Raw genomic sequence first — 72,089 nt, 5'->3', positions numbered from 1 at the left:
GAAATAGAATTTTCATTAAAGGAAGAAAAACAATCCATATTTTAGCTGTTAATTTTAATCTTTTGTAAATGGTGTAACTCACAGCTTAAGCACTGGAAATCATAACTTGCTCTACAAGTTGAAACACCAAAAAAGCTGAGTTCTGCCAAGTTACTGGCCTATTAATCTGTTATAATCCACAATCTTAAAACAGCATCTTCAGAAGGATTGTGGCTATATCCACCTGTACAAGTGCTGAATATTTTATTATGTCTTACAGAAATACCAATGCATTGTAGAAATGCCACCCTGTGATGCTTTAATGCTTTTTATATCTGACTGGCTAAAGACATCTCTTTGCCAATGCAGAAGTTAGCAGGTAGCTAATGTCCTACCTCCACTCAAGAAGTCACTGGGAGTTAGTCTTTCAGGCAGGATAAAAAAAAACAAAACACAAACCACTGGCAAGTGCCAGAAGCAAAACCAAACCCTGCAAACCATCCTTCTTAGATTGTACTTCAGCAGTGATGCACCTGCAAATCACATATGACACCTGGCATACAGGGAGGTTTCCTTACACCACACTGCTAACACAGCATCAGAGTGAGGTGGTGATTGATAACACCATTGCTGCACGAAAAGGAGATACCCACTGCACCATCCATCCAGTAAATTGTGGCGTCCTTATGCACATTTGCAAATCAAAGATGTTGTACAAGGCTTGTCTACCAAATACAATAAGTGATTAATTCCTTCTCTACAGACCTGTACCTTCCCTTGTTACACTAGAATAAGGTGGTGGGCACATGTTTAAAACCAAGATTAATATAAAAAATCAAAGCCAATACAAACTATCAGAAGAGAATTTTATATCTTCAATTCACTTAAGTAAATAGCCAAAGCCATTACTTCAGTGGTGTGTGTGCCTCTTCCAAAGTCATACTTTGTCATCATGTCATACTGCTTCACAGGACTCCAGAAACACTTCCAAACTTCAGAGATATCTTGGGCTTTGAGTGGAGCCCAATTCTCACTAATGAAACCTCACTCCCTGAGGAGCTATCACAGGCACAGGCATTGAATTCCACCCAAAAGGACCAAGAAATCACATGTACTTGCAGATCAGGCAATCTCTTTTTACATGCCTCCATTTTCTGTTCAGGATTAATGGCAGACAGGAGCAAGTAGGGTCTGATACTCATTTACACACCAGGAGTGAAAAATGGCCTTATCATGGGCATTAGCATCATTGCAGTGTAACCAAAAAAAAACCCAAGGATATGAGAGGTCATATCTCAAAGATTTACATCCATGATATGAACCCTCTCTGCTCCCAGAAACCAGGAAAGCTTGAGAATAACAGTGAGGGAAAACTTTTTTTTTTTTCCCACATAAACACTGCTAGAAACACACAGTAGAAAATCATAACAACTTTAAACTAAGCTGTAGAGTTTTATGGTAAGGATATAATTTTCTGCTAAGTTTTATAGATGTGCCCAGAAATAAAACACTAGGCCTCTACTGAGTTTTATAGGGCTTTTCTGTAACAATTACAAACAGTGTTATTCAAACAGTACTTGTGAATCAGTCTGCCAGCAGCCCTGCAGCTACAACTGCATCGTATAAACCAGGCCCTGAATAATTTGGGATAATGAACAAATTCATAACAAGTCGGTGGCTGTTTGTCAGCAATCTGTGAAAAGGCAGAGTGGTAAATTAATTGAAAAGAAAACTCCTGGCTGTGAATAGTTCACTCAACTTTAGTGCTTTGCCTTTAAGGGACTGCCTGAAGGGCTAGTAGCTACACAGCATTCTTGCCAGGTAATTTGTGCAGCATTTTTTTTAGCAACAGAGAAATTAAAAATCTCTTGTGGGAAAACTCAATGAATTTAATAGAGATTAAATCAATATGGCTCTGTAGGTATTACTCTATACCCTCCCATACAATCCTCTCTCCCAGCCTCAGCCTCAACTACAGCTAACAGTACGACCAGAGCAGCCAAAGAGAATCTTGAAGTGGTGATCACAACTGCAGGGAAAATCTCCAGGGAAAGCATTTCTAAGGCCCTACCAGATTTTAATTTGTACCTGGAAGAAGAGGACTGCATGAAACTGAGGAGTGAGTCAGATCTTCAAACAACTCAAGCATGTTGATGCAGCCTAACTAGGAACCAAATTATGGCAAGAGCCTCTACAGCAGCTTAGTACAAGGAAAGCTTAAATGCTTTTCAACTTAAACGCCTTTCCCCTGAACAGGCAAGTAGCTCACAGAATTAATATAGGAATTCTATCTCAATGAGGGGACCACAGGTGCTTTAATATTCCCATAGAAAATCTGGCCTTCCTAGCTAACAGCTAATACGCTGCCTTTGCCTCTCCCGTACACTTACACCTCCTTCACTTCATGGGAAGCTAAATGCAGAGCAGTCAAAAATATGGAAAGCAGGACAAAGCCTGCTCTTACCCAGATGAATAAAAGCCTGTGAGGCCCGCACAATGAAACTAACCATAGGGGATGTTGCCAACATCAATGGAGCCTCATGGATACAGGGAGATCCTAACAAAACACCCTTTAGGAATAAATGCCTCCCAGTAAAGGTGTCTGCAATGGTGAGAATAGGATCAGCATTGTACCCTACTTTGCACTGGCATTAGCCAAGATTTCATGAGCCTATACACCCACCACCACCCCTGTATTCCATTTCCACAGGGCTGGAAGGTAGTCCAACAAATGGAAAGATGGTGCTGCCCCTGAGGATCTCCAATTTTAGCTCTAACTATGCTTTTCTCTCTTCCTGAGACACCATGTGGAGAAACAGATTCAAGTCTGCAAAAGCCACTGGTTCGCATGGGAAGTTCAGCAGCACCTGGGGCGCAAGGGTGGCAGGCAAGACCAGAAGACTCCATCAGCAAACAGGTACCCAGCTGCAAGGGAAAGTCCTTAATTTGTGTCCCTTAAATTTTACACTTTCTCCTGATTAGCTTTTAAAGCTGAGCTTCAGCATCCAAGTGGATGACTAAGGGAATAAAGCATAGCTGACATCAACCTGCTCCTAAGAGCCATTTGGATTTGGTAGCTTTGTTTAGTATGGAACGCATTCATTAAAGTGCGGTTGCCACACTAATAAGTGTAGATATTGCTAATTATAATACGAGATTTTAAATGCAACTTGAGTGTCTCCAGTGGCTTTTAAAGTGGTGTAATACCACAACCAATTAAAATTTAATTATAACTATCAGTTTAATTTAGTTTACATCTACAGCTAAAAAAAACCACTTAAAAACTCCAAACTGTACTGCTACTCTGTAACTCTATTCCAAATAACCACACTGGGTACAGGGACAATCAGAACATTTGCTTTGATAAATAACTGTATCTTTCTGCCCATCCAGGCTTACAAGTCATCTTACTGTTAGCTTAGAGTGGAAACATGCACGCACTTCCCTTTTCTTAAGGGATGCATTTTTCCACTCAGTGCTTAAAGAACCAGTTAAATAAATCCCACTGGTAATTACAGCATGTAGTATCATCTGAGGTACAATCTGTTGCACTAAAAATCTCCCTGGTGACATCTAAAAGACAGACAGAATGGAAGATTTCTGGAGTCTGTTCTGCTGTCCTGAAGCCAACATCACTGAAACGAACAGCAACAGGACTGGTCTCAGAAAATCACCTTAAGCCTCTAAGAATAAAGCTTTGTCTTTTAAGGGGGTCCATGAAACCTGACTCTTTCTCTTGCCCTTTGGAAATCTATAGCCCACACCCTGATCTGCGAGGATCATTTTTATTGCATACAGTGCAGGTACTCAGAGGCCCCCAGCTGTATAAGTGCACAGCAAAACACCCAAGCTCTGGAAACCTGGCAGAAGAGAATAGGAGGGGAAGCAGAGGCACAAGGAAGTGAACTAAGTCATTTGCTCAAGATCACATAACACATTGTTAATGGACCAAGACCTTCTGGTTCCCCATCAGGTTAAGGAATTAAAGATCCCCAACATGAGGTGAACTCATAGCACAGAAAATGATACTTTTCTTTTAACACTTACATAGCCCCTCATCTGCCTGTAGAAACACAACACAGAGAATGCTGTCAGACACAAGGTACTGGTCTGGGACACTCACAGCTCTGATCCACTCTGGAAGTGCTGATGCTCCACCTGGCCTTCAAACTGACAGCAGATTTCAAGATCAGGTACTGACCAAAGAACTTCTGCTTGCATCAGCAAACAGTGCCTCTCTTTAGTTTCTCTTTACCACACTACATCCAGGACATGTCAGGCATTATAAGCATCAGGCATTATAAATATCAATATCATTTAGCTATTTTTCTAGAAGAGAAACTCTCAAAAATCAGATCTGTTCCTGTTAAAATTCCAGTGCTACCATTGGCGGGAATGGGAAGACAACTGAGTGCAAAGAAAGGAGACTGGGATTTCAGCCTGGCAGGTACTGTGTGACTCACCCGCCCCACACAGCAAACCTCCCCTGCTCAGCACAGCACCAGACTCCAAAGAAAAGACAGAATTGGCTTTGGGGCAGAAGTATGGCCTGGGTAGACCCAAAGAAATGCTGTTCTCTAGAACCTGAGCAGGAAAAAGCCCTACTAGTGGCAGCAGTTGTACTTAATAATCTGCCAAGCCGATAATTACAGCTTTTCTAAAAGACATTGAAGTTCCAACTGATGGAGCAGTGGAGGATCTGTACTAGATTGGCTCCAATCTGGAGCCTCTTTTGCCTTTTGGTTAAAGACCATTCAGCCCAGTTGGGATTCCAAAGGCTGCACAGAAAAACTCAGGTTCACTTCAAAGCACTTGTGTCTACCAAAGAGCAGTCAATTAACTAGACATTTATGGATAGTTTAAAATTTGAGTCTCATGCATACTTTCTAGAAAAAACTAGCATGTGGTTAAAGTGGTCAAGATATTTATGCCTTAATGCAGAGTTCATTCTAGCACAGAACTAGGCGAGAAATGCAGCTGCATCGTTATGGCACAACTGGCTGGCCAAACCAAAATAAAAAGTGACTTGACCTAAGATGACCATTAATTGAGAGTGTCATTCATGAAGCAGCAAGCATCCTAAAAGGCTTCCTTTTGAATGCCACATTAAAGCACTTTACCTGACGGCAAGAACCAATCCATGACGTGGTTCTTTCCCAGAGACTAAAATTTCCAGTTCCCCACAGCAGCAGCCAAGGAGTCAAGTGCACTGCAGGCACAAGAGCTGTGGTGGCAGTTGTGTCACAGAAGATACACCAGGACTAAGTGCAATCCAGGATGAGAGGAGTAAAGTACAGAACTCGCTTCAGAACTTACACGCAAGGAAAAAAATCCTTCAATAAGGAGGGCAGAGTGTATGTACCTGCAGAGGAATGGATCATAACACGGAACTGACCAATGCTGGCAGACATCCAGCACCTGGGGGCCAAACCACAACCTCATCCACTTGCCTTCCTCTTTCAGGCATTAAATCGGGGCTCACCTCCTCGCGGCTCCACAGGATGTCAACCTTGCTTGGCCAATAGGCACTATTTAAAAACCACTCCTAGTGTATCAATGCCATCACTAGACAGTTACAGGACATGCCACGGTCACATTCCACAGTAATACACTGCCATGGACAAAGATTGTTGCAGCATCAAGAAGAGAAAACACCTCACACTATGACTCACGCTCAGTGTGTAGTATCAAATGTTCTAAATAAACTGAGCAACACAGAATCCAGCTGGCAGTGCAGGCAGCGGCTAAGCACATCTGAAGATCAGCTTAGCCACCATCTGAGGTGGTATCCAAGCATACTCCTGGCTGCCCTTGGAGCCAATTCCCATCCCTTTTTCACTCACAATCACAGCCAGTGCAGTCAGCACAGCTGACTGGCAGCAAGACTGGCAACTGAAAAGAAAGTAAAGTTCCCTGAATTAAGACATAGGAGCAGATCAGAACAAACACCAGGATGGCAGCATGCCAGAATAAAGAGTTACAAGCCGACTTTTCAAAGAGAATTATATCCATCTGATACAAGTTAAAAGCAAAACTATACTTGATTTTTTTTTAAAGTCTGATTTTTTTAAATCTGTGCTGGTGTTGACTAACAGCTATGCTCTACTTGCCTGAGTTCCACCCAACCTGCACGGTGAGTGAGCTGAAACCAGAGCTTCACTTATATACAGGAAGCTTGGTCTGGCATCAAAAATAAAGATTTATTAGAATTTGGGTGTAAGAAACATCCCTCTCAGGTGTCCTTTTAACATTTGTTTGGCAACTATCACTGGCATTTCTTTTAAAAAGGATTTAAAGTCAACAACCAAAGCTGTTTATTGCATTGACATGAGTCTCCAAGCAGTGTTCATTCAGCATAAACGCCTGGGCTGTGCAAGCAGAAAAGGCTCACATTCACTTGTTGGAGAAGAGGAAGACTACACTACGAGAAATGCTGTCACACAACAGGCTCCTACCACAGCAGAGATCATTCCTTTGACCAAGGGAATTGCAGACTGGCAACCTGCAAACACAAGCACTCCGCTCTGTCACTTACACATGGTACAATTGTTAAATTGAACACTGCATTGCTATTGAAATTATTCCCTCACAGCAGCTGCTGCATGCCTGGAAACTGCCAACAGTGCTGGATTTTCACTCTTGTGCAATTTCAGTGGATGAGATGAGATGAGAAAACTTTTCTAAAAATATAATTTACATATTTAACAGGTCAAAGTAAAACAGCAACAAAAGGAGACACTAGGGGAAAGCCACAGAAAACATAGGGTGTGATACAGGTTTAGAACAACGGCTTAGGAGATGGGAAACCTGTCTTAAATATAGAGCAGAGTTGACCCTGGACATCGCATAAAATCCAGGAAAGATACAAACCTTGTTAGGATAGAAGGAAGGACATCTTCATGTCCTGGTGCTTCAGTTTCCCTTCTCCCTCCTTCCCTTGAGCTCAAGAGAATTTGGGATATCCCTGAATATGATCTACTCAGGCATTCCCATGATTGGCACCTTCCAAAAGGCCAGTTTCTAACGAAGATGAGACCTTCCCAAAAGAAAACAAATACCCCTACTCAATAAGCTGCTGTGAAAACTTGCATTCCAGACTTGGAGTATTCTGTTTTGAGAAAACATTGATAAGATACGCAAAGCAGGGGGAAAGGAGCTAGATTAGACTGAAAAATGCCTGCAACATTTGGCGCTTTGCAGTAGCTCCTGCCCTCACACCACGGATCACTGCTACTGACGACGCACTGAAGTGTCCACTTGAACAAGAACACAGATCCCCACCAATCATGATCGATGGGGTAACACAAGTTGTTTTTATAGAGCGCAGACATGTGTTTATACATCAGTAACTTGGAAACCATGTGCCAATGGCTACCTTTTCGTTTACATGTACAACCTCAGGGAAACACTTCCACCACAAGAAAGAACACATGCATTATTTCACTGTGGCTTCTGGTTCCACTCTAATGATGTCAGTCATATCTTTACATTTCCTTGAGAGCCAGTCAGTTCCAGAAGCACCACAGAAACCTGTCAGAGGATGTTGCTTTGACACCACTTTAGCATAACTTCAGAGCTGTCACTCTTCTGGCTTGTTTTTAAGCCTTCTAACCGTAGAAAGACTGGGCTGAATAACACGTTTTGCTGGTTAGCTGACATGGAGCTTAAGGAGGTGACTAAAGCATTTAAAGCTGCCTAAGTTACAGTGACACGCAGGAAGAACACAACCAGTGAGGCTGCAATGCTGGGTTATAAAACAACTCCATCTAGCGCAAATATACTCTTTCCAAAAAGTTTTACCATGACCCCATACAACCTCTGATAGCTTTCTGCTTTACTACTGAATTCATTTCTGGACACAGATACATAATCTTGAGGTGCCTACAAAGAGGCACCAATACAAGATTAACAGCAATACTAAAAGAACAAATCTCTAGTTGCACCAACTCTACTTATTGTAACAACTACAAAAAAACCCACTATAGTTTTCACACTGGACAAAGTTGAGAGTAACTTGAACTCTGTCAGACCATTAATGGTTGTGAGCCTCAGAACAAAAGTCTCTACCAAGAGCTCCCACTCTCTTAGTTTTCAGGGAATCCAGTCTGGAAGTTATTGCTTACAGCATTCTCCTGCCACACACAGGGGCGATGGTTATGGAAAGACTCAGTGTCATCTATAAGCATGAACGCTTTCCAAACAGATTAGTGATGTAAAATAAATGCTACAGTTGCATTAGATTTCCTTTAAAACCAGGAATTCTGATTTCCCAGAATAACAGCAAGTGCAAATTTAAATTTAATCTCCCTCATACTCAGTTCTGTTCTAACCACTTTTCTCATCATTGTTCTATGAGCAACGATCCTGGAAACTCTCACAATTAAATTTGCAAGCTTTCTTTATATTTTAAAAAAAAACCTTCAGGAGAAGCCCCTAACAGCAAAATTGACCCAAGCAGCCTTACCCTGGTTAACAAGATGGTATCATTAGTGATGGAGAAATCCCATGTAATATAACTATGCCTATACATTTGTTGTGATGGTTTGGGATTTCATCTGCTTACAAACAGTGACTCTATTTTGCTACTCTTATTTCTGGACCAAACTGAGATGAAGAAATAGTAAATGAGAATATTGTATCACCAGGCTACAGGCTGCATTTTTTAATCGGGACTTTCATCAAAAATCCTCCAGAATACTCAAGTAATGGGAAATGTAGTTCTTTTCTTGTCCAAAAAAATATCAATAATAAATTTCACCCCAATTCTCCACTCATTTCCTATCCATTGGTAAGTATAGTCTGTATAGTAAATATGATTGTGTATTGAGACACAAATTGCTAGGAACCCAGCTGTACCCATCCTTTCTCCCAAGCCAGCAGGACAGTCTAACGCTGCATCTCACCTTAGAACACCACGGAGTTGTAAGGCTGTTCTTGTTCCAGAGCCATAGCCCCACCTTTTCAAAGGGCCTACAGCCTGCTGTGCCCCGAGGTCAGCCGCTACACTGCAGACATGCAAGGGTCTGCATGTCAGTGTCCCTGGTGGCTGGCAGGGAACCATCTGACTTCTGGTTATCTTTGTTGAGCTTTTGAACATGCACATGCACACTTTGTACCCAGAAGAAGTCACAGAAGCTGTGGGTTTGCCTTCAGTTCTTGCAAACTGAAATGCCTCAGCAATATGAAAAACGCACACACAAACTTTACCAATGCTGTGGCCACCTGCTTATCTGTTGGAGCGAAGGGCAGCCGTATTTTAAAGAGGGCAAACAATACCAAACAGTCCTCTAAGACAGGAAGTAAAAAAACCTGAGCTTCAGCTACTGTCACTTGTCACCATTGCAACTGCCACGACCCAGAATGGAAGCTGGCCAGAAAGAAACTCTCTGCTCTATCTGGAATGTTATAGATGTTTTAAGAGTGTAAGAGAAGAAGACACCAGTATTTCACCTCATAAAACAGAAGTGCAAAACTCACCTTGAATTATTTATTTGGATGATACTGGCCACCTTTCTGAAGAATCTAAAATGCAAGGTGTTGGGTTCCATTAAAAAGGATGCAATTATCCAAGTGAAATGGAGTTCTAAAATGCAGTTCCATTGCTCAGACTACTCTTTTATTATTGTCTGAAAGTACCTTTTTAAGTGACAGATGTCTTACAAAGATGGTCCAGTTCTTTCTTATTCATACAAAGGACACAGTCTGGGCTGAGTTATAAGTCGGGATAGCTGGGCCCCTTCCCAGATTATGCCCCTCTGTTATGCACTTCTGGAGCCCCATATTTCCACATAAGTTAATCATAAACATCGCTCTCCTTGTCAGCAACAGCATGAACCTCAGAATGATTCAGCCATCAGCAGAGTCCTTCTCTAAATTCTTACTGCTTCAGTGGGTGTTTGCCACAAGGCTGGGCTGTGGAACATGGGCATACACGGCACAGCATCCTGTTCTCTGTACTGCACATTCATAGCAAAACACACAACACATCACACAAGGCCACCACAAGCTCAGCAGTGCCACTGACAAGCTGGCATGCCTGTTCAGATTAAATTTCACCCACAGAGGTGACAAGGGGAGCAGCTGCCTTAACAGCAGAGGTGATAAGGCACAGGCAGAAGAGCAGATCCACACACCAACCTGGAAGCACCCAGCAGGTGGTTTAAGAGCCCAGGTAGCCAAGTGCTCACAATTCAGTTTTTGCTTAACTCCTTCAGTACAAGAAAAGTTAGCAGAAGATAAGAAAATAATTTTGATGAAGTTCTGCATAAGCTTTATTCAATTACCAAATAAAACACCTCTGCAGCTTCTGCCTTACAGCTAAGCCAGGGTTAGCATCAATTTGCTCTTGATATAAGAAAACACTTTTCATGTACTTACTTCGTGCTCTCAGAAGGAAGAGGAAACGGTTGGGGGAGATCCCATTAGCATACAAAATCAGCAGCATCTGCTGGGAGTTGGAAGAGGCTCAGCGCTGTCACTTGCTCAGCACCACAGGCTACACCTGGCCCCACCTGCACTCAGCAGCACCCCAGGCACAGCTTCCAGAGCTAAGATAATCTGACCTCAACAGCTCCTGCAAGACTTCTTTATCGACAAAACCCGACCTACTCGAGCTTAGCTGGGGATGGGAAATCCACCTAGGCTGACTTGCCCTTGCATAAACCTGAAAACAGTATGGAAGTTGTGCCATTAATTATTTTGTACAAATAGTGACTCAAGTAAAGTGGCATTGCAACAAGGAGGACGGAACCGAACAGTGAGCTCAGTCCTCTGTGCTGCAGCTGTAGCACCATCTAGAGGGTTTGAGCTAAAAATGCTTTCTGCAATGTGGAAAAAACCCAAAAACATCTTGAGTGAATTTTCATCTTAACATTTATCTACAGAGTAACTCCACAATTGTTCCATACCTGCCTACATGACACACGGGTTTTCTTAGATAATTTCTCAGTTTATGATATTTGGATTCTTGAGAGGTAATAGAAGAGAAGAACTAATAAGACTTTATTGACAGCCAGACTGAGAAAGATCTTGATCTCTTCCACTCTAGGGCACATGCTTGCTCCAAGACCTTTTCCAGGTGGAGAAAGGCAGGGTCTTCCCTACAGTTTTGTTCATAACCTTGCAAGGATGACTAACTCTGCTCCGTTTTCCTTCATTTTCACCTTTTTTAAAGGAGGTCTCTTAATAAAACTGAAACCAAATTTCAATCAGGGAAAGGGAAGATTTTTTTAATTGCATAATAAAGAGTATTTATATTGTTATATTTCACACATAGAAGGAGGTACTGACAAAACCTGACTGTTCACTGCAGGACTACTAAGAGAGAAGGAGATGGACAAGTCCAGCCCTGGAGCCCTACTGATTAGTTTACCCTCATACACTCTAAGATTTCAGCTACTATGCCACATTATCTGCTTCTGTTGAATTTCCTTGGAGACTATTTCACTAGAAATAAAAGCATAGAGGAAAAAAATGAAAGAACTAATCCTATGGTCATCAACAGCATGAGTTCATTCCATTTTACAGGCCAACAAAACTGAAAACTTCTGGAGATATTCTAGAGCATGGGTAGCTGGCAGACCTTTACAGATACTTATACTCAAGACAAATGGTTCTAAAAGGTGATTATCTTCCTGAATTGAATTATGCTATTTCATAATGGCTGGCAGCAGATCAAGATGGCTTACAGCACTTCAGTGCAGATCATGCCCCTCAGCGTGTTCCTCCATGTGCTTCTCTCCCTCCTTACCTCTTCCTGGGTCTCCAGGTTAAATTCATTCACACAGATAAGCATTTGCGAGATTCTAGTTCTATGTAACAAGGAGTTTCTGGTCCTCAAGCAATAACACTCTTTCCTAATACTCCTAATACTCTCTATATCAAAAGAACAATTATGTTGCTTGGAATCTGAACTCTTAGCTAAATTTCATGTAACCAAGAAAATACTTACATTTGTTACATGTCTGAAACAAAGCCTACCTGTGTGTCTGTATGTTTCAGTCTTTCATGCTGAGCACAAATAACGCTTCCAAGGACAGCCCTGTATTGTGCTAGCTGTCAGTCCAGCTCCAGTTCAGTATTTTTTGCAAAGCTGAACTGATATTTCTATTTGTTTTGAAAAGACACATAGGCATCTTGTCCAAATCAAGTGGGCATCAAAGAAGTCTTGAAAATTTAAAACAATGGAGAAGTGCAGTAAGTGAAAAAAATGACTCCTTTTTATTTTTCCAAATCCCTGGAATTGCTAGTTCAGTTAGTGAGGGCAGGATCACAGCTGTCCCTTACAGTACGCTATCCTACGGTACGCTGACTTTAATCAGACTTTAACGGCCAGGATCACTCCTGTGATCAACATCAGCAGTAAGACCAGCTTTATATTGTATAATCTATAAGTTTTCATTTAAGATCCTCTACTGACTCTATTAAAACAAATTGCCCAGATGTTCCAGTCAGATTCAATAATCATGCATCAGTGACTCCAATACCTCATTTCCAAAAATTCAGCCCTGTTCAATGTCTTCATCAATGATCTGGATGAAGGCATCGAGTGCACCCTGAGCAAGTTTGCAGACGACACTAAGCTGGGTGGAAGTGTCGATCTGCTGGAGGGTCGGGAGGCTCTGCAAAGGGATCTGAACAGGCTGGACCGCTGGGCTGAGTCCAACGGCATGAGGTTTAACAAGGCCAAATGCCGGGTCCTGCACTTGGGGCACAACAACCCTGTGCAGTGCTACAGACTAGGAGAAGCCTGTCTAGAAAGCTGCCTGGAGGAGAGGGACCTGGGGGTGTTGGTTGACAACCGACTGAATATGAGCCAGCAGTGTGCCCAGGTGGCCAAGAAGGCCAATGGCATCTTGGCTTGGATCAGAAACGGCGTGACCAGCAGGTCCAGGGAGGTTCTTCTCCCTCTGGACTCGGCACTGGTGAGACCGCTCCTCGAATCCTGTGTTCAGTTCTGGGCCCCTCCCCACAAGAAGGATGTTGAGGCTCTGGAGAGAGTCCAGAGAAGAGCAACAAAGCTGGTGAGGGGGCTGGAGAACAGGCCTTATGAGGAGCGGCTGAGAGAGCTGGGGTTGTTTAGCCTGGCGAAGAGGAGGCTGAGGGGAGACCTCATTGCTCTCTACAACTACCTGAAAGGACGTTGTAGAGAGGAGGGTGCTGGCCTCTTCTCCCAAGGGACAGGGGACAGGACAAGAGGGAATGGCCTCAAGCTCCACCAGGGGAGGTTTAGGCTAGACGTTAGGAAAAAATTCTTTACAGAAAGGGTCATTGGGCACTGGCAGAGGCTGCCCAGGGAGGTGGTTGAGTCACCTTCCGTGGAGTTGTTTAAGGCACAGGTGGATGAGGTTCTGAGGGATATGGTTTAGTGTTTGATGGGAACGGTTGGACTCGATGATCCGGTGGGTCTCTTCCAACCTGGTTATTCTGTGATTCTGTGATAATGCTTTTCCCAGGAACAGAACCATACCACTGTACCCCACAGACTCTACTATCAGCCAAACCGTTTGCAGGTGAAACGCTGCTTGCACAGCTGAGGCAGAGGCTCCAGTGGGCCAGGATCAGCCGGAGGCACTGTGCTTCTCACTGCCTGTTGCAGTAGCTCATGCGACATTGGGCCACCTCCTACACAGCAGCTTTTGAAATAAAGGTTTTGGCATTCCCGATCATTTCTCTCTTCCCTCAGAAGCCAGATTTTCACTTCAGTTACATATTTGCTTGAAAACACAGCAACTGTAACCTGTCTGACTGATGCTGTCCCCGCCAGTCTGAAACTTCCTAAATGCTTAGGACATCCTTGCAATGGGTAGGGCAACCCCACACAGTGAAGCTATTTCCTCTCCAACAGAGAAACTGCCTGAAATTATGCGCTGTTATAGTGTTGCAAGTTTCAGAGTAAACTAGGTCCTTAAAGATCATTGAATGGTTTGGATTGGAAGGGACTATGAAGGTCACCCAGTCCAAACCCCGTGCAGCGAGCAGGGATATCTTCAACTGGATCAGGTTGCTCAGAGCCCCATTCAACCTGGCCTTGAATGTTTCCAGGGACATGGCATCTACCACTTCTCTGGGCAACCTGTGCCAGTGTTTCACCACCCTCAGTGAAAAAAAAAAAACAAAATCCACACAATTGTCCTTATACCTAGTCTAAACTTCTCTTTTTGTTTAAACCCATTACCTCTTGTCCTATTGTTACAGACCCTGCTAAAAAGCTTTTCCCCATCTTTTTATCAGCCCCCTTTAAGTACTGAAAGGCCACAATAAGTTTCCTCTTCTCCAAGTTCAACAACCCCAACTCTCTGACTCTCGTCACAGGAGAAGTGTCTCCTTGGGACTCACTCCATGTCTTTCCCATCCTGAGGGCTCCAGAGCTGGACACAGGACTCCAGGTGGGCTCCCACTAGCGAAGAGTAGAGGAGCAGAATCCCCTCCCTCGCCTCACTGACCACACTAGTTTTGATGCAGTCCAGGGCAGAGACGGCCTTTGGGGCTGCAAGTGCACATTGCCAATTCATGTCTGGCTTCTCATCCACCAGGACCCCCAGGTCCTTCTCCACTGGGCTGCTCTCAGTCTTCAGCCCCAGCCTGTAACAATATTGAGGGTTGCCCCAAGCCGGTTGCAGGTTAGTAATTAGCTTGTTAATTTGTTCTTAAGGCCTTTCTGGTTGAAAAAAAGGGAGGCTGCCAGCTTCCTAAAACACCAAATCGTGTGACCGTGCCAGGTCTTCAGAGCAGAGCAGCCACAAGTCCATCTGACAACGAGACCCCCAGGGAGTTCCACCACCAGGACCGGAGGCTGGGTGAGACCAGCCCACTGCCCTCACGGGATCGGAGGAGCCTTGGGCACAGATCCATGCTGTTTCACAGGTGCTCAGAGGCAGGTGGCTCTTCAGAGGCCACACATAGGCTGCTCCCCTGCTGCTGGGCAAGGAAGCGTGGAACTGTGTGGGAGGCATGGTCCGCTTGTTATTCCAGGTGATGGAAGCAGAAAAGCCAAGAGCCTTCTCTGGGGAAGTAACTGGAAGTGGTAGAATCCTTGTTTAGCTGCAGGTGCTGGAGGTTCTTCCTGATCCCCCTCATTTAAGTAAATAGACTTCATTTTTTCAGAACGAGATCCTTAATATCTCTTGGCAGGAAGAATGTGTGACACTGAGCTGTGGTTTTTGCAGGCATTTCTTAGTCCTAAATTCTTCATGGATGCAAGGAAAACTCAGTAGCTCTTCTCCTCCTCTTCCTCTGGAAAGTTACAATAGAACAAAAACATCAAGACAAGAGCATCTACTAAACAAAGTTAGTTACTTTGGGAGCCGTTCCTTGGCCCTGCTAAATATCCACAAGTTCTTTCCACTGTGTGATGATGTGTTGCCATAGAAGGAAGAGCAGTATCCATGCCAAGCCATCTTTGGCTGTGATCATGAAGGTGGTAAGCCAAAAGAGAAACTGGTCACAAATCAGTTTTCAGAAGCTGGGCTTCTCAGTTTTTTTCATCGTGCCTTCACCCAAAAGAGAGCTTACTTAATTTACCTTGCACATCATTCATTTGACCTCCTCCACTTTTACAATACCCCAAAAATCTGTTGCAGTGGGAGTGAGGAGAACTATTAGACATTCTGGGGGCCTGAAAGGGTCAAAGACAGAATAATGAAAGCCAAGAGCCTGGAGAGCAATATTCTGTCTGGCCTGAAAGGGTCAGGAACAGAATATCATGCCAACAACAAAGCTGCTCCTCCTGAAAGGGAGGATGTGGACTATCAGGGCTCTTGGCAACATGCTTAGTTTCTCATCATTCCAGGGCCCGAGTTAAATATATTTCAAGAACACCTGCAGGTCTAAGATAAGACCACCACAAACAGAAGAATGTGTGAATCCTCAAACAGACACGTAGTCCCTCACTTGTAGAACTTGCAGAACTTGTATTCTCACGGTAAGAACAGCCGTAATGTAAACAGTGCACTCAAGCTTGGTAGGAACTGACAAGCTCTCCCAGGAGAGTATAAAAACTCTGGTTGAGGAATAAAGAATTGCTACTTGCCACCAGAGCAGTAGTCCGTCTAGTCTCTCTAAGACGTCCCTGTGAGCTGGTCTCCGTCAATCAGGCTCTGTGCCATCTAAAAACATCCAAGCATTTCCTCCCCTTTTGAATGACCACTGGAATTGTATCAATAGCAGTGGTGACAGTTTTTCCAAAGTTATAGGATAAAAATATCCATTCTAAAATTACTAATGGATCTGCATCCTGTGGTATCCATTGTGCTAACAGGCAATAAAGTTGAAAGCTTGAATAAAAACCAAAAAGATTAATAGGATGATTCAATTTTCATCTTTGAACAGCCTGAGTGGTTAATTTTTCAACAACTGTTTAAGGGCAGCTTGTGTGGGAAGAGTAAGTGTCCTTGGGGATGTTAAGCCTGTAATCCCCCTCTAAAAGTTTAAAAAGGGGATGTAAATCTTCTGTAGATATCCCTGAGAAAAGGTGAACCTAGTTGATGATCCCTACAAGTTTTTGAAGATGAAAGTTTTTATGTCCATTCGCAGAGTCAGTGGTGGTCATTGATTCAGGTGGTCAGAGATTTTCCATCCTAAATATCTCCAAGGTGAAGTTTCTTGTATTTTGTCTTCTGCAATTTTTAATCCTGCAGCTGATGCTGCTTGCACAATTTGATGTTTGGCTTCTTGTGCCGTTTCCCTTTGTTCTGCAGCAGTCAATCCTGGTAAAACAAACAACCCTTGCTTTGTGTCTGATGATCATCCAATTAACTGTGCACTGAGTCTCAGTTACTAAGGCGCCCTCAGCTGCCCTAGGGATGAGCTGAATTGCAGTGTGATGGGTTTCTATTCTTTAAAGACAGTCAAACTTCCTGACGGTCTGCGTTTGCATTCTGTATGGCTAATTGTTTAAGCAAAATTTCTCTAGCGGTGGTATCGTCTGCCTGCTTAATGTTTGTGTAAATATAAATATTGTGTAAATAAATCACAGGAAAAACTTTTAGTATTCCTATGTCTCCTGCTTGTCTAGCACCTTTCTTCATGAATGCCAGTTTATCATGCAGGTCTGGGAGATATAAATCAGGTTCTTTTCCTGGATCAATAGGACCTGGATCGAAAGGATCATCCAGATCCTCATCGAAATTATTGGGCTGTAATACTGCAGAGGTATTAGGAGCAAGATGTGCTTTTGGCTTCACTACAGAGTTCAGTAAGGGCAACTGAGTCAATAGAGGAGCTGACGGGACTGTAGGAGCCATTGCCCCATCCTCTGTATTTTCCTGCAGTCCCTTGTGCTATTTTAAAGTCTCAAATACGACTTGCCAACATGGCAATAAATTGGCAGCTGCATTGTCACTGCAAGTAGCACTTCCCCATAGTCAGACCCTTATTTGATCTCACTTCTCTGGGTCATAAGCATTTTTAATATTTATAGACAGATCATTCCTAGGTGCCCAGGCAAGAGTTTTTTGTAAGTCTTCCTGACCTACTTTCTTCCTATGTTGTTTCAGGATTTTATAAAAAAACTACTAAGGCACCTTTTTGTTCCTTTGTCAGATGTGACCCCATAGTTCCCAGCTGCTTATCTCTCTACTTTCAAAAGGTATTGATGTTCGTGCACAAAATCCGCTTCCTCTGAGCAGTGAATCCCTAGAGTTCAACTGGACAATGCAACCGGATCAGCAGCCAGCCTACGGGCCTCACATAGAGGGCACCATTTGTTGCATATTGCAATTGCATGGACTAATTCTGGGCAGCAAGACTTTATTCTCAACTCGACTCCTTTTATATTTTTCTCAATACAAATCATATAGTAACTCTAAAACTTATGTCCAATCGCAATTGTTAGCGTATACCTATAAACCAATCAACAGATCATGCACCTATTTACTGCTAACATAGTGTTTCGGTACTTTCCCGCTGCTATCAACAGGCAAGGCAAAAGGTAGTGGTTAAATATTTTGAAACACTTATTGAAACAATGTCACAATTCTCTATGCACTTGGTTGTGTGTACGGAATTCTTGCCTCCTCATCCCACAGTTTTGTTCCATCAAGCTTAACAAGGGCCTTCTTCCAAAGACACTCTTGCTCCATCAACATGTTTGAGCTTGCTCTGGAAATCCCTGCAGGTACCCTATGCCTTTTGCATCATGCAGCATCTGGCATTCTAAAATTAACAGACGGAAAAGCAGGGCTGAAATGCCAGCAATGGGGCGAAAACCCAATACTTAACCCAAGCTGCTCTCTTTGCGTTCCTTGGGTGCAAGATCATTTTTAGAACATTTTATTTCAATAAGCTCTGCACTAAACTTAAAATTACATTGTAAATCTACAGGAATTCTCATTTTTCACATTACATTTCTATTTAAAAGAAACCAAACAACTGTTAATGCCTTATGCCCTTCCTCTCAATTCACTCTGTGTTCACGCACTCTTTCTTCACACCTGAGGGAAAAGAAATAAGTGACATTTTTCTGAGGCATATTTCTGCTCAAACACAATGACTGAACTTAGACTACTAGAGTTGAATTCTCATGTTATCAGTAATGCGTCCCTTTTTAAAAAAACCTCACTTTTCAACACCTCTACAAGATGTTACTAGAGCAAATAAATCTGTTTCATAACCCAGAACCTACCCTACCTGCTACCACAGCCAGAGCTTCTCAATGACCTCAAGACTATCTTCAACACGAGTTGTTTTTTTTTCTTTTTTTCTAAAACTTGGCAGTAACTTCCTTTCAGCAATTCCAAGTTAAAGCACTTCATTTCAATCCAACTTTTGTCATCCTCTCAGAGAAGCAAATACCCAGTAAGCCATCACGACTGTTCACTCGACTACCGCTCAGATTTTTGACTAACCCAGCACAAGCTACGGTCCAATATGCGCTCAGAACAGTGCTATTGGGTCAAACTGAGATGATCAGATAAGCAGGACAGATGGTTAGAAAGAGCTGAAGGTTCATCATGCAGCCAATACCACCCGCAGCTTGCTGCCTCCTGCAGCCATTACCTGCAGCTTACCCAAAAAGCTTTTGAAGCAGGTCCAACAGTAGCTGGGCTGCTGAGACCTTCCTGGTGTGATAGAGGGGAAACCCACACCGTGACAAAGAAGCCGCCCTCCCCTCTCACTGCCAGCCTCTGCAGCTCCCTCTTGTTCTTGAGTTTGACCAGCAGGTCTTGACTCAGCCACGCTGCTCTCTTCCCCTTCCTGCCTCATTTCCTACATGTGGGGACTGAGTGCTCTTGTGCTTCATGGAAAGCATTCCTAAATATTTGCCAGCTCTGTTCCACTCCCTTGTCCCCGAGGATCATGTCCCAGGGGGTCCTACTGAGCAACTCTTCGAAGAGCTGGAAGTCTGCTTTCCTGAAATTTAGGGTCCTGATTGTGCTCCTCGCCTGTCCCCAGTGCTTGATCACTGCAGCCCAGGCTGCCTCCAATCCTAATGTCACTGATAAGTTCACTCATATTAGTCACCGTGAGGTCCAGCGTTGCGTCCCCTGTGGTTGGGGGTCTCTTAGCTGGATTAAGAAATTATTTTCAATGCACCCCAGGAGTCTCCTGGACTGCCTACAGCTTGCTGTGCTACTTTTCCAGCATATGTCAGGGTAGTTGAAGTCCCCAAGCAGGACTTCAACCTGCAAGTGTAAAGCCTCCTGTAGCTGGAGGAAGAAGGCTTCATGAGTTGGCTCTCTCCATCAGGTGGCCTGTAGTATACACCAACCACAAGGCTCCTGTGTAAGAAAAGGTATTCATATAAGAAAAGACTTATATGACTGTGGCTGGCAGGCAGGCAGCAGGGCACGTCCTCTTCTCCAGACAAACGAGCCCAGACCAGCCAGTGACCCTGGGGAACACAAATTCCCTGGCTGGACTGTCTTTTTTATAACTGAGCTGCAGAGGCATTATATGGGCTTGTTAACCAAACATTACACCCCACCTCTGCTCCCATTCTGTGCCAGCTCTGTCCTTGAGGTACCTGGGGCAGGCCAGGGAATCCTTGACAAGGAAACACATTCCTTTATGGGCAGGGCCCTGCATCTATCATATAAAGGCAATACAAGCCTCACAGCTCCACTGTACCCACCGTCTCCAGAAATACTCTTACAATGACCCAGTTAGTCTTCCAAAGGCAAAACCAACCATCATGGAATTATAAAATCACTAGGTTGGAAAGGACCCGCTGGATCATCGAGTCCAACCATTCCCATCAATCACTAAACCATATCCCTGAGCACCTCCCTGGGCAGCCTCTGCCAGTGCCCAATAACCGTTTCCATGAAATATTTTTTTCCTGATGTCAAGCCTGAACCTCCCCTGGTGGAGCTTGAGGCCATTCCCTCTTGTCCTGTCCCCTGTCAGCATCCTTCTCTCCACAACCTCCTTTCAGGTAGTTGTAGAGAGCAATGAGGTCTCCCCTAAGCTTCCCCTTCTCCAGGCTAAACAATCCCAGTTCTCTCAGCCACTCCTTGTAAGTCCAGTTCTCCAGGCCCTTCACCAGCTTCGTTGCTCTTCTCTGGACTCGCTCCAGAGCCTCAACATCCTTCTTGTGGCGAGGGGCCCAGAACTGAACAGAGGATTCAAGGAGCAGTCTCACCAGTGCTGAATAGAGAGGGAGAATAACCTTCCTGGACCAGGTGGCCACGCCATTTCTGATCCAAGCCAAGATGCCAGTGGCCTTCTTGGCCACCTGGGCACACTGCTGGCTCATGTTCCGTCGCTGTCAACCAACACCCCCAGGTCCCTCTCCTCCAGGCAGCTTTCTAGACAGACATCTCCTAGTCTGTAGCTGCACAGGGTTGTTGGTCCCCAAGTGTAGGACCCAGCATTTGGCCTTGTTAAACCTCATCCCATTGGTCTCAGCCCAGCGGTCCAGCCCGTTCAGATCCCTTTGGAGCCTCCCGACCCTCCAGCAGATCAACACTTCCACCCAGCTTGGTGCCGTCTGCAAACTTGCTAAGGGTGCACTCGATGCCTTCATCCAGGTCACTGATAAAGACATTGAACAAGGCTGGACCCAGCACTGAGCCCTGGGGACACCACTTGTCACTGGCCTCCAGCTGGAGTTAACTCCATTTCCCACCACTCTCTGGGCCCTCCAGCCAACCAGTTTTCCACCCAGGAGAGTGTGCACCTGTCCAGGCCAGAGGTGACAGTTTCCGAAGCAGAATGCTGTGAGAAACTGTGTCAAAGGCTTTCCTGAAGTCCAGGAAGATACATCCACAGCCTCATCCAGCAGCCGAGTCACTTTGTCATAGAAGGCGATCAGGTTAGTTTGGCAAGACCTGCCTTTCGTGTACTCGTGTTGACTGGGCTTGATCACCCAGTTCTCTTGCATGTGCTTCATGATAGCAGTCAAGATCACCTGTTCCATGACCTTCCCTGGCACTGAGTTGTGGAAGCCTCTACACAGAATGCCATAATGAACACAGAGGGTACTGTGAACTGTGCCACTATTTTTAGCAGACATGAAAGCCATTAAGTACAGGCTCAAAAGCAGAGAAAGCTCTCGTTTTAATCTAAGAATCACAGAATAGTTTGGTTTGGAAAGGACCTTAAAGATCATCTAGTTTCAACCCTACCTGCCATGGGCAAGGACGTGTCCCACTGGATCAGGCTGCCCAAGGCCCCATCCAACCTGGCCTTGAACATCTCCAGAATAGGGCATCCACATCCTCCCTGGGCAACCTGTGCCAGTGCCTCACCACTCTCTTTGTGAAGAAGTTCTTCCTTATGTCTAGTCTACACCTGCTCCTCTCCAGTTTATAGCCGTTGTCCCATGTTCTTTCACCACAAGCCTTTGTAAACAGTCCGTCCTCAGCTTTCTTGTAGCCCCTTCAGGTATTGGAAGGTTGCTATAAGATCTCCTTGGAGCCTTCTCTTCTCCAGGCTGAACAACTCTCTCAGCCTGTCCTCATATGGGAGTTGCTCCAGCCCTCTGATCCCCCTTGTAGCCCACACACAAAAGTAGTGCTGACAGTGAGCAGACTGAATTCAGACCAGCCTTATAGTACACTAAGTCAGTGACTAAGACGAAGCCTAATAGAACTTAACAACGGTACAGCAGAGAAAAGACAAATTGAAAGAAGAGGTAGAGAAAGAAAGCACGGAGACTACATTGAAAGATGATGGAAGTTGCACTGGCAATTTTTATTTTTCTTGAAAGAAAAAAAGAACCTGTAACAATGCTCAAGTTAACGAACCATTAGAGTACCATTTGGCAACAGGCCTCTGCTGCACAGCATCACTAACATCTTCAGGAGTTTGTTGCACCACCTTCTTCTTTGTATTTATATCGTAGGCACTCTGCTGGTTGAAGTGGTTATAGCTGATGTTTCAATGACCACAGCTAAAAAAAAATAACCAAAGGAAGAGAATATTTATTACTAAGCATACCTATTCTTACACAAATTACAAAGGAAAGCCAGTACTGTAATGATACGACATATATAGGTAGCTTTTCCTCCATCATAAAAAGATGAAGTAATGCATGAAATAAATACCTCTATCGCATTACTCAACATGCTCAATCAATTCATTTTTTCGCTGCCAAAGGAATACGGTCCCATAGCTGCAACAACTGCTCTCCAACTTGTGGTTCCAGCTCCTAGAAATGAGCAGGAAAAAATATTTACACGGCTACTACTAATCATATAGAACCATTTATAACAAAATTGTGAGAGCAAGTTCCTGGTGATTGCCTTCAGTCTTTCTGAAAGAGTTCATTTCTCTTGCTATCAGGTATACCAAAATAACTTCACATACTGGAAGTTTGTTTACTGGGGCTTGGAAGGAGACAAGAACTTTCATAAGCAACACTGGCCTACAGGTTGTTTTGGGCTTTTTTCATTCATGGTAAGATGTCCGTCTGCCCAGGGAGGTGGTTAACTCGCCTTCCCTGGAGGTGTTTAAGGTGCGGGTGGATGAGGTACTGATGGACATGGTTTAGAGATTGGTGGGAATGGTTGGACTCGATGATCCGGTGGGTCTCTTCCAACCTGGTGATTCTATGATAAGAAAAGAATTCTGAGCAGACACGCTGCCACCATATACAAGAACATAGGCATCGTATACTTTGTACCTTCCACAGGTCATACCACTTATTAACTAAAGATTGTTCTCCACATCCTTTTAAGTTTAATTCAGTCAAGCATAGTGGTGAATGTTGAAATGCAAGTCACAGTAATACAGTGTCTCTTGGTAGAATCATGGACATTAATAGAAAAGAGTCATTTGTAAGATTGCCAAGACTGTTTGGGTATTACTAGCCTCTTACAAGAGAAGCACTGTTAAGTCCATTATGTGCTATGTTCCTTTCCTCATTCTTACAAGTGGAGACATTTTAGTGAAGTAGTGAAAAAGATGACATAAAAATTTTAGCTCTAGACTCTTTTATTGGGAAGATACTTGGGGAGCAGACTGGGGAAAACAGAAACTGCCACAGAGAACTCTTGTATCAATTCTCTTCCAGCTTTTTTGAAGTTGCATTTGGTTTTAAAAGACTGGAGCTTTATTCTACCCCAAATCTCAAGATTCTCTTCAGACTTTACAGGAAACTCAAAGCTATAATTATGAATAGTTATTTGGGTCTGACAGACTACTTCAGGGAACAAATCTGAACAGAGATAAATCTTCAGAATCAAAATTACAAACTCCAAAACCATTTATTTTTGGAAGCATCCAGCTTTAAATAATTTTAAAACACATATTAAGCAAGAAATCACTTTTATCAAAAAGCCTCCATTACTTCACAGTAATGCATTAGCAGAACGTACACCAATGAATCAAGATTCAGATTAACAGATACATGAGGACAGCTGAGATAAACATCAAGGCCAAACAAGGTATCGCATAACAAGGACTTTAGAAAAGAAAAACTTTACCTGGCCATCTCTGCTCATCTGTACTTTCTTATTGTCATTCCAAGGGTTGAGCAAATGGTGTGCAAACTGAAAAGGAATGCTCTCTTTTCGGATCCATTCCACCTTAAATACACCTCCAAAACCAGCAGAACCCCAGTCTTGACTTTTCTCACACCCTATCTCTGAAGCCATTCTAGCAAATCCCTGGAGCAAAAAATTGAAATAGGAAAGGGAATTACAGCACATCTGCTTACATTGGAAATAAGCGACTGGACTTCATACAGTACTTTCAAATTAGTTTCAAAGCAATGCACAGGCTCTCTTCCATGAAGTTGGATCTTTTATAACTTACATCTAGATAGTTCAAAGAAGCATCATTTTTTTTCCACTTCAAACACACCTTCTAGAGTTTGACCACAGAGAATGTTTCTCAATTTATCTCTCAAAATTACCATCCAAAACACTTTTAAACTGTGTAACAGAGGTTGAAAAGGTGTTGTAAAAACATCTGGAGTATAAAGAATCAACGTTCTACTACATAACAGTCCATTAGCTATTCCTTGCTAGGTGTAGTTATCTGCAGAAATCAATCCATCCTTCCCATGTTCCCTCCATGTTAACAAACTTTCACACAGAATTAAGAGTATAGCTGTTCTTCAAAGAAAGAAGTCGCTTCTGTTTCCTTTTTCAGCAGAGTGGGAAGAAATTCCAAGCAGGCACGTATTCAGAAAGAAAATGAAAGAAGCTCCAAATCTGAGATCGCTTCTAAGTTTTTTTACAGATGCTCCAACTCACACACAGGACAAACAAAACAAAGCAGAAAAAGACCCCCACTTATCACCACACCCCCAACTTACCAACTATTCAGGCAAGCTTAAGCCAGCTAAGACTTCAGGAGCCCAAGAGATGCAGTGCACTACGTAAGTCAGCAGCACACACTACTGTTGTAAGATGTGAGGCCCTAGACAGCTCAAGCCAGACTTAAATGGAAATTAATAAAAGGAACAGAGGAAAAATAAAGGTGGAAAGTAAAGAGGCACTTGGTAGAAGAGAATATTAACATGAACATAATGCTCACATTCCCATGAATGTCCAGTGCACTATCAAAACTAGAAGGGCAAGGCAACATCTATCACCTACACTCCTGACTTCAGCACATCTTTCCCTCATAGTTTCCTTGTGTAAGAGCCTCAATACAACAGCCTATTCTCAGTAACAAACAGCATGCTAAAAATTACTTTCCGATATTATATCTGCATTTGCCAACTCATCATACGTATATCTCGCTGTAAACCCTCAGTGGTACCAGCAAGACAGCAGTACTTCATCTAGCTCATCACATTTTGAGTTCAGCTGACTTCCACGAATAGCTTATATATACAGAGATACACTGTACTTTGTTTACCTGGAACAACTGAGTTTAGCCCTCTCCATAACACACCTAACCTGCAACTGAGCACTGCCAGGTCAAGTCAGTGATTGGCTATAAACTTGTCAACAAATATTGACAAATACCTTGCTAAACTTAAAGTCAAGACATAGCTATGGAAGAAACGTGGTCATGACTTTCCAGCTTCCTAACTTTCAGAAAATAGATTTCAGGCAGAACAGATTTTATTAAAATTTCTAAGAAAGACATTTCTGAGTTCCCTCTCTTTAGAGAGCTGTGACTTGATTATAACTGCTTGTTCACTTACAATATTTATTTTGCCATGCCAAGAATAGTCCAAATCCTCCATTTTGTTTGGGAGCTTTGTTTTTTTATTGTTGTTTTAAAAGGATGAAGGTGGGCATACAGAAGAGATGGGGCCTTAGGTAACCTCTTCTAGTGGGATATCCCTGCCCACAGCAGGGAGGGTTGGAACTAATGATCTTTAAGGTCCCTTCCAACCAAACTATACTACGATTCTATGATTACTCTGACTAAAGATGTTTAAAGGCAATTCAGTCTTAGCCTCTGAGTGACAAACTGAGTTAGCTAAAAGGGCACATTTCAGAGAACAATGTATTCTTTCATCAGCAACTGGATACATAGGCTTGCTACTCTACTTATTAGAAGGTTAGAAGTCACAAGCAGGAACATCCATGCTACATGTGGTCATTTGCTATGGTGACCTAAACCATCAACCAAAACTACTATTAAGTATTAACTAAAGACTCACCTGGAAGTGTCCAGACCCTTGAGCAGAAAATATTAAATAAATCATACTGCTCTCCCAAAAGGCTCTGTTTAGTTTTTGTTCACTACTTGAAGTAGCAGACCATATACCTTTCTGTTGAGAAATATCAATGTTTTGCAAGTTGCTACTTTTCATTATAAAGTACCGAACTGGCAGGTTTGATCTTGGTGAAGAAGGTTTGGAACCCTGGAAAAATTAAATTAAATTAAGCTACAATAAAATATGCCAGGCTTTAGTTCTAAACTTTTACATACAAGGAAACAGAAATCTTTTGACTGCACTCCTACCCTCCTCTAAATCCTACATGGAACACAGAACCTATCAGCTGGTACCATCAGAGTTGGTTTTGAAATGTATTTCACATCTATTTTACAGTTTGTAAGCACTTTCCAAAAAAATTCTTCATTCATAAAGGGTAGCAAACAAGTATAGCAGAACAGGCCTAAACAGTCTAGTGATTAACAATTTGAAGTCTGACACACCTTCAGATGACAAAAAATTAATATCTCTAGACTGTAGCCTGAAGCACACTACTCACATTTCCACCTCCAGGAAAAGTAAGTTTTTTCCCTTTTACATTAGCTGAATGTAAAAACGGAAATACTTAGGAGGAATTATTAAATCCCTCAATGAGTCTGCCTAGAGGAACAATGGGTTTTCCTCTCAGTGATCTGCTTAATATTACTGCAGTTTTCTATTCAAGTACGTAGGGACAATTATGCCAACAGCTGCATTAAAATATGTGCTTTGTTAAAATAACTAACATAAAAAAGCAAGCAGTCACAATTTGGCAGACAACACAAAACTTAGAGAATCGCTATCAATTAATGCTGTTACAGAAACAGAGGAGGGCAGAATCCAAAGGACTCAGAAGTGCATGTACTAATTTAGAAAAAAAAAGGACTATCATAACAAGGACTCCCAGCCTAGATTTTAAGTTCAAGAAAGAAATAACAGCTGTTAAAAATTAAAACCTAAATTAAATTATTAATCGATCAATACAATAGCTGATAGTTGCTGAAAGAGATCAGCAAATTTATTTCTGAAATTCTATTAATTTTGAAGAGTGGGGTGATTTACAAGAACTCTACCTTTCCAGATACTGGAGAACAAGGACTGGCACAGGGGCTAGGATAGCTACTGCTGTCTGTAGACTTCACTGATGACTGATCTGATCTGTCAATTGAAGTTCGTTTGGAGAGGTTTTTTTCTTCATACTTCTTTGGCTGGTGAAGTGCAGGAGGCGCAGATTTCATGAAAACTCTAAAAAGTAAGGGAGATACACGACATACCAGGATTCTCCTAAGTGGTCACAGAACAATTTATATCTATGTATCAGCCTACTACAAGACTAAATATATTACAGTAATTCCAAAACCAGACTAAACACTAACTCAGAACGTACTGACCATCTGCTGGTTTTGAATGGTAAAGTTGAACTTCTACTGCTACTTCTTCCCAGCTATCACCATTCACATACAATATTTCCGTCTCCAACAGTAGGCAAACATATGAAATACCTCTCAAAGAAATCACAACTACAGTGCAGCATAGGGCAGTATCAATTCTTTCAACTGTATTTCTATGGTTGCTTTCTTTTTACTACTAGCAGCAATTCAAGTAATGCTTTTACAGCTTTGTAAATGACAACCTACAGTTTCTAGAAGATCTCAAAAACTTACTTTTGGGCATTAGAGGAGTCAGAGAATTCAGTATCTGTGGAGCTGTTGGCTGGCCTCCCTGGCCTCCATGTAGATGGCAGAAGTTTTTCAGGAGACGTAAGTCTTGGTCTCTGATCGATTCCTGAAGGCTGCTGCAAACCTGCAGCCTGTTCTTCCGCACTTAAAACAGCTACAATTGCTCTTATAGTTGTTTCATCAACTTGAGACCATGGTTTAGCAGGAGCTCGCAAACGACGCAGAAATAAGCTATGCCACTTCTGCCTCAGTTGCAACAGTAAAGCAGAAGCCTGTAATGAATTTCAATTCTGTTAAAGGCAAGACAGGTAATATGCCTTTCCTATCAGGCAGCATCTGGCATTCTAAAATTGACAGGGTCCAGATGGAAAAGCAGGGCTGAAATGCCAGCAATGGGGCGAAAACCCAATACTTAACCCAAGCTGCTCTCTTTGCGTTCCTTGGGTGCAAGATCATTTTTAGAACATTTTATTTCAATAAGCTCTGCACTAAACTTAAAATTACATTGTAAATCTACAGGAATTCTCATTTTTCACATTACATTTCTATTTAAAAGAAACCAAACAACTGTTAATGCCTTATGCCCTTCCTCTCAATTCACTCTGTGTTCACGCACTCTTTCTTCACACCTGAGGGAAAAGAATTAAGTGACATTTTTCTGAGGCATATTTCTGCTCAAACACAATGACTGAATTTAGACTACTAGAGTTGAATTCTCATGTTATCAGTAATGCTTCCCTTTTTAAAAAAATCTCACTTTTCAACACCTCTACAAGATGTTACTAGAGCAAATAAATCTGTTTCATAACCCAGAACCTACCCTACCTGCTACCACAGCCAGAGCTTCTCAATGACCTCAAGACTATCTTCAACACGGGTTGTTTTTTTTTCTTTTTTCTAAAACTTGGCAGTAACTTCCTTTCAGCAATTCCAAGTTAAAGCACTTCATTTCAATCCAACTTTTGTCATCCTCTCAGAGAAGCAAATACCCAGTAAGCCATCACGACTGTTCACTCGACTACCGCTCAGATTTTTGACTAACCCAGCACAAGCTACGGTCCAATATGTGCTCAGAACAGTGCTATTGGGTCAAACTGAGATGATCAGATAAGCAGGACAGATGGTTACAAAGAGCTGAAGGTTCATCATGCAGCCAATACCACCCGCAGCTTGCTGCCTCCTGCAGCCATTACCTGCAGCTTACCCAAAAAGCTTTTGAAGCAGGTCCAACAGTAGCTGGGCTGCTGAGACCTTCCTGGTGTGATAGAGGGGAAACCCACACCGTGACAAAGAAGCCGCCCTCCCCTCTCACTGCCAGCCTCTGCAGCTCCCTCTTGTTCTTGAGTTTGACCAGCAGGTCTTGACTCAGCCACGCTGCTCTCTTCCCCTTCCTGCCTCATTTCCTACATGTGGGGACTGAGTGCTCTTGTGCTTCATGGAAAGCATTCCTAAATATTTGCCAGCTCTGTTCCACTCCCTTGTCCCCGAGGATCACGTCCCAGGGGGTCCTACTGAGCAACTCTTCGAAGAGCTGGAAGTCTGCTTTCCTGAAATTTAGGGTCCTGATTGTGCTCCTCGCCTGTCCCCAGTGCTTGATCACTGCAGCCCAGGCTGCCTCCAATCCTAATGTCACTGATAAGTTCACTCGTATTAGTCACCATGAGGTCCAGCATTGTGTCCCCTCTGGTTGGGGGTCTCTTAGCTGGATTAAGAAATTATTTTCAATGCACCCCAGGAGTCTCCTGGACTGCCTACAGCTTGCTGTGCTACTTTTCCAGCATATGTCAGGGTAGTTGAAGTCCCCAAGCAGGACTTCAACCTGCAAGTGTAAAGCCTCCTGTAGCTGGAGGAAGAAGGCTTCATGAGTTGGCTCTCTCCATCAGGTGGCCTGTAGTATACACCAACCACAAGGCTCCTATGTAAGAAAAGGTATTCATATAAGAAAAGACTTATATGACTGTGGCTGGCAGGCAGGCAGCAGGGCACGTCCTCTTCTCCAGACAAACGAGCCCAGACCAGCCAGTGACCCTGGGGAACACAAATTCCCTGGCTGGACTGTCTTTTTTATAACTGAGCTGCAGAGGCATTATATGGGCTTGTTAACCAAACATTACACCCCACCTCTGCTCCCATTCTGTGCCAGCTCTGTCCTTGAGGTACCTGGGGCAGGCCAGGGAATCCTTGACAAGGAAACACATTCCTTTATGGGCAGGGCTCTGCATCTATCATATAAAGGCAATACAAGCCTCACAGCTCCACTGTACCCACCATCTCCAGAAATACTCTTACAATGACCCAGTTAGTCTTCCAAAGGCAAAACCAACCATCATGGAATTATAAAATCACTAGGTTGGAAAGGACCCGCTGGATCATCGAGTCCAACCATTTCCATCAATCACTAAACCATATCCCTGAGCACCTCCCTGGGCAGCCTCTGCCAGTGCCACTCCTTGTAAATCCAGTTCTCCAGGCCCTTCACCAGCTTCGTTACTCTTCTCTGGACTCGCTCCAGAGCCTCAACATCCTTCTTATACCCAGTAAGCCATCATGACTGTTCACTTGACTACCGCTCAGATTTTTGACTAACCCAGCACAAGCTATGGTCCAATATGTGCTCGGAACAGTGCTATTGGGTCAAACTGTGTCACTTACACAGTGACGGAGAAAGAAGAAGGAGCCCTCCCCCTCTCACTGCCGGCTAGGTAAACTGGTTCTATTTTTCTGTTGGTCATAGGTGCATGAATTGAATTATAGGTTAAAAGTTACGAAACCTTATGACCTGAACGGTGAATAAATGAAATCATGCAATAGACTAGTATGGGCAAAAGGGGATTGAGCCCCCATTTATATTTCTTAATGAGCTCAGGAAATAAAGGTTAAATGATAAGGTACATTGTCCTGTAGCTCTGAGAGACCCAAATGGACTGTGACAGCCATTCTTACAGAAAATTCTTGCTTACCCAAATGTTTCAGAAATCTTTCTAGAAGCTGCAACATAAACATCCTTCTACAAGAAACAAGCACAAGGTACTTACTTCATGGTCCAGTCTGAGATGGAGCCATTCATCTAGCTCCAGTACTGCCAATTCAGCAGTTGTTTTGTCCTCATTCTCGCTATCACTGTTATCATTACAGAACACACCCCCTGAATAAAATATAAAAGGTACACAAATATTTCTATATTATTTCCACTTATATATAAAAACCTGAATACTACTGTACTACCAGCGATAAAAGCCATTTTCCTTCTACATTTGATTTTACAAGGTGAACGCTTGTAAAAACCACTTTAATTTTCTGCAAGCATACCTCAGTGCAAATTCTTCGCTTCAGTTAGCGGAACTCAAGTATTCAAACCTTTGAGGGTCTTGCTATATAAGCACCTGTATTGATGTGATCCAACTCACTCATGTACCTTTATCAATATCAACAAGCCATTACCAAACTTATATCTAAAGCTGTTTGCAAAACCACACACTGCGCATATATATATGTGTGTGTGTATGTATGTATATCTATATGCATATGGCAATGGAAACATTCCAAATCCAAACCCCACTGTACCTTGAACGAATGACGGCTCCTGCAAAGCATCACTTGCTAATCTAGCTGGTCCACAGAAGAGTGCTACAGTGATAGATGTTACCACAGAACAGCATCGGATATTTGCTACCCTGTGAGCTCTCATCATTTCATCATATACAAGCCAGTCTGTAGGGAGTGCCTGAATGGCTGCAGTTTGTCCGTTTGCTGGGGGAATCTGTGCAAGAGCAAATAAGACTAGGCTATTTAACCCTCTAGTTGCAATTCAAATAAACCTTAACATATTTTATATATGTAGAGATAAATATATATTTATGTAGTCAAATTAATACACACAAATTAAAAAAGCAAGACGTATTCACCCAGACTCAAATTATCCTACTATCCTGAAGCAAAATATTCTGCTTTAAAGGAAGGATCTTAAAAAAAAAAAAAAAGAAAAGAGTAGTTTTAGAGCAGAACTATTATGAGTAGGGATTGTTATACAGAATCATGTAATCATGGAATCATCAAGTTTGGTAAAATACCTCTAAGATCATCCAGTCCAACTGTCAGACCGACACCACCATGCCTACTAAACCATGTTACCAAGTTGCACATCTATACGTTGTCTGAACACCTCCGAGGAAGGAGACTCCACCACTGCCCTGGGTAGACTGCTCCAATGCTCCACCTTCTTCTCAGAAAAGAAGTATTTCCTAATACCTACTATAAGACTCCCCTGGCACAACATGAACACATTCCCTCTCTTCCCCTCACTTGTTACTTCACAGAAGAGACCAACACCCACCTCACAACAACCTTCTTTCAGGCAGTTGCAGAAAGCCATAAGGTCTCCCCTCAGCCTTCCCTTCTCCAGGCCAAATACATCCAGTTCCCTCAGCTTATCCTCAACACTTTCCATCAGCTCCAGTGTCCTCCTTTGGACACACTCCAGCATCTGAACGTCCTTCTTGAACTGAGGTAATGCCTCACCACTGCTGAGCACAGGGGAATGATACCTTCCCTACTCCTGCTGGCCACACTATTTCTAATACAAGCCAGGATGCTGTTGGCCTTATTGGCCACCTGGGCACATTGCTGGCTTGTGTTTGTGTCCTTCTCTGCCAGGCAGCTTTCAAGCCAAGTATCTTTAAAACAGTTTCATAACTGGGAGGAAAGGTTACCATTTTGTCTCATTCTGCCTAGAAGATGGACTAACTCAATTACCTTTTGATGAAATAATATTGGAAAAATGAACTGAATCAAATTATTTTATCAAGTGCCAGGAAAAATATTTTCTAAACACACAGTGATTAATGCAAATGCTAGTATTAAAGTACTGACAACTATGAAGACACATTTCTGTAACATTTCATAGAGCGTAATCCTCTTTTTTGTCAACTATAAATTCAAAGTGATTTTACCTTTTTATACTGAGGTTGACTAAGAACAGAGGTAGGATGGAATCGCACTTTCTTCTCCTTTGGTCCCGTTAAAATCATGCTTTCTCTGTCTACATGAACTAGATTGGGATACATCCCAGCCACTAAGGCAGCTTTAACTACAGCCCAGTTTTCAGAGTTAGTATTAACATATTTCATATCGGCTCCTCCTCTGGCTCCAACAAAACCTGATGAAAGAGGGCAAACGTGCTATATTTGCTTGTATTTAAGATCTACCTTTTTGCTTCTCAAAAGGAATTTGAAAAAAAAAAAAAAGTACATTTTTCACCACTGCCAACCATAACAGGATCAAGAAAAAATTATTATGCTTACAATCCTCCCTGATAAGGGGTTTTACACAAACATAGAACAGAATTACTTTTTAAAACACAAAGGCATTTCCTATGGAAATAATTTATTAGAACATGCTTTCAGTTATGTTAGCTGCTTCCTGGCCACACCTCACTACAATATCTGCACCATGCCCAGCATGAACATGTACCGGTCAATTGCAAATCAAAGAAGGAAAACGACATCAGTGAACACTATTGTTTTTACAGTTTGTATGCACTCATACTAGGTATACACTTGACTCCAAAACTACATTAATTTTTTTTCAAAGCTATTTACCTGAGGCTCTAAGCTGGCCAAACAATTGTGTTCTCATTCCTATGATGATTTCCATTGTGGCTTGACACAGGAAGTTCTTTTCACAAAAGGCTCTCTCCCAGCCATCACTGCGTGCTTTCTGCCATGCCTGGAAAGAATATTGTTTTTACATTTGCGTATTGATTTGACTAGCTAAAATTTAAAAATGCATGTTTTTTATTATATCAACAAAATGAAGGCAAAAACCATTCTGAAAGAAAGAAAATGTCCCAAACGAGACTTGTTTTTTTTTTTTGTTAAATACTAGATTCTCATTACCTATTCCCTAAGTTAATACAATGATTGGTATGTTAAGTTATTTTAAGATCATCATATTCAGTTATCAGTGTAACAGGATACGAAGTGGCATCTTGTTGCAACATTCAGAATTCAACCAGGTTTGAAAAAAACGAAGTATCTGACAAAAAGTGTTCACTCACAAATTTACAAGTCCAACATACAGGAAAGCCACTAGGTAAAAACAGTTTCTTATCCAGGGACAGAATTAGTCCAACTTGACTGGCACACCCAACTTGACTGGTACATCATTCACTTTGATAGGTGATCTATTGTGATTACTACTCTTTTCAAAGATGAAACAATACCTGGAAAGCCCTGAGAAGTGCCATATGGTCACTAAATGTTCCAGCAGCAAAACGTTTCCTACACAGCATGGATGCACGCTTTTGAGAGGCCAGCGTAGGTAGGATAAAAGGATCTCGATATGCAAGAGTGCAAGCAATGGTAAGAATGGGATCCAGGCACTTCAAAACAACGGCGCACAACACCATTTTACCAAGGTGTGGCTCTACTGGTAATTCTGTGAGATGATAACCAAGTTCAGTGAGATCTTCCCAAGGGTCCATGGCATCTATTGTCTATATTAAAAAAAAAAATAAAATCAAAAAACAATGGGAAGGAGGAAAGGGGTGGGAAAGCTGACAAAATTCATTTACAAAAAAAACCCAGAAAGGATGTGAATACTGCGCTTGACTTGTTTCCAAACACTAAAAAAGCGAGTTACACTCTTAACAGTTTGAGATGAAACTTCTAAGCAGACTCTTCCCTTAAAAAAATACCACATTCACACACAAAATGAAAACAGACAACTCAAAGCATCCTCCAGTAACTACACAACAGTCTCAGCACAAAGAAAGCTCAGTAAGCTATGTCACTACACCACAAATACAGAATCAAATACAATTCCCATCTAAACCTGTTCCTCTGCTGACCTTAAGCATTTGCACCGCATTTCTCACAGTTAAAGCTGGTGGAGGATCAGGAGCTTTCATAAGAAAGTCAACAATTGGACAATTAATCGGAGCCAGAAGTTTTGTGTGCAAACAAAGCTCCTGCAAGTTAAAAAAAAAAAAAAAAAAGACTGTTGAGACTAGGGGGAGAAAAAAAATCAAACTAAACACTTTTTTGGTGTAAATAGTTCAGATGATATTTTTTAAAAAGTAAACGCTCACCTGCAGTGGCATTCTTAGTAGTTCTGGAGTCTGAAATTCTAACATATTCTGAAATCGGAGCCTGCTGAAGAGACGAAAACAGATTCCAGGCTGACAGCGCCCAGCCCTTGAAAATAAAATATGGAAGTTGCTTAAAATTAGAGTTTCTTCTTAAAAAAAAAAAATAACCCAACAACACATACACACAAACTTAGAAAAGAAGCACATAAGCAGGTCTAAGGAAAAGGTAATTTTGTTGTAAAGTTTAAGTCTCACAGACAATGTGAGACTTTTACAGTACATAGATTACTTTTGATAGCATGAAAATCTTATTGTCATTTTACCCCAACAGTTAAAAGGTCTGGAGAAACAAAAATAAGGCCTATCTAAAAATAAAGTGATGTGGGGTTTTCTGCTAACCTAAGACGAATCCAAACCTGAACTGTCCTTTGCTGTAAGGAATATAAGTCAAACTTCCTCGCTTCCACTTCACATCCCCCAGACACTCGGAAGTAAGAGGTAGAATGAAGACCAAACAGCTTGAGTGAGAGGACAGAGACAGCAAACGCTCACATTCACACTCAAATTCTTGCAGGTTAAGGCCAATATCATATTAGCAAACACAGACATTTGTTGCTATACATCCTCTTAGCCCTCACCCAATGTTAGGAAGAATATGATTCCTCTTATTAAGTCATGAATGGTTTGGAGAAGGTGTAAAAGGAATCACTGCTCAACGTCTCCTCTAAGATCAGGATGAAGATGAACTGATTAAAAACTAGCAATTGGCAGCCCTTTGGTCACAGAGAAGTTGTGAAATCCCTTATTGGACACTGTGGTTGCTGGTGCCCACATGGGAGAAAGAGAAGGGGAACAAATTGATGGGGGGAAAACAATCTAGACCTAAGGTAAGCTTTGAGAAATTCCCCAGTGCCACTTTTTATACAGCTTGGGAAATTTCTCCAAGAAAATACATGTTGACCCTTACTCTTCTGCAGAGAATTCGCGTTGGCCATGATCCACCATAATATTGGACTGGGCTAGTAGCATTACCCAGTACGGCTGCTACTACCCTGGTTACATTATCCTTAACATACAAGACAGCAGATATCTGCAAAATGAAATCCAGTATGAAGCGTTTCTTACCTGCCTTTCCTCTGGATAGCACTGGCTTTAGAAATCCACACCGTTTTTAGCATTGTAACACAACTCAGTGCATCAAAAGACTTCTATAAAAGCAAAGCAAGGAACATAAAAACATCTCTGAATAGTGTACAGGAAATAGGAGCTACTAGTGTTTTAGACAATCAACAGAATGTCTCTAAAAAAAATAAGCATGAGCCGCTTCTGGCACAAAGGTGTGTTGTAAGGTACTTCATTTCAAGTGAATTCATACTGCCCCCATCACAGTTTACTTGTGCTACATATTTTCCTAAATTAAAAGTTTTCTAGGCAATAGGTAATTGGAAGTCAATAAAAGACATGGATTGCGTTATGTGGTATCACAAACCAAGCAAAAATACGTTATTACATTGAATAACGTTTTCCTCTTTGTCTCGCTTAGAAATTACATCCTTATTTTCCCACGTTTGATGCAAAATTACAACAAAAGCTGTATTACCATGAGAACTTCAGAAATTTGATATGCATATCTCCTGTGATCTAGTCATAGTCTAGATCTTAAACTGCCTTAAGTTATCTCACTTTACTGGAACAAGTAATTAGGGAATGGATATTCAACACATCAAAAACAACGCTTAAGCACTTAATTGATGAGGCTTCAGCTAGACACGATAGTTGGACAAAGGAAACTCCCAGTGTTCTCCAATTCTCAGGAAGATGGCAGTCTAAACTCATGGAATTGTGTCAAAAATCAAACAGAAATACTACATTAAAAGAAAAAAAAAATCACCAAAGTTGTGGATACATAACTATATCAACCTGCCATAGCTTTTACAGGGTTTTTCAACAGCTAGATATTACCACTAATTGTCATAAAACTAATGGATGTCAAACCTCTCGGTGAGCTTTGTTGCTTGACACGCACTAGCTCAGCCTACTTAAAAAACAGGTCTCCAAAATTTACGTATTATGTATTTTAAAATAACACCAAGAAGTTTACATCCCAAAGAAAGTTTAAGACAATAGTACCTCTTTCATCTTGCCCGAGTCAATAACAAATACAACATCATTGACTGTTATGCTGGTTTCTGCAATATTAGTAGAAAGAATCTGCAATTAAAGAAAAGAAACCAAACACTGTGGTAAGTATAAAAGCAAAGACAAAATAGGTCAAGACAAAATCTGATGAAGTCCCCTGGTACTTACTATTTTGCGGATGCCAGAAGGTGGACTTTGAAGGACCCTCTTCTGATCCAAGGTCTGCATATTTGAATGAAGCATGAAAACTTGGTATCTAATGCAAAACAAAGCACATTTTTAAGGATCTTTAAAAGAAACAATAGAGACTCAAGAAAACCACAGAAACTAGAGGCTTTACCTGTAAGCATCATCAGCAAATCTCTTGTCATCAAAAAGAATACGGTCTCTCAGGCTAACTATCTCATCATATCCAGGAAGAAATATTAAAATCGCTCCTAAAAGAGAAGTTAGTTTGCACAGTTAAATAGAAAATTCACTTCAAATATATTACAGTACTGCATATATTAGCACTCCAAAGGTTTAACCTAATAGGTATTACTGAAAAAAAAGCACAATTCCTCAGAAGCCAAATCCACAGTAACTTATTGGGAGTATGTGTATACACCTACCGGCACCACAACCGTGACAGATGTTATAAAGTATGTGCATAATCAGGTCCAGATCCACTTTTTCACCATCAAAACTGTGATGATAAGCTTTCAATAGTTCTCTGTCCTCTGCACTAAGGTCACTACCACTTTTTTGTACCAGGGAACTTTCATCCATATTTCCAGATTCCACTGAAGCACTAGAACACACAAATACACAAGCCAGAGTCAAGATTGTTTGCTTCAGCTTTGCATTCGGCCATCAACTCAGATTCAGATGAAGACCAGCCAGACTAGTTCTCTTGAATCTAGAAGTGCAGTGGAACAGCCTCGCCACAACAGGATTACTGTTTACCGATTTAAGTATTAACCCAGCAAAACATGTAACTTCCAATTTGCAGCATTAACTCTACTTATAACACAACCACAAGCACATGTGTCAGAACTCAAAGTATAGATACCATTTCTTTATCTGTTAAAGGAAAAATTTTAAAATAAATGTATTTTCCAAAAACTTCCATACCGCAACAGTTAAGCAGGTACTACATTAACAAAAACTACACTAAGAGGAACTATAATAATGTAGGTCTCTACAAAACTGTAAGTAAACTATGATAACCAAGTTATAAAAAATAAATTCTTGGATGACCTACTGACACGTTACTCACATAGTTTCTTTAATATGAGTATCATGTATCAACAATATACAGACAAAAACACACAGCAGACTTCCTTCCAAAATAAGTATCTGAAATTAAAATGGTACAGGGTATAGAATTTGCATATTTAAGTTACTATAATCACAAACTGCCTAGATATATAATTGTGATAGTAATGTCCATACTAAGATGATAAACGCTCAGAATATAAAAGAAATGGGGCACAACAACCCTATGCAGTGCTATAGACTAGAAAAACTGCCTGGAGAAGAACCTGAGGGTGTTGATCGACAGCCATCTTAACATGAGCCAGCAGTGGCCCAGGTGGCCAAGAAGGCCAATGGCATCTTGGCTTGCACCAGAAACGGCGTGGCCAGCAGGTCCAGGGAGGTTATTCTCCCTCTGGTCTCGGCACTGGTGAGACTGCTCCTTGAATCCTGTGTTCAGTTCTGGGCCCCTCACCACAAGGATGTTGAGGCTCTGGAGCGAGTCCAGAGAAGAGCGACGAAGCTGGTGAGGAGTCTGGAGAACAGGCCTTACAAGGAGCGTCTGAGGGAATTGGGGTTGTTTAGCCTGGAGAAGAGGCTGAGGGGAGACCTCATTGCTCTCTACAACTACCTAAAAGGAGGTTGTAGAGAGATGGGAGCTGGCCTCTTCTCCCAAATGAGAGGTGACAAGACAAGACGGAATGGCCTCAAGCTCCACCAGGGGAGGTTCAGGTAAGACATCAGAAAAATACTTTTCACGGAAAGGCTCACTGGGCACTGGAACAGGCTGCCCAGGGGGGTGTTTAAATGTGGTATGGATGAGGTGCTCAGAGGCATGGTTTAGTGGTTTATAGGAATGGTTGGACTCAATGATCCTGGAGGTCTTTTCCAACCTAGTGATTCTGTGAAACCCTACACAACTAGAACCATAATTAACCTACAAGCAAATAATTACTGTGATACTGAATACAACATTTTTTTTTATATAACTATGTTTTCAAAATATTCCTATTCTCAAATCATTCTTGCTATTTAGGCCAGATGTTAGAGTATAAAAAGCTAAAACCTGTTCTGATTAAAAGAAGACAAAACATACACTTCCCTTCACCGTGCTACACTATCGCTTCTGCAAAGTAGTTATAGCTTACCCGTAGGACTCCAACAGGTCAACAACCTCCATCTGTCCAAAGTGCTTCGCCCAGTCCAAAGCCATCCTGAAAGAGTTGCATAGAAATCTTTAATTTCTCACTTCAAAAGATAGATATGAATGGCACATTACACGAGGAGACAACTGACACCACACTTTACTATTAATTTCTGCATGATTTTTAATCAACACTGTTACTGCTGGATCAGCAGCTTCCTCCTTTGACGTGCATAAACAGGTGTGATAGCAATATAATTTTGAGATAACTGCAATTCTTTGTCAAAGAAGAATCTCAGTTTTACAAAGAAGTATATGCAAGCCTATAGAAGGAAATGAGGACAAAGAATATGCCATTCCTTCAAAACCCACACACCAACACGCAGAGATAAACAAACCATGCCTTTTTGTAGTACCCTTTACTAGCTCCTTTAAATCATCCCGAGAAGACATACACCAAACATTTTTCTCCAAACTCTGTGAAAATATTTGGCTTTTCAGTGTCTTACAGAAGTTGCCTTCCCCATAATGCAGTTCACTCTGCTCTCCTTCTTAACTGCAATCCTTCCCAAGTTTGTCAAGTGATAGTACCAAACACCAGACTCCTGGAATCATAATACTTGTCTTCCTATATTAAAATTATTTACTGTATTTCCCTGTTTATATAAAGACAAAATTCACAGCCACAGAAATCTGATGTTTACAGATTCACAAATATTTCCACGATACAGAATCATAAAATGGTTTGAGTTGGAAAGGACATTAAAGACCACCTAATTTCAGCCCCTCTGCTATGGGTAGGGACACCTCCCACTAGGCCAGGCTGCTCAAGGCTCCACCCAACCTGGCCTGGAACAGCTCCAGGGAGGGGGCACAAATTCCCTGGGCAACATGTTCCAGTGCCTCACCACCCTCACTGTGAAAAAAAATTTCCTCATTATGTCTAGTCTAAATCTGCCCCCCTCCAGTTTATACCCATTGCCCCTACTCCTATCACTACAAGCTCTCGTAAACAGACCCTCCACATCTTTCTTGTAGACTTCTTCCAGGTACTGGAAGGTCGCTGTAAGTCCTCCTCAGAGCCTTCTCTTCTCCAGGTTGAACAACCCCAACTCCCTCAGCCTGTCCTCATAGCAGAAATGCATCAGCCCTCTGGTCATCTTTGCAGCCCTCCTCTGGACCCGTTCCAACAGCTCCATATCCTTCTTATGTTGAGGATTCCAGAACTGGACACAATACTCCAGGTGAGGTCTCGCAAGAGTGAAACAGAGGGGCAAAATCACCCCCCTTGATCCACTGGCCACGATGCTTTGATGCAGCCCAGAATACGGTTGGCCTCCTGGGCTGCCAGCACACATTGCTGGCTTTTGTCGAGCTTCTCACCAATCAGCACCCCCAAGTCCTTCTCTGCAGGGCTGCTCTCACATCACATCATCTCCCGTCCCATACTAAAATCAGGGATTGCCCCGACCCTGGTGTAGGACCTTGCAATGTCCTTGTTGAATCTCATGATGTTCTCACAGCCCCACTTCTCCAGCCTGTCCAGGTCCCTCTGGATGACATCTTGTCCATCTGGTATGGCAACTGCACCACTCAGCTTGGTGTCATCTGCAAAACTGCTGAAAGTGCACTCAACCTCGCTGACAATATCATTGATGAAGATATTAAACAGCACTGGTGCCAGTATAGACCCCTAAGGGACACCACTTGTCACAGATCTCTACCTGGACTTCACACCATCAACCACTACTCTCTGAGTACGACCACGCAAACAGCTTCTTATCCACTGAACCGTCCATCTATCAAATCCATACCTCCCCAATTTAGAGTAAAGGACTTCTGGCTGCCATGACTTTTCAAGTACCATGGAGAGCAGCTTGGCAACCACATCAGCCAATTCCCTCAGGACTCTGGCATGCATCTCATCAAATCCCATAGACTTAAATATGTTTGGGTTCCTCAAGTGGTCACAAACCTGATCCTCCACTACAGTGGGAAGGATTTTACCTCCCTGGTCCCCATCTTGATGTCTGCTGACCCAGTGGGAGTGAAGAGAACAATCTGTCAGTGAAAACTGAGGCAAAAATGTTGTTAAGTACCTCAGCCTTCTCCTCGCCTGTTGACACACACTCACTATTTTCAAGCATCAGTGGGGGTACATTCTTTTTAACCTTCCTCTTCTGACTGATGTACCTGTAGAAGCCCTTCTTGTTAGTCTTCACTTCCCTTGCCAACTTCAGCTCCAGCTGCGCCTTGGTCTTCCTGACCCCATCCCTACACAACCACACAGTGTCCCTATACTCTTCCCAATACTTACATATATATATCACATCAAAGATCTTTGCACCTGTAATGTCATATTTTTAATTCCTGTATAGGTCACTCTCTTAAAATAAAAACCACAAAACATTTTAGGTCTAATTCAATCAATCTAGTGAGAAAGATGCCAGTTTTTCTTCCAAACAGTGTGTTAAATCAAACACATTGAAATCAAGAGTATATATTCCGTATTAGACACCATTTAAATAAGAATTCAATTTATATTTTACAGAAAGCAATGCGATAATTGGAAGTTAGAAATTGTTTAGAACTGTAAAAACCTATTAGTGTTTACAGTAGTCTGATAAGTTAGCAAATTAGTTTAGATGTTATAGAAATTTCCTTCTCACTTGTATATCGACAAATACATCTTTCAGTTTATCTATTTGTTTTTACCAGCCATTGGATGATTTGCAGTGGATATCTGCTCCCATACTGATTAGTTGTTCTACTTGACTCAAAAAGCCTCTCCCTGAAGCAATCATTAGCGCAGTTGCGCTGGTTTCACTGTGCCTATAATCAACTGAGAAGTACAAAAAAAAAGTCAGCAAAACAAATACAAATGTTACTTTTTCATCTAAATGTAGGATATGACTTCCAAAACAAAGCCCAGAGAGAATTTGTTTACTCATTTCATCCCACCAGTCAGTTCATGTGAATTTAACACTATTTTAGAAATGTCTTAGAACATCTGTCAATACTTCAAAACAAGTACAACAACAAATTACTGCAAAACTTAATTCTGCTAACCCTATTCATTTTTTCAATAGGCAGAACTCAAAGGTAACAACGTTTGAAATTGGAGATGAAGTACTACAGAAATTCAAGACATTTTGCAGTTGTTTTCCTCATCTTACTGCATAACAGAAACTTACCACTGATGTTTTCAGTTAAGATGAGATGGAACACCTGAGCAAAGGAATCAACATCTTGATGCAACCAGATGTCAGAAAGACAGGAATCCATTTCTTTTATTAACCATGGCTCAAGGCAATTCACATCTTTTTCAGTCTGAAGAGAAAATAAAGTATTGAAAGATTAATCTCTTCTCAAGGGTTGTCCTTATTCTTGTATAAGAGAGACAAAGAATTTGAACAGTTTTTGAAGTAACAACTAGAAATACAGCATTCAGATGACAAGCATTTATGGTTTCATATGCAAGTACTTTAAACAATGTCAATCTGGTCATTTGCACAAAAGTTATGCACGACCATCACAACTGGAAAGCACACTTCAGCTAGAGTAGTTCATGTTAATAAAAAAAAAATTAAAAAATATCTTTTAAAATATGTTAATATCCTTCTAAAAACTCTACAGGAGTTATATCTTTAGAAAACACTTTTAAACAGGTAGTAATAACATAACATAGAAAGCAGATTTAATAAACTTTTTCAAATAAAGGAGAAACTTACCAGCTGATTAAATACAGGGTCACCACCGTCACTGAAGAGATTATTCTCTTCATTTGCACTTCGGACAGATCTTTGCCTCCGAGATCCTGGTTTGCTCTTATGTTCTTGAGTAGAACACCACTCAGTAAGAGTGCTTTGCTGTTTTTCTTCTAGGATGCATAAAGTATTTCCAAAAAGAGTTTTACATCTGTCCTAATTATCCATTGTTTCCAGTTACAAGAAATAGTTATACCATTCAAGCTCTTTTATTTATCTATAATGCTGTTACCAACCCATATAAATTCCATGATTAAGGGCATCCAAAGTGCACCACTGTAAACAATTGCTATAAGAATAAGGTAAAAAAATATCATTTAGGTGGTTAACCCCCCAGTCTCTCCAATATTCCAACTTACTGCATTCCAATGAGCTTCCTAAGCAATTCTCAGTCCAGATATTTCTCCGAAAGTAAAATACCAAATAAGAAGTGATATAGCTCCCGTATGTAACAACTAGGTTTTCTATACAAGCAGAAGCAACAGTAGATAACAGCAGTGCCTTAACTGAACTCTTTTATCCACAATGACCAGAACTGAGCAATGCAATAAACATAGACGTAGGACCATATATTATTGCACTGGTTATTGATTATTGTTGGCTTGTTTGGTCATACCCTCTGTGATCATTACTTTCCATTGCCAGGAGTACTGTGTCCAGCACTGGAATCCCCTGCATAAGGGGGACATGGAACCATATGAATGGGTCTAGAGCAGGGCCATGAAGATCATCAGAGGGCTGGAGCTCCTCTGCTATGAGGACAGGATGAGAGAGTTAGGCTTGTTCAGCCTGGAGAAGAGAAGGCTCTGGAGAGACCTTACATCAGCCTTCTGGTACCTGAAGGGAATCTACAAGAGAGCTGGGGAGGGATTGCAGTGATAAGGACATGGGGGATGGCTTTAAATTAGAAGGGAGAAGATTTAGACTAGATATGAGGAAGAAATTCTTCACAATGAAGGGGATGAGACCCTGGAACAGGCTGCACAGGGAAGTTGTCGATGCTGCCTTCCTCAAAGGGTTCAAGGCCACGTTGGATGGAGCCTTGAGCAGTGTAGTCTGGTGGGAGGTGTCCTTGGCCCATGACAAGGGCGTGGGACCTGGTTGGGCTTTAAGGTCCCATCCAACCCAAGCCATTTTATGATTCGATAGCATTGAATACACATACGCCTGAAGAATGCAGTGGAAGTGTTCTGCACAAAATGTACAAAATCGTGCCCTCTAACAGCTACACTCCAATTTTCATCCAAAAGTCAGCACGTAGTATTTTCTGCTTCTATAGTTTTCATGTGGCAAAATCCCCCATAAATATGCAATACTACTCAATAATAATTACAAAAAATACATCATTTATCAACTGAAAGCAAACATACAACCATAAAAAGAAATTTCTTTGAAGTTATATAGAATCACCAGGTTGGAAAAGATCCATCAGATCATCAAGTCCAACAATTCCTATCAAATACTAAACCATGCCCTCAGCACCTCGTCCACTTGTCCCTTAAACACCTCCAGGGAAGGTGAATCAACCACCTCCCTGGGCAGCCTCTGCCAGTGCCCAATGACCCTTTCTGTGAAAAAGTTTTTCCTAATGTCCAGCCTAAACCTCTCACGGCAGAGCTTGAGGCCATTCCCTCTCATTCTGTCCCCTGTCACTTGGGAGAAGAGGCCAGCTCCCTCCTCTCTACAACCTCCTTTCAGGTAGTTGGAGAGAGCAATGAGGTCTCCCCTCAGCCTCCTCTTCTCCAGGCTAAACAACCCCAGCTCCCTCAGCCGTTCCTCATAAGACCTGTTCTCCAGCCCCTTCACCAGCTTTGCTGCTCTTCTCTGGACTCGCTCCAGAGCCTCAACATCCTTCTTGTGGTGAGGGGCCCAGAACTGAACACAGGATTCGAGGAACAGTCTCACCAGTGTAGAGTACAGAGGGAGTATAACCTCCCTGGACCTGCTGGCCACGCCATTTCTGATACAAGCCAAGATGTCACTGGTCAGATCCCTTTGGAGAACCTCAGCAGATCGACACTTCCACCCAGCTTAATGTTATCCACAAACTTGCTAAGGGTGCACTCGATGCCTTCATCCAGGTCATTGATAAAGACATTGAACAGGGCTGGACCCAGCACTGAGCCCTAGGGAACCCCACTTGTAACTGGCCTCCAGCTGGAGTTAACTCCATTTCCCACCACTCTCTGGGCCCGGCCAGCCAACCAGTTTTCCACCTAGGAGCGTGTGCACCTGTCCAGGCCAGAGGCTGACAGTTTCTCAAGCAGAACGCTGTGAGAAACTCTGTCAAAGGCTTTACTGAAGTCCAGGAACATACATCCACAGCCTTTCCCTCATCCAGTAGCTGAGTCACTTTATCACAGAGGGCGATCAGGTTAGTTTGGCAAGACCTGCCTTTTGTGAACCTATGTTGACTGGGCCTGATCACCCAGTTCTCTTGCATGTGCTTCATGATAGCACTCAAGATCACCTGCTCCATGACTTTCCCTGGCACTGAGGTCAGACTGACAGGCCTGTAGTTCCCTGGGTCCTCCCTGCGACCCTTCTTGTAGATGGGCACAACATCAGCCAGCCTCCAGTCCAGTGGGACTTCCCCAGTCTTCCAGGACTGTTGGAAGATGATGGAAAGGGGTTTGACCAGCACATCCACCAGCTCCCTCAACACCCTTGGGTGGATTCCATCTGGCCCCATAGACTTGTGGGTGTCTAGTTGGGCAAGCAAGGCTCCGACCACCTCCTCTTGGATCATGGGAGCCTCATTTTGCTCCTCTAGCTCCTGGGTTTGTACACAGACAGAACAACTTTCTTTACAATTAAAGACTGAGGCAAAGAAGGCATTAAGTACCTCAGCCTTTTCCTCATCCCCTGTCACTGTTGTTCCTTCTGCGTCCAATAGGGACTGTATGGTCTCCCTAGTCCTCCTTTTATTGTTAATATATTTATAGAAAGATTTTTTGTTATCTTTCACAGACTTTGCCAATCTGATTTCTAGTTGGGCCTTGGCCCTTCTGATTTTTTCATGATCTCACTTCCCTCTTGTAGTCCACCCAAGATGCCTGTCCCTTCTTCCAAAGCTCAGACATTTCTCTTCTTTTTGATATCTCTCAAAATCTCCCTGCTCAACCAAGCTGGTTTTTTCCCCCCCACCAGCTCTTTTTCTGGAACATGGGGATGGCTTTCTCCTGAGCTGCTAGGATTTCCTTTTTGAATAGCTCCCAGCCCTTGTGGGCTCCCTTGCCCTTAAGTACTGTCTCCCATGGGACTTTGCCAACCAGCCTTCTGAACAGTCCAAAATCTGCCCTCTGGAAGTTTAATGCAACTGTTCTGCTAACCTCCCTCTTCACCTCACCTAGAACTGAAAACCCTGTCATCTCGTGATTGCTTCGTCCCATAATCTATTGCAATAATGTAAACACTGAGATCTAAAAGATACTTGCTGTCTTCTAATCACACCTCATTTCATATTCTGACTTTGGAATTTTAACAGAGAATCATCCCATGTAGCTGTTCAATCTATCAGTCAATGAGACTCATTTCCAACCCTAACAATTAAGAGGAATTAAGAAGAAGAATTAAGAGGTCCACAAACCTTGCTGCTTCTCTTTTTGGTACTTTAGCATCTCTTTGTTTGTATACCCAGTGCTTCGTAAAATATCCTCCAAAAACATCTCCTTAACTTCAAAAGGTCTTCCTTGTACTGAAAGTAAAAGTAGTTCATAAAGTGTTAGATATTCCCTAGCTTCATTTATGATCCGAATTTTAAAAAAGGGTTTTGCAGATACAAAAAGTGAATTATACATTCTTAGGGCCTGATTTAAGGAATTATTCTTTTCCTTGAAAAGAACTGTAGAAGTATCTTCAGTGGAGTTCATTTTGTTAAGATTACCGGGCCACAAAACAAAACAAATTTCAAAAGGGGAATGTCAGCTGGGCACCTTGTTTCCCATTAACCTCTTCAATTCTTTAAGTGTTACACCAAGAGATGCTCTGAAGATTGACAGTTATAAATGGCAATTTTATCAAAATGAGAAAAAAAAAAGACTCATTTTTGTTTATGTTTACAAAAGAACAGTTAATTGTGTAAGACACCTGGATTAAAAATTATAACCGCAATTAATACAGTTTTAGTGCACGATCCCACAAGCAGACCATCACCTTTATATTAAACCACTTTATCTCCTTAGAAGTATATGATGAGAAAAACTTCACTCAATTTCCTCAATCGCTTCAGCCCAATTTGGCTCTTTTTTACAGAGTACTTCCTGACAAATAAGACAATCCAACGGTCCTTATTTCCTAACAATCTACCCTGATTTCTGTTTCAATATCACTGTCTCCTAGACCTTACTTACAAGGCATTAAAGGATTCTCTCTCACAGGAAGAATTAAAATCTCTAGATTTTAATTTCTCATACCTTAGCAGACGTTTACCATACCTTAGTTTAAATCACTTAGGGCTTTTCTCTTGTTCAGAAATAACAAGCTACAGCTCACATACTTTTAGAAGGTATTACAAAGTCTTCCAGCATTGATCACAAAGTGTGTGCTACAGGAACGCACAACCACAAACTGGTGGTTTCTGTGCTAAGGATTTTGTCAGCTATATTATTGAAGGAGGATCAAATCTTTCTCATGACATTAACAGAGAAAGCCTGCAAACCCTCTTCTTTTATTTCCTAAATTCTCAAAACTGGAAAAAGCAAAGGGTTTTTTTCAACTGTAACTCATCTGTTTTGCAGACTAAAGTAAGTGATAGCAGTGCAGCCACTCAGGTTAACCAGAGAAAAAGATTGTCATCAGGATTTCCTGAATAAGCATACTGATCTAAATGAACAGGAAAGCCACAAGGAGAGTCTAGTGGAAAGCCATAAAATAATTAGAACTGAGGTTTCCTTCTCCAAAAATAAGTCTAAATCACTGAAATAGCGTAATTTCCGGATTCCTGCCTCCAACAAGTTGCAAGCCTTATTTTACTAGGTACAAATTGAGAATTGACAATTAAATATTTCTATCTATAACGAAACAGTTTTCTTTTTCAGGAACATTCAAAAAATTAAACTGATGATTTGTAGATAAGATTCTCAGTTAAGTGATTCTACTCATATCCTGGGACTGTTGAGCTTCTTAAAAAAAAAGGCTGACATGCAGAAAGCCTACTATGTTGGTTTGAAAATACAAGGTTTCTCTTGAAACACTCCTACTGAGAACAAGTTGTACTTAGACATTGTTGCTGAAAAAGGAAGATCTAGAGGTGCCACAGGAGGTCACCCATGTGCAAAATTTGCAAGCCAGAAGGGTGAAGAGAAAGAAATACAAAGCATCTTCCACACGTTTTACCTCTACTAAAGATGAGTCAAATGAAATAAAAACAGCAGTAACGATAACTTTTCCTTGCATTTGAATGTCATCTAACTGCAGATTACAAAGTCCAAATCAAAATTAACAGAAATTGCCATGGTTTTTCTCAGTGTTTACCTAGACTATTAGCTAATTTATTTAAAATAAAGAATCATATGATTAAAATATGAAAACCCAATTTACCTAAGACTGTACTTCTAAAGTGACCAGCTGCAGTTATCTGTGTTTTATCCACTAACCAGCAGCAATCTCTGAGAGACCTGAAGAACTGGAATTCACAGGAATGAATTAAAATCGATCACACTGTTGCAGATCCTAGGGTCTACACTATCATGTAGACCAGCACTTTAAGAACCTTTTCCTGTTTCCTGAATTAATCAGAGCATGGGTCAGGACATCCCTGCACTTACAGAACTTCCTGCGATAAAAACTCTCACATCTATGCAAATAGCTAAAAAACCCACAAAATTAACAAACTAAGAGCAAGCATTGCTGTAACTCTTAGCGTATTTATCATGTTCCATTACTCAGCACGGTCTGCTATTGTTTAACCTATAAATGCTACGGCAGGTATACCTAGACTTAAGATTTTACACGAATACTTACTGTGCATTATTGGGCAACTTCCAAAATATCTAACAAAGAGATCTGCATCCAGAGCAGCACTAGAAATAATTAGTTTTAAATTATCCTGTTTCTGCAACATATCTCTCAGTTTTATTAACAAGAAGTCACTGAACCTATCCCTCTCATGTACTTCATCCTGTAACAAACGGGGTGGGGGAGAGAGAACAAACAACAGATAAACATCATGGACTCAAGATTGTAACTTTCCACAAATATGAAACTGAAAGATATAATTTGCTAGTACATTGAAGACACATAGAAATGTGTTCACCTAATTTAAGACAGGATTTTTTTTTAAATATTCAAAAGTAACAAATATTTCAAAAAGTTTAATAAAGCTATCTCAGAAAAACATATATCAAGAAATTTTATACACTGCTCTGTCAAGATGCTAACCACATACAGCTTGATTTCAGAGGTTAAAGCGAACTGAAACTTTTTAATTCTTATATTTGAATTAATTTTCAAGATAATGACAAACTGCCAATTCTACAAATATATTAATATATTCTTACTTCACAATTGACGAATGTTTAAAGAAATGTATGATAACACACAATGAAAAAAGTTAGATTGCTTAGAGCCTTTAAGTCACACAAAAAGCTTATCCCTAATTAAGTCACATGACTGACTAGAGTAATTGCTTTTGTTGGTGCATTCTGTTCTGGTTTTTGTATTATGGACTGTTGAAGCAGGGACGCAAATATATTTTTAAATACAACATTTTTAGGCTGAAGTCAACAATGTATAAATTGTTCTCACATTTTTTTTTTATTTTGATAAACAGGCAGGCATCTAAAATTATCACGAATATTTGTCTTCAGCCATGGAGAGCTCAATCTTGAAAAAAAAACATTCCGGGTTCCACTGACATCAAATTCCACAACAGGAATACTCACATCATCAGAAATGAACGCCTAAGTAATTTGCTGAAAATTAGACTAGTCATTATCTTGAAAACATCTAGGCTCACGGAAGGACCGCAAATCTTGTACTGCTAAAACAAGCTCATGATACAAAAAAATTCTGACACACTTGTGTTGAACCATATATACATAAGCCCCCTTAAGGCTCTTCTACTTTCTGACAGAGGAAGTTCAGAGAAATTTAGAGCTCTGTCCCCCACAATTGCATAAAGATTCCAAAACTAATTATTGGTATGAAGCTAAAATAAGATACTGTTACAAAATTTTTAAAAAAGGCAAAAAAAGCAAACTATGCACTATAATAAGGACTCAGTAAGTCTTTAACAGTAATTCAGATTCTAACTACATAAAAACACTGTAAATGCTCAGCAAATTAAAGACAACAAGGATCTTATCTGGCAATCTATAAGTAATACACATTGTTCAACCTCACATGAAATACATTAGGATTCTTACCACAATAACATGTGTCACTGTTGACAGAGTGCTGTCTCCTGCCATCAGCGTGCGAAGTAGGATGCCATTAGTGCAAAATGTTAACAGTGTCTTTGGAGAAACCCTATTGAAAAGTTCATGAAGATACTTCAGTCTTTCACACCATTTAAATGCATACTAGCTTTCCAAGACTTAGTGAAAATTAAATTATTAACAGCTGCTCACCAGAAATGGAATTAGATTATAGTTCTCCCAAGGAATTCACGCATCCTATTTGTTTGTAAACATTGCCTATTCCCAGAGCATTCCTAAGGAATCTCAGTGCTTAAGCTCCCAACCTTCAGGCAATGGATTAATTAACAAAGTGAGATTCAAATTTATATAAATAAATAAATAACCAAGTAAAATAGAACCTTGAGAATCACTTCATGTTGTTTAATTTACTGGAAAATTCAGCATGGACTGCTTTGGAAAAACAGGTGCCAATTCTTCAGTATATGCTTCGATACAGTTTCGTATTTGCCTATACCTGACTGAACCACAAAGAAACGAGTTAATCCGTTTCAAGTGCTTTAATTTTTCTCTTCAAAAACTTCAAAATCTTTAAAAGTTAATATTCTAGTACCTGTGGCAGAGTTATTTGTGGAAGTGAAAACAGTGATTGCCACACTACCCAGCATTGTCATTTGAAGCACTCAGAAGTTCCTTTGTATTACACCGTACAGTTCTCTTCTGAAATTAATGAGCTCACTCACTGCATTTCTTTCGAAGTTCGGAATTCATCCCTCCTTTCAAAAATCCTCCCACCTTTTAGATTCAAGGAACACGTTTAACGTGTACTTTACCCATCTCTACTACTCTCTCTTCTTCAATAGCTTTCTAGAAATCATCACTGCTCTCTAATAGTTAAAAGGTTAAGACTCCTGTGTTACTGTAAAAACCTCCATCCCACATCTTCTTTTATGGAGTTGGAAATATAGCCACCTCTCTCTTTTGCTCTTTCTCTTGAGAGGACTTATTGATTTCACTTGAGCAGGATTTTCTGCATTGCTTGCAATAATTCCTCCACTTTGATGTGAGCTACGCTTAGTTCTTCTTCAGCCAGCATAATAGGCCCACATATCAATCATGCAATTAAATTTGAAATTTGTCTTTACTAGCTCTTTCAAGCCCTTAACAGAACTGTGAACTCCCATATACATATTCAAATTCTTCTTTAATTTTACTGTTTTTCAAGTGTATTCAAGTTTCATTAGCTATGTAACATCTTGATCCATGTAGCAACGTAACTAGCTCTACATTTTGCCATCCTCTCATTCACACTCCAACACCTGCACATTTCTGGAAACCCCACTATCTAGAGAGTTCAAAGAATCTAGAAATCACACAACAGCTTTCAGACTTTCATCTACCCCTACTCTACTTTAGGAATAAGTTCCTCAGCTGACCTAGAGTTCTCTACTTTCATGTCACTTCACGCTTTAAACAGTAGTTAATGCACACTAGACCGTCAAGTAATGCTCAACCTCATCAATTTCTCTAAAACTTTTGTGCTGTTTCCTTTTATTTCCCCTATCAACTCTCACTATAGCATCTGTTACAGTGTGCTGCTCTGCCTACCTATCTCCAAAGCTTGCAGAACTTTTGGATCTAACCACGTTAAAAGTAGGGAGAAAAAAAAAAAAGAGGAAAGTGTAGGCTTGATCTGAATTCCACACACACACCCCAAAGCAGAAACGAAAATACCTGCAATTCACTCACATAAGACAACTTACTACACGAAAACAAAAAATACAGGAGGAAAACTATCTTTTTCACTCTTAAATATTCGACTACCCAAGCAACAACACGCTCTACCTATACTTTACATACTAAGCTTATACTAGGCTGTATCCCAAATATATTGTAGTTCGTATGTACACAAATCTAAAGACTTCAACACAAAATCAACTGGCAATAAGAAATGCCATAAGTACCTGCTTTCTAATCGAATCTGATAACCAACTGTCTGGCCAATCTTTTCTCCTCTTTCTGCTGCCACTCTTTCAGCCACTGCAACGGCTGCTAAACGTCTCGGTTGAGTGCAAAATATACGACAGGGAGTCCCAGTTTTGTAACAGTCATCAAGAAGGAACTGTGAGATCTGCAAAGAAGTGGTTTAAAGTTCCTTGTCAATTTGATAAAGTCATAGCTTTTCTACCAGAAAACCATTTAAGCGCATCTCAATATTACATAGGTTGCAAGATAATTCACCATAAGATTATCATTGCAAATGTGCTTGAAAGGGTAGAAAGACAGCAAACAAATTTCTGACTTTAATTTGTTTCAAAAGAAATAATTTAGGCTTCTCTCTCCTGCTTCAGAGAAATCTATATAAAATATTTGTAGATAATCTTTCATTTAAACACAAAAATATTCTACTAGAACTAGCTTTAGAAGGAAGGGGGCTACAGAAAGTCATGAGTACTTTCCCTTCAAAATCTTATATTACTGTAATGAAAACTGGTTATCAATCACAAAACTGTGCAGAAATATTTATGCTTTTACTAAGTACCTACTGGCTTAATATTTCAAAAGCAAGAAAGTGAATCAGAACACAAGACTTTCAACTGCATAGGAAAACAAATGCCTTAAAAGCAGCACAAAGCAATCCCTTATTACCTAAATATTAAAAAATGCATTAGTTTTTTTCTAAATAGTTTTTATTCCATTAAAGAAACATACTTGTGTAGTTTTTCCGGACCCAGTTTCTCCTACAATCAAAACAACTTTATTATCCTTTATTAGTTTAACAATTTCATCCTGTTTTTCAAAAACTGGTAGCGATTGCCTGAAAGACTCAAACTCCGATTCCCCTCTTTTCACTGGAACCTGGGGGATACCACTGCTGAGTCGTCCACCTGTCTTATTCACTCCTCTGTTTTCTGTGAAGAGAAGTTAACACTTCACTTGGGCAGATGCAAAAGCAAGTCACTAAAATATTGCTTAAAAATCATACATAAAAATGAACACTGCTAACTTTGAATGCACCCCTATAGATGTGTCAACTGACAAACACACATTTACAAGCCATACTCACAGTAACACATCCTGTTACAATGCTTGAAAGAAATATTATTCAAAGGAGTTCTTACTTTCTTAGATACTTTGAACAAAAACAATCTATGCTGGTGCATTGCTCAGTGTCAAAAAAGGTCATAAAGAGCAAAAAGAAATAGAAAACAAATGCAAAAAAATAAGCTGCCTGGCATATTTTCTTCGTTATATTCACACATTCACACCTTCACAGTTCGCATATAAATAGTCACTGTATAGTTAAACTTTTAAATTATTCCAAACTAACAAGGTTGTCTCCTGAGAAAAAGATAACTTTGCCGTGGTTCAGATGCCTTCTTACACATGCTCCCTGGTCTTTTATGACCTCTATCCAGTTAGTATTACATAGACCAATACTCTAGTCCCTAAGATTTATCTGAAATCATGCAAAGTGAGACATGCTGCATATCTAGACCCCTGGATCCACAGAGCACAGTGTTATACATTAGAAACCAATGCAGAACTAACTAGAGAACTTGCTCATCTTCAGAGAAGACTACTTCAAACTCGGTATTGTAAATGCTATTCTGCAACTCCTTAATAATTATTTTCCAGAAAAAGGAAAAACTTGCTCTAAGTTCAATTGTATATATTTAATGTGTTTAACAGATTAATATATTAAATTACAAGCACTGCCTTACCAAGACAATCACAGACTAACAGATTGAAAAAGCCAAAACCTATTCTGTTTTGCAAAGAAATTAAAGGAAGATAAATTTTACACTATTCATTAGTTTATGCCTTACATTCCTAAGAAACTGCTTTTCAGTACTCTTATAATTCTGTTCATTAAGCAACCCTAATAAACAAATGAAACAACTGAAAAAGAAAAGTAGCAAAGGAAGAACATAAAGCATAAAGCATCATAAAGCAGAAAAATTCAATGAAACAAGGCATACTGCTGTGTTTTCTGTCCACCACGCTCAGCTTTGCCCACAGAAACACAACATAGCTCTTTCACACTCATAACAGTTAAAGCAACAATCTCATTAAAAGTATTTTTTTAAAGCCATGGTGTATCAGAAATCTGTCTTCCAGTGAGCTCTTTCATATTCTAGAAGCCTAGATATAAGTCTCTCAGAGACCAAATATATTTTAGAAGATAAAACAAAAAAATAACTACTAATTTTATTAAGAACGTGGATTGCTATAAGCAGAACAGCTTTTCTCATAAGGGTGTTCTTCTGTAGCAGTCCTGGTAATACTTCTTTCTTCAATCTCAGCTCACGGAATTCACATTTCAGAAACATACTTCCAAATAAATTTGGCTGGAACTGGCTCAAAGATTCAAAAGTAAATTAGCGCAAAGCAGACACTGGAAAGTGGGTAACATAACTGCCTAAGTTCCTTTCAACACCAGTTCTAAATGTCCCCGTTACTAACAACAAAAAGTCAATAAAAGTAATGGGTTTGTTTTAGGGATGAGTGTCAGCTGGGTTGTAGGTTGGTTTACTCTTTAAGCCATATCGATCGCCAGTCTATATCAGAAGATACCTTGAACATACCCGATTCAACAGCACATGCATTTCCTCGCTTTGTCTTTGGCCGAAGTTCTGATCGTTCTTTACTTGTGACGGGAAATCTCACAATTAAACTCCGAATGGTATGTTTCGTACTAGAAGCCAAGCAACAAGTCATTACTGCACGTGACACTTCTGATCCATCCTTCTTCCTTACAGTCAGGTATCGATTTGCTCCTTTTCTGAAAGGAAAAAAAAATATATTTTAGGAATAAGTAACCTATTTATATTTTAGGAATAAGTAACCTATTTATATTTTAGGAATAAGTAACCTATTTACATCTATGTAATGATCTTTGACGGTAATTCTTTCAAGGTAGAGGTCAGCAAATGCTGCTATGGTTTTACAACAGTACACAAATACACATGCTATATGGAAAACTCCATCTATTTGGGGTTTCCCTGAAACCTTCCATTTCCACTAGCTTTTATGTAAGAGAAAATAACACCATCACGCCTGCATACCGATGCTCTTCTCCATCACTTCTCAACAGAAGCACTCTTTTGGAGGTGCTAGTCCAGGTCACGTTTTATCTGTCAAGGTGTGAGATACTATGCAAAACCCTTAAACATGAAATAGTGAGTGGAAAACAAAACAGATCTCGATGAGAAGTCCTTTGTATTGATCCACGAAATCCAGAAAACGTTACAAGGTCATGCCACTTCAAACTAACCATGTACAAAGATACTTGTTTTTATCTTAAACTTTTTTCTCTAGCACTATTTTGTGCAACAGTGCACAATATACACTAGGAACAGAGATAATTTTAAGTCACGAAATTCCACATTTGCACCAAACAAATAAAATAAAAATGAGGCTCTAACTTACCCTTTGCTTTTAGATATCAGCCCAAGAGACCGACAAAGCCGGTGAACAAATGCTCTTTCTGTACTTGTGAAAGAAGAAGGAAATTCCATTTCTAGAAAGATAATAAAAGAAGAACATAGAACCACGCAAGACACGGTGTTCTTAGAAACACAGAATCACTAAGGTTGGAAAAGCCTGCTGAGATCATCAAGTTCAATCATCGGCCCAGCACCACCGTGCACTGAACCGTATCCCCAGGGGCCACATCTACACGGTTTTTGAACACCTACAGGGAAGGAGACTCCACCGCTTCCCTGGGACAGCCTGTTCCAATGCTTCACCGCTCTTTTCATAAGGAAATTTTTCCTGCTATCCAATCTATACCTCCCTCGGTGCATCTTGCGGCCGTTTTCTCTCATCCTATCGCTCGTCCCTCAGAAGAAGGGCCCGCTCGTCCCCCGCACACCACCACCTCCTTCCAGGCCTTCGCAGCCAGCGCTCAGGGCAGCCCTCGGCCTCCCCAGGACGCAACGGCCCCGGCTCCCCGAGCTCCTCCCGTCGTTCCCGCCCCCCCCGCAGCGCCAAGGGCAGAGCGGACCCGGGAGCCGGCGGGAGACTCGGCCTCGACCCCCCCCGCCCCCGCCCCCGCCCCGAGCCCCGCACCTTTCTCCTCTCCGCAGACGAATCGATCCAGGGCGAGGTGCACCGCGATGTCCACCTCCTCGTCCACGCGGATCTCCCTCGGCCCCTCGCCCCGGCCGCTCGAGGAGGAGGCGGCGCCGCCCGAGCCCGCCGAGCGGCCCGGCCGCGACATGGCGGCGGCAGAGCGGCGAGAGGCTCCGCGCGCCTCGGCCCAGGGCAGCCCCGCCCCCGGCCCGCCCCGGCCCGCCCTGAGCGCGCCTCCCGCGCGCCGGTGGAGGGAGGCGGCGCCGGCCGCGCGGTTTCTAACTCGCGTCGTTTTGTGGGTTTTTTTTTTTTGAAGTATGATGATCCCTAAGGGGTTTAAGTCTCAGAGACTTCTCTCACAGCTCCAGTTAGACTTCTTTTCCAGAAAATCGCCAATTTAGCCGTCCATTTATTCATTAACTTCATTTTAGATCCTTGGAGGGGCTGCATCTGAATCTCATCCTCGTCAGCGGACAAGGTGTGAGAAGGATCGTTTCTGTGATGCTTGAGGCTTATGTACCACGGGCCGTCTCACTGGGGAAGATGCTCAACATACGTACCCTTTCATCCAGAAGGACATATATGAACTTCTGTGGTAGTCTGGGTGCTTACACATCCAAGCCACCAAAGCAAACCCTGTGGGTAATGAACCTTCTCGATACCACTATGAACAAAGCCTGTTAACTGCTTATCCTTTATAAAAATGGAATGGAACAAACATCAACTGTGTCTGAGAAGCAATGAGTTCTGCTGACTGAATGCAAGAGATGGGGACAAGAACCATGTCCAACACTGCAGTGAAACTTCTCCAGCTGCCTGTGGCAGTCACCACAGCCAGAAGGCTCCTATAGACCTTCCTCCAGCACTTCTTTCAGAGATGCAGTTAACTGAGTTAAGTCTTCTAGGGATGGAGTGTATGTTCCCACAGGGCTTGGCAGCTTTCCCTCAGGAGCCAGCACATCCGCCATGTGCCTGGGCAAAGGAGACTTCAAGAACATCCTCTCTTGCGCTTACATGCCAGATGGAGGGCATTTTGCTGCCTTTGAGGGACCAGAGCTTCTGGCACAAGGCTTAATGCACACTGTCAGAAAGGTGGAACAGCTGTGAACCTGCAGTTTAAAAACACCCATGGAATGGAAGCGAGTTTCTCTGCCACCGGCAGAACCGTTACTTCGAGGGATTAAATAGGAACAATATCATCACCCGCAGAATAACATTTTATCTGGATAATGATTACAGTACTAAACTTGTTAACCTCAAAAACTCTTCATAACAACAACAACAAAAGCATCTTGTCTTCTTTCATCCCTAGCACCACGTCATTGCTGCATTCATAGTTCAAGTATAACAGAAAATGTAAACAGTTCACCACGGTAACATTGCACTCAGTTGGAGAAGAGAGTAGAAAGGAACTGGCCCCTTGCTTCTCAGAACTAAGCCCCTTTCTCAAAAGCCTCTTTAAATACTTGAGAGTTAGCATTCTGACATATGCATTACAAGCAGCTTGGGTGGAAGTGGAAAGGGTTTTAATCTCCTGCGCACACACACCTCTCCATTGCTTCAATGTACCTTTGAAGCAATAATGTGAAGCCTTCCAAATTCCTCCTGTGCTCTTCTGTGGGACAAAGTGGCTTTTTCTTTCTTAGGCAGGGAAACCCGTCTTGGTCACTCTGCTACTACTGGTTTCCTCTTTTGATATTCTTTAAGGGGGGGGTGGGGGTGGTGTATGCTCCGGGAGCTGCCTTCTCTAAAACAGAACTGATTGATCTCCTCAACAAATATGGTGTTGAGTTCCCTGTTATGCACAAGTCTAAGGTCTAAAGTTACAACACAACTTTATGAACGAACACCTTTCCTAGGTCTAACTCCAATAAAACTTAATTGGCTGTAAAAGCCTAATCATGAAATAATTTCACTGTGCTATTGTTGGCAGCAGAAACAGAAGAGGAATCGAGATAAAAATACTAATACCCTTTCCTATACTGTACACACCCATGAAAAGGATTGAGTTTTAGTTCACAGTCATGTTGAGTGAGTGACTAATGGGTTACTGGTTCTAGAATTTTCTTTCGTCTAAGATACTAATTAACCACCACAGCACGTGCTTCACAACCACAGCCTTCTCGCTTCAGCCCATTCCCCAGGTGTTAGAAGCAGGCAGGCCTTGGATAACAAGTGCCTTAGCAGCACAAAGAGTGGCGTTTGTCAATATGACTGTGACTGGCAGTGTTGCGGAACACTTGAAAGGCACAGAAAGCACAGACACACATCTAGGAGAAACAACAACATTTTATTGATTCTATAACTCTACCCTAAATTGAACATTTTCATCGACATTTCAAACTTTGCCTTTGGTGTTGAGACTGTAAAGCAAGAAGGGAAAAAATATCAGCCTTGTGTCATCAGAGAGATGTTTAGCTATCCATTATACCCCACTCCCTAAATATTACCTTTGATTAAGACTGTAAATGGTATGGCTTGGCCCTCTCCACTGCCAGGTGCCTTTGAACTTTAGGAAGGATTTTGTCATGGGGATCAAATACAGAATTTCTGGCAACTGCTCACTCACTAAATTAAAATAACTCTGCAGGACCTCATTCTGATACACCTGCAGATTTCAAATGGCTTGCAAAATAACAGGCTTTCCCTTGTTTTTTCCTGAAACACCAAAGTCTGAGATGACTGACTATACAGAGAACTGCAAATGGCGTTAGACAAAATGCTGTGGTTATTAAAACAAGAAAAAAAAAAAAAGCTACCTACACACAACTGGCTGGATGAGAGTTTCCAAAGGCAGGACCTAAAACTTCCAAAATTACCTTATAAGTTTGATTCACTAGGAAACTGTGGTTCCAGAAAACATCAGCTGCTTCACAGATCCATAACAAAAGTTCACAGAACACCAAATTTAATCTGGTTCTTATCAGGAGTTAGATATGTATTTCTTTTTATTTATGAAAGTGGTAAAATGAAAGCTGTGGAATTGCAGAGCACGCTATAACTAGAGGAGGAGATAAAAACACCCAGACCACCCACCATTTTACCTGGGGACTGGCATCCCGAGTGCTCTCATCTAGAAAAGAAAGTTGTGTTCAAGACTTTGATGGCTTCATTACCTGGATGTATTTCAGGGCTTTTTTTACACTCTCCTCTGCAGATGAATGACTTAACAATTCTAGTTTTAACCCGGGGTGCTATTTCCATTGTATCTGGGTGACACAGCAGGGCAAGTGATTTCTGTAAAAGTTGAAGACCAGGCTTACTAAGATACATACATACATTCTTGCAACACAAATACTCAAAAGTTTCTTAAAGTAAGGGTGAACTCTGTTAAACAAACTTACATGAGTTACTAATGACATAGTTGATACCAGACATGTAAATGAGATTTCTTAGGTATTTGCAGAAAAGCTACTCCGTTAGGCATACAGAACAAAGGGAGTAAGTTTTATCAACTACCTGTCCAGGTAATTGAAGCAGAATCTTAAATCATAACTAATTGCTGAAGGTGTCGCAGCAGGACTACAAAAGAAGCCTACTGTATTTTAGTCCCTGTTATCAGCTAAGCAGCAATTTCTTAAAATTCGTTTTACAAATAACAGTCTTGCCTTGCGCAGTAATGCATGTCCAACTGAACGGGAACATACTTACTTCGTAATCCTTGTGGTCCAGCAGCCAAATCCTTCCATGAGTTTCACAAGGCAAATGTGTTGGCAAAAGACTTGACAATTTTTTCTGTTTTATATGGCCAACAACTGAACACGTCTCTCAGCAAGTAAATTGTCTGATATCAAATATATAATTAAGGCTAGCAAATTTGTAAGACCAGCAACTTATCCCATTACATTTAGAAAGACAGCGTAAATGATTAAATGTGGATCTAAACCAGCAAGCAGATCCACCACTGCTAGTGCCACTTTCTGACCCCTGGTTTTTAGAAGAGCAATTCTGGATATTTCAGCAGCTTAAAAATTAAGTGTCTGCCCCATGACTTCCCTCTTCTCTCTTTTTATTATTCCCTGTGCCCGCACTTCCAACAGAACAAAAGCAAGTAATGTTGGCTGTGCTGGAAAAGTGATGATTTCAGAAAAAATTGTCTACTCTAAGCCACTGTTAGAAATCCTTTTGCTCTGAAGCAGCAGGGTTCAGTGCCTTATTCTGGTAAGAAGCCATTTGTTACAGGTACGGGTGCCCTAAAAATTAAAAAGTGTGTTTAAATTTTGATGAAAAAAACTAGCGGGGCTTTGTACCTTTAACATTTCTTAATAAATCCATTCTCTCATAGGAGAAAGGATCTTGCAACAGAGCACTGAAAAAACAATCATACAAATTCCACAGTACAAAAAAAATTAAAACGATCCTTCTGTCTATGATTGAATTCTAAATTAAATGTTTTCACTAGCTTTGTGTTTGAGGAGTAAAATAAAATCAGTTCTTAAGCAAATAGGTGACAAATGTTTAAGAATGTATGTGTGCATATCCTGAGGGTGTAATAAAAGTAACCAGGAAGGATACAATCGCATGTTTGTAGGTTTCCTCAATGTTTTCTAGTAAATAGAGATCCAGCAGTGCCTGAAAGGAAAAATTAAATGTTCTTTAAACACTCCCGTCATTCATAAATCATAGGCTTTTGGATTGGGAAGGGGGAGGGTGGTGTTTCCAGTGAACACGGCACTCACATGTAAACTGGGAGGGGGATATTTCCCAGTTTCTCCTTCCTCTCTCTGCCACAGCTTCGCAACTTGATCTGCTAAGTGTGAAACTATGCCGTCAATCATCAGACAGTCTGAATCCCATTTTCCTCTGGAAAAAAAGGTAGCAAGGATTTGGACAGAGGAAGACACTAATGCCAGCCCTGCAGAGCAACAGATTTCCTCCAGTCCAAACAAAACCAGAAAGCTCCCATGAGTCAAAGAAAGTAACAAACACACAAAGGCAGGATTCTGACTTGAAATGCACGTGAAGGGAACACACCAGCCTGTATCTAAGTTACTAGAAAAGTGAGCTCAGTAAGACAAGCATTTAAGCCAATCTCTAATACACTGCGGCTTCCACCAAAAGTCATCTTGCTGCAAATACAAATGTCGACATAAAAGCCATTCCCTTCCACATCTGGATCTGCAGTGGAAGCATGCCAGAGCTGTAGGCTTACCTTGATAAATGCTTCAGCTTCTGTCGCCGACCAGCGTAGCAGGTCTGAAGCAGAGGTTAGTTGTAGAAAGGTGTCAAGGGGATTGAGACATGGACTTCAGTCTGATGGCTCAAAGACCCTTTATTGTGTTAGCTGTTTCTTGATATACCCTTTTGGGTTACACAACAAGCTGCGCATAAGCTGTCCAGGCGCCTATCTACAGTTTATTATTGGTTAAAGGTGCTTGTCCATGCGCCTATTACTAACATATTATTGGCTAAACAACTGTGCATGCTAATAAACAAGTTACACTAAAATTAACCATGTTGATGTTTTTCTTCTTTTGCTTTTCTCTCAGTTGCTTCTTCTTCCCATCTAGCTAGGTCTTGGTTTTCTCTCCGTTGCTTCTTTTTCCCACTGAGCTAGCTCTCTGTTTCAAGGTCTTGTCAGAGTTGCTCGATGTCAACAAGGCCCACAGCATCAAGTCCTTCTTCCCTATAAAATGTCTCCACAATTCCCCCTTTTGGTATTTCAACTAAAGCATTTAGGCGGAACATGCGATCGACTTGACATTGTACACACTGTAACACTCGGGGGATAATTGTTAAAACAATTAACACCATTAAAAATGACATTCCTCCTTTGACCAATATTTCTCATACCCATTCTGTTATCCCAAATCCTGCTAGCTAGCTAGCTAAAAATCCTTGTCCATGTGTCAATTGTTTTGTCATACCTTGTAATTTCTTTATGGCTTTATGTATTGACTGAGAATGGTCTGACAAATTCATACAACACATTCCTTCTAACTCTCCACATCCGTGGCCTTGTGCTAATAATAAAAAATCTATTGCTGCTCAATTTTGAAGCGTAGCTTGTAGATTCTTACAGAATCTACATCTACTGTAAGTGCTGTCAATGCTTTTGAAGTTAAATTCGCCTGTTATGCAAACCAACAACTCAATCTATCTAATGTACTCAATGCTTTGGCTATTCCTACTCGTGGTGCAAAAAGAGCAGCTAAAATTCGGGAAGTACGATCCAAATTCTGCACCTGACTATTACAATCTACATTATAAGTGACACTATGTCTAGGTCAATTTTTGTTTCTTTTGTGCTGCTGCAGTAGTTGTTTCATAGACGGCATAAACATGGTTACCCGCCCTAGAATACAGGGTTCCCCTCTAGATCTTGAGGGGATTCCTCACCAAGCTTGATCGCCACATATCAGGAAAATACCAGGTGGTAATTTCTTCCGACTATAAGCTGTATTAATTTCTATGGTTTCTTTTCCTCCTTCACACCACCATGATACATTATACCACCTACTTTCGGGATAAACAAATCGGTAGCTAGAAGATCCTACCCAGCTTCCTGGGTCTTCCTGTCCATACCAAAATACGCAGCTCCCATTTTTCAGTGATCCTGACAGTCCTAACTTTTGAGGCTCCAAACCAGTGTACTTTAAACTTAGTATCAAGTTTTTGACATCTGTGGCATTACGTACTGTGAGGGTAGAATTATTGTTTATGAAAGGCTTAAAACTCACATAATCTCTTTGTGTTAATGGTAATCTTATCAAACACATTCTAAATGGATCTCCTGGAGTGGCTAAAGAGAGACAAAATGAGTCTTGACCTGTCACATTTGCAAATGTTATCCACACATTCTTTCGAGTATTGATTGCCCAGGGACCTTCATCAACTGTCACCATTGGATTAAGAGCACCCATAATGTTAACATCCTCCTCGTTCTTGTTGGCTGTTTTTGTGGTTGGGGCTTAACAGTCGTCACACAGCAACACGGGCTTAACCCACCTCGCTGGTGCCCAAACCGGTCCCATATCTGTCGAAACAAATGTATAACCTCGCCTCCATGCTAATAGCTTCTACGGACCTGTCTGTTGCCCTTCTCTGTTTTTCAACAGCGCTTTCACATTTTCTTGTACTTGCTCTATTTTTGATGGCATGGTTTGCATATGCTTCAATATCGGCACAATTTGATCATCTCCTGCTAATTACAAAAAATTCATCACATTGCACCTTCATCAGCCTGTTTGGCGGTGTCTCTCCTGATTCCCTCCTTTTTTTTTTGTTTTGCTAACAACGCTTTTACCACTTGATGGGTACGTTCAATAATGGCTTGGCCAGCGGGGGAATGCAGGATTCCCGTTTTATGTGATACACCCCACTTTCTTAAAAAGGCCTGCGTACTTTGTGAAACATATGCTGGTCCATTATCCATCTTGATTAACTGCAGAATTCCTAAAGTGGCAAAAGCTTGCCTAAAGAGTGTCTGTACATGGTGTGATGTTTCCCCTGATAGCGCCATCAATACAACTGCCATTGAGTATGCGTCCATAGAAACATGTACATATTCCAATCTTCCAAACTCTGCAATGTGAGTCATATCAGTTTTTCACAACTGCAATGACTTTAATCCTTGTGGGACCACCACAAACAACGGACCTTTGGTAACTTGTTGACAATCCGAACAGGCTTGCACAATTGCTTTTGTCTCTGCGATAGGTAAATTGAACTGTCTCCTTAATACATTTGCTGACTGATGAAAAAAATCATGAGAAATTCGTGCCTGCTGCCACAAATCAGGCTTTGATTGCTATGCTAAAAAAACCAGGTTGCATTAACTTGTCCGCTCTAGCATTTCCTTCTGCTCAAATCCCTGGCAAACTGGTGTGACTCCTATGATGATGTACATAATACATTGCCCTTCCCTGGTTCAACAACTGTAGCAGTTGTTTTAATAACTCAAATAACTGCTGATTTGAAACCTCTTTCAGAACTGATCTTCCCATTCTTTGCACAATTCCTACAACATTGATTGAATCAGTGATAACGTTCAAAGGTTGGCCAGGCCATTTATTAAAAGCCTTGACCACCGCCTTTGACTCTACAATTTGTGGAGATGCCTGTATTAAAAAAGTTACATTTCTCCAGTCTTTCCCCACCATCCATAAAATTACTGCTTTTCCCCTTCTTCCACTTTCGTCTGTAAAAACAGTCTGGGCTTAATTTTGTTTTCTCTTCAATAACTTGATTCTCTAAAAAAGTTATGAACTTACTGCTGGGATAATGTGTCTTTAATTGTCCTGTATAATTTTCAATGCCACTTGCAATGCTAAACTATTTTGTGAACACCACTGTAAGGATTCTTCCTTCATGGGAATTATAAAATGCTGTCTGGCTCATACCCTCTCAACTCCAGAAATTCTTTCTCTACCTCTAATTATCAGCATGGCAAAAGCTTCAGGTCTGGTCACTATTGTTTTGTTCATTTGATGTTTAAGAAACAACCATTTTATAATTCCCAATTTATCATTTTCCGCTCTATCCTCCAGCCATTGCATTATAATTCCTACAGGCTGAACTTCATTGTTAATTAACAGTAAATGCACAGGCTGTTCAAACACCACTCGATGTGCTTGTCATTGGTCAACGGCCTTCTCAATTTGCTCTAATGCCCGTTCTGCCCTTTTTGTCAATTTTCATGGGGTGTTCACATCTGTATCGCCCTTCTATAAATTAAATAAAGGTTTTAACGTCCAATTGTCTATTTGCAGTAATGATTGCACCCTGTTGATATTTCCCAACATCTTTTGCACATTGTTTAGTGTTTTGTTGTCAACCCATGCTGTCAGCTTTTGTGGAACAACAGTTTAGTCAAATATTTTCCAACCCAAATACTTACATGGTGGTTGGACCTGCACCTTCTCTGGGGCTATGAATAACCATAATTGTTGTAAATCATTTACAAGCTCTATTTGACATTGTTCAAGCTGATCCTGTCCCACTATCAAAACGTCATCCATATAATGAAAGACTATCAAATGTGGATGTTGTTGTTGAAAAGGTTCCAGTGCCTTGGCCACATATTGTTGACAAATTCTTGGTGAGTTCTTCATGCCTTGTGGCAATAGTACCCATAGATATCTTTTCATAGGTGCTTGCTTATTTACTTCTGGCACTGAAAAGGCAAACTTGTCAGTGTCCTCTGGAAAAATAGATGTAGTAAAAAACGAATCTTATGAGATCTATGATCAAAATGTTCCAATGTCTCAGAATCATTGTCGGTGATGGTAATCCTGGCTGTAGTGCTCCCATATCTTTCATTACTTCATTGATCTTTCATAAGTCGTGTAATAGTCTTCACTTCCTTTATTTCTTCAGTATCACAAACACTGGTGTATTCCACGGACTGACAGATTCTTTAACATGTCCAAGTTCCAATTGCTCTAAAATTAACTGTTGTAAAATTGCGACCTTTTCTTCTGATAGTGTCCACTGATCTACCCAAACTGGTTTATCCGTTTTCCACTTCAGCTTGAGTGTTGGTTGCTGACCAGTGGTCATTATTGAAAAGGAGCCTTTGCTGGCGTACTGATGACACATTTCAATTGTGATAACAGATCCCTCCCCATGAGGTTCATGGGGGTTGCTACCACATAAGGTCTGGTGAAACAACACCCACCATCAGGCAACACAAAAGTCACAGTCTTTTGGCTCATCCTTGTTTCACCTGTAAAGCCTCCAACTCCTATCAGTGTTCCATCTGATGCCGATAGAGGCCAATCAGAAGGCTAATGTGATTTTGTTATCACCGTGACATCAACTCCAGTGTCAACCAACATCTCTATTTCTTTCCCATCTCCTTTTTCAGTCATGGTTATCAGATCTCGCAAGACCATTCGCACCAAAATTTTTGGTTTCTAGTTTTGAATTCTCGTTGCCCATAATAACTGTTTTTCCTGAGCCATCAGTAAATATTGTAGGGCCGTCAATCAGTTGCTCTCTACATGAAGGCTTCTGTTCTATTTGTAATGTTTGTAAAGAGAAAAACAATTTATGACTTGGTAAATGGATATCAGTAATTCCTGGATAATCTGCTAGAGCTACTTGTTAATTCAAAATATTTGCCGTGCAACACTTAGCATATTCTTTTGTTATTGGGATATAAATGATTGTCGAGTCTTGGCCTAATAACTGAATGCTTCTTTTTCTTCCCTTGGTGATTATCATTGTAATAATTTCAAATCTAGTGACTATGTTTGTTTGTTTGTTTGTTTTTAAGGTTGATGTGGTAAAATATCCACTCAATAATTCGTAATGAATCTCTTGAATTTTCTGCTATTCATTGTCTTAATATCCCTAATGGTTGTCTGCACTAGGGCCCAGCAGTTGCTGATCTGATAAGGGACCCTGGAATGCAGAGTGTTCTCACAAAAACACCGTTAACTCCTCTGGACTTCGGCAATGCGAAAAAGAACACATTCAGGGAAAGTGTTAGGAGAAGTGGGGGCACTCACACACACACACACACAGAGCTGCAAGGCTGGGCTTTATCTGTTTTGGGTTTTTTTTTTCTTTTTTTTTCTTTCTTTTTTTTTTTTCCTGCTGGATATTCTAAATATTTTCGCTCTGAAGCCTTTCATTCCAAAGATCCCCAGGTAAATCTACCTGTTTGCCGGCTTAGTGGAGATTTGAGATTGAAAGGTCCCAGAGATGTATTTCTAAGATCAGTCAAAACCAATTTGTAAGTCTTACAAATGTTTGAAGTGCTTCAAACACACACACACAACCACTCATTTCAGAGCTAGCTCAAGGCATCCATATAATGTTGATTATGACTAGTCGATAATAACAGAACAAGTATTTCAGTTCCAGTAAAACACTGCTCTTTGTTGCTTTGTGAGTGTCGTACTTTGCAGGTTTACGATTTTTGTAGTTTCTGCGTTCATAGAATCATGGACTGGTCAATTTCCTGCATGGGATACAATTGCTGGAAAACAAATCAGCTGAGTAATTCTAGTGCCCTTTGATAGAAAGCCAGGAGGCATAGACATCCAAGCTATTACTTGCATTGCTGTCGTAAAGTTGGCATCAGTCAATTCTGGTAAAACAAGCAATCTTTGTAGCATGTTATCATGCAATTGACAGTGTACTAAGTCAGTTTTCTGCATTCTCTAAGGCTAATTGTTTAAGCAAAACTTCTCTAATGGTGATATTGCCTGCTTGCTTATTTAAGGCCTCTTGTAGTTTGTCTAGAAAAGTCATGTAATAAATGCCATTTTCCAGATTTCCTTTTTATCACAAATACAGGTGTGTTCCAAGGACTATTAATTGGAACTATGTGCCCTTGATCTATTTGCTCCTCCACTAAATTTTGCAATGCACCCAAGTTTTCACTCGTTCATGGTTCCAATGCCTATTCCCATTGCACTTAACACATCTCTCTCCCTAAGATTAGTGGAACGTGCACAACAAAGGGTTGTACTACAGCCATTTTAATATGTTCTGGCTTTCCCCCCTCGCCTTCTTTTTTAAAAAATAAAACTTAATATGCACTTCAACATAAGATGTGGAGTTTGTAGGGACTAAACCAAATGTATTTCAGGGATTCTTGTGGACACAAAACCTCATGAGCCATGCTCTAGAGAGTCAACTTGGAACACAGCTGCTTTGAACAAAATTAATTTTTCTATCCGGCTATCCTTTGGTATTAATGCTAGTGGAGATGTTGTCCATAACACTAGTGGAGATGGCATCCATACCCTTGCTTGAATTATTCCAGTAAAGCCTGGATCTATGACCTCAGGTAAAACAAAGATTCCCAACTGAATTATTGATAATCACTCTAATTACAAGTAAAGCCACCCCCCAGTGGTCCTTTTACATTCCGTGGTATTGTGTGAAGTGTGGACGATTGCAGCACTACTGCAATGGTGATAGTCATGTCTGTCTCGGTGCTGCCTCTGGCTCTTGCTCTGAGGTGAGAGCTGCTGCTTGCCGTGGAGGCATCTGTGTCGGTATGTGCCTCCGAACCATGTTTTGCTCCTGGTTTTCCAACAATACTGTCCTGTTCTTATTCCATTTTGATCTACACCAACTGGCAAAATGTTTACCTAGCCATGGATCAAAGGGATTATCAGCTGTTGCAGATGGCCCTGCACCAGCCTCCGAATACTGAATATTACTGTCCTCTTGCTTTTTTCATGGTTCCGCTAAATCTTTGCGCAGTCTTGAGTATTTTGGCAATTCGATCATTAATCTCCAGTTAGATAACAGGCTTACCGCCCCAGGGTTGTCCCTGGTAGCCGCATCCCATAATTTAAATCCCGTGGCATCCCAGATGTTTATATAATATGCAGGAGTCAAACCTAAACCTGGATCCCAACCCTGTATCCATTTTAATAAAGTCCTGAGTTGTCGCTCAGCATAGTTAACGTCCTGTTTCTTTACTCTTGATTTTAAGATATCTAGTGTAGTCTGCTCTTCTGCAGACATTGAAGGCTCCATTATTCCCAAGCTCCCAGGTGCTCACCATTTTCGAGGATTTTACTTGTCCAGACTGCTTCAGTGCTCCACACTGGCCAAATTTTTTCCAACTGGGTGTCGCTACAGACGCTTCTCTCCAGCAGTTCTGACCCTGAATGTCAGGGTTTAACCTGAGAGGTGTGGGTCCCTCTCAAGTTGGGCGCCATTTGTAGCAGTTAAGGCATGGATCCCATCAATGGGGACGACAATCGAGATCAACTTTATTTAGAGAATGTAAACTTTATATAGTGCCTCTGTATCCAGTAACAGCTATGCCAGTATATTTCTACCTAGAATCATAGAATCATAGAATAACCAGGTTGGAAGAGACCCACCGGATCATCGAGTCCAACCATTCCTATCAAACACTAAACCATGTCCCTTAGCACCTCGTCCACCCGTGCCTTAAACACCTCCAGGAAAGGTGACTCAACCACCTCCCTGGGCAGCCTGTTCCAGTACCCAATGACCCTTTCTGTGAAAAATTTTTTCCTAATGTCCAGCCTAAACCTCCCCTGGCAGAGCTTGAGGCCATTCCCTCTTGTCCTGTCCCCTGTCACTTGGGAGAAGAGGCCAGCACCCTCCTCTCTACAACCTCCTTTCAGGTAGTTGGAGAGAGCAATGAGGTCTCCCCTCAGCCTCCTCTTCTCCAGGCTAAACAACCCCAGCTCTCTCAGCCGCTCCTCATAAGACCTGCAAGAGAATCCCACAGGTCAGCAACAGTGTGCAACCCCCTGTTTTCCACAGATGTGCCCCTTATCTTCATGTTTTCTGCCTAGTGCATTCCTTTCCTATTAACCCATGGTTCTTAAAAAAGATTCCAAGGTCTCAACAAGCTACAAGCAAGAGAACATCAGTCGTTTGTTCTGTGCCTCCTGCTAATATCACAGGTACACCAAGGCATCAGCCACTCGCCCCAGCACACACGTAATACTGGAACCCTGAAGTGACTCAAGGGGACACTGGGGGGACCCCAGGGTGACCCAAGGGGATGCTGGGGGACATTGGGGATCTTGAGGGGACACTAGGGTGCCCCCTGTGACCACTGGGAGGACACCAGGAGCCATGGGGAACCCTGAGGTGATTCAAGGGGATGGGAGCCTTGGGGGGACTCCAGGGTGGCCCAAGGGGACATTAGGGACCATGGGGGGACATTGGGAGTCACCCAGAATAAATCAGGAGGACATTGGGGTCTACAGAGGGGTACCCAAGGAGTGGCCATGGGGGACACTGGGGTCTGTGGGGAGCCCTGAGGTGACCCAAAGGGATGTTGGGGACCACGGGGAAACATTGGGGGTCCCCCAAGCTGTGTGTCCTCCCCGACCCCTCGTCCTTCCCCCCCAGGCACTGCAACATGGTCCTGGAGAATGTCAAGGAGATGTGGACGTAGGTGCCCAAGAGTGGGAAGGGGAAGAAGAAATCAAAGCCTGTGAACGAGGAACGTTACATCTCCAAGATGTTCTTGTGTGGAGACTCTGTCATTGTCGTCCTCCACAACCCACTCATCGTGGGAAAATAGGATTGGGGGGGGGGCACAAACCACTCCCCTCTTCCCAAAACCCCTACGCTGGGGCCACACGGAGCCTCCGTTCACTGCACCCCGGCACAGGGAGCTCGCTCTGTCCCCACCTCATTGGGAGGTTTGGGGGGGCTTCTTGCTTGGGAGAGGGAGGTTCTGAGATGTCTGGCCCCCCCCAGGCTCTGTGTCCCTCCACCCCCCAGGCAATAAAGCTGGTTCCTTTCTGCCTCGGGTTGTGGTTTGTGGGCCAATAAATGCTCCCCGCCCAGATCAATAAATGCCATCTGAGACCTATAAATGCTGCCTTTTGATCAATAAATGCCCTCTGGGATCAATAAATGCCCATTTGGATCAATACATTGTGCCCACAATCAGTGAATTCCCCCATTGGATCAATAAATGAGCCCCTCAGATCCAAGAGTCATGGGCAATGGAGCTAACTCCAGCTGGAGGTCGGTCACCAGTGGTGTCCACAGGGCTCAGTGGTGGCTCCAGCCCAGTTCAATGTCTTTATCGATGACCTGGATGAAGACATTGAAGGGACCCTTGGCAAGTTTGCAGATGACACTAAGTTGGGTGGAAGCGTGGATCTGCTGGAGGGTAGGGAGGCTCCAAAGGGATCTGAACAGGCTGGACCGCTGGGCTGAGACCAATGGCATGAGGTTCATCAAGGACAAATGCCGGGTCATGCATTTGGGGACCAACAATCCTGAGCAGCTCCAGACTAGGAGAAGTCTGGCTAGAAAGCTGCCTGGAGGAGAAGAACCTGGGGGTGTTGGTTGAACATGAGCCAGCAGTGGCCCAGGTGGCCAAGAAGGCCAGTGGCATCTTGGCTTGGATCAGAAATGGCATGACCAGCAGGTCCAGGGAGGTTATTCTCCCATGGACTCTGGATGCGCTTCTCACATTCTGTGTTTAGTTCTGGGCCCCTCACCACAAGAAGGATGTTGATGCTCTGGAGCGAGACCAGAGAAGAGCAATGAAGCTGGTGAAGGGGCTGGAGAACAAGAGGAGCAGCTGAGAGAGCTGGAGTTGTTTAGCCTGGCGAAGAGGAGGCTGAGGGGAGACCTCATTGCTCTCTACAACTACCTGAAAGGAGGTTGTGGAGAGGAGGGTGCTGGCCTCTTCTCCCAAGTGAGAAGGGACAGGACAAGAAGGAACGACCTCAAGCTCTACCAGGGGAAGTTCAGGCTCGACATCAGGAAAAAATATTTCACAAAACGGGTCATTGGGCACTGGAACAGGGAGGTGGCTGAGTCACCATCCTTGAAGGGGTTTAAAGCATGGGTGGATGAGGTGCTGAGGGACATGGTTTAGTGATTGATGGGAATGTTTGGACTCGATGATCCTGTGGGTCTTTTCCAACCTAGTGATTCTGTGAATAAATGCCACTACCCCCATCGATAACCCTGGAAAAGCGGAGGTGGGGGGGTGGAGGAGCGCTGGCCACACCCCTGTCCTTTGAGGCTCCCCCCAGCCCCTGCCCAGGTTGTGGGACTATCACAGTGGGATCCCCCATTACCCTCGAGAGGTGAGGAAGGCGCAGCCCCCAAGCTCTCAGTGTCCTTCAGGACAGTCATGGGAGAGACATCATAGC

The 72,089-nt window shown here is 41.8% G+C and overlaps 1 protein-coding gene across 2 annotated transcripts; it reads right to left on the bottom strand.

The window, feature by feature from the left end:
- Window positions 1-22,081: 22,081 nt before the first annotated feature.
- LOC138732446 (3'-5' RNA helicase YTHDC2-like) lies at window positions 22,082-56,682 on the bottom strand. Of its 2 annotated transcripts, XM_069879058.1 has the most exons (30): window positions 56,509-56,682; window positions 55,867-55,957; window positions 55,023-55,219; window positions 53,146-53,345; window positions 52,398-52,564; window positions 50,443-50,545; window positions 49,040-49,196; window positions 46,665-46,772; window positions 43,040-43,188; window positions 42,503-42,638; window positions 42,024-42,150; window positions 39,313-39,378; window positions 37,540-37,718; window positions 37,269-37,365; window positions 37,097-37,184; window positions 36,920-37,000; window positions 35,915-35,997; window positions 34,790-34,895; window positions 34,550-34,669; window positions 33,923-34,195; window positions 33,300-33,426; window positions 32,652-32,857; window positions 31,267-31,462; window positions 30,738-30,847; window positions 27,688-27,974; window positions 27,097-27,268; window positions 25,988-26,191; window positions 23,847-24,029; window positions 22,467-22,570; window positions 22,082-22,312 (listed from the first exon to the last, which is right to left on the bottom strand). In XM_069879058.1, exons 1-29 carry the CDS (start codon window positions 56,657-56,659, stop codon window positions 22,499-22,501), a joined length of 4,236 nt encoding a protein of 1,411 aa, XP_069735159.1. In that variant the 5' UTR covers window positions 56,660-56,682; the 3' UTR covers window positions 22,082-22,312; window positions 22,467-22,498. The 2 variants fall into 2 exon arrangements, with proteins under 2 accessions (XP_069735159.1, XP_069735160.1); XM_069879059.1 differs by lacking the exons at window positions 22,082-22,312; window positions 22,467-22,570 and having other exon boundaries at window positions 23,888-24,029; window positions 26,095-26,191.
- Between the last annotated feature and the right edge of the window lie 15,407 nt (window positions 56,683-72,089).

Source organism: Phaenicophaeus curvirostris, chromosome 31 (assembly GCF_032191515.1).
Source record: "Phaenicophaeus curvirostris isolate KB17595 chromosome 31, BPBGC_Pcur_1.0, whole genome shotgun sequence".
In the NCBI taxonomy this organism is placed as follows: Eukaryota; Metazoa; Chordata; class Aves; order Cuculiformes; family Cuculidae; genus Phaenicophaeus; species Phaenicophaeus curvirostris.
This window is presented reverse-complemented; position numbering and strand designations above follow the sequence as displayed.

Excerpts from the sequence above, each read along its gene's own strand:
- LOC138732446 (XM_069879058.1), bottom strand. The coding sequence starts at position 56,659 with ATGTCGCGGCCGGGCCGCTCGGCGGGCTCGGGCGGCGCCGCCTCCTCC. Across the intron at positions 42,151-42,502 it reads CTTAACTGAAAACATCAGTG|TTGATTATAGGCACAGTGAA; the intron begins GTAAGTTTCTGT and ends TGTACTTCTCAG. Across the intron at positions 27,975-30,737 it reads ATCTCAGACTGGACCATGAA|GCTTCTGCTTTACTGTTGCA; the intron begins GTAAGTACCTTG and ends AATTCATTACAG.